General features: G+C 39.4%; 3 protein-coding genes across 7 annotated transcripts; all 3 read left to right on the top strand.

Annotated features, from left to right (window-relative positions):
- Window positions 1–1,227: 1,227 nt before the first annotated feature.
- Window positions 1,228–2,436, top strand: LOC104448843 (snakin-2). 2 transcript variants are annotated; one of them, XM_010062760.3, is made up of 3 exons: window positions 1,228–1,529; window positions 1,719–1,767; window positions 2,065–2,436. In XM_010062760.3, the coding sequence occupies exons 1-3, from the start codon at window positions 1,449–1,451 to the stop codon at window positions 2,244–2,246; spliced, it is 312 nt and encodes a 103-aa protein (XP_010061062.2). In that variant the 5' UTR covers window positions 1,228–1,448; the 3' UTR covers window positions 2,247–2,436. The 2 variants fall into 2 exon arrangements, with proteins under 2 accessions (XP_010061062.2, XP_010061063.2); XM_010062761.3 differs by having other exon boundaries at window positions 1,236–1,529; window positions 1,722–1,767.
- Window positions 2,437–7,275: 4,839 nt separating this feature from the next.
- Window positions 7,276–8,264, top strand: LOC108956977 (snakin-2). 2 transcript variants are annotated; one of them, XM_018867111.2, is made up of 3 exons: window positions 7,276–7,432; window positions 7,556–7,601; window positions 7,894–8,258. In XM_018867111.2, exons 1-3 carry the CDS (start codon window positions 7,352–7,354, stop codon window positions 8,073–8,075), a joined length of 309 nt encoding a protein of 102 aa, XP_018722656.2. In that variant the 5' UTR covers window positions 7,276–7,351; the 3' UTR covers window positions 8,076–8,258. The 2 variants fall into 2 exon arrangements, with proteins under 2 accessions (XP_018722656.2, XP_039171077.1); XM_039315143.1 differs by having other exon boundaries at window positions 7,279–7,432; window positions 7,553–7,601; window positions 7,894–8,264.
- Window positions 8,265–30,127: 21,863 nt separating this feature from the next.
- On the top strand, window positions 30,128–61,057 carry LOC104448841 (snakin-2). Of its 3 annotated transcripts, none has more exons than XM_039315174.1 (3): window positions 30,128–30,348; window positions 60,347–60,392; window positions 60,687–61,057. In XM_039315174.1, the coding sequence occupies exons 1-3, from the start codon at window positions 30,268–30,270 to the stop codon at window positions 60,866–60,868; spliced, it is 309 nt and encodes a 102-aa protein (XP_039171108.1). In that variant the 5' UTR covers window positions 30,128–30,267; the 3' UTR covers window positions 60,869–61,057. The 3 variants fall into 3 exon arrangements, with proteins under 3 accessions (XP_039171108.1, XP_039171106.1, XP_039171107.1); XM_039315172.1 differs by lacking the exons at window positions 60,347–60,392; window positions 60,687–61,057 and adding exons at window positions 30,473–30,521; window positions 30,785–31,155 and having other exon boundaries at window positions 30,144–30,348; XM_039315173.1 differs by lacking the exons at window positions 60,347–60,392; window positions 60,687–61,057 and adding exons at window positions 30,476–30,521; window positions 30,785–31,155 and having other exon boundaries at window positions 30,155–30,348.
- The last annotated feature ends 11,032 nt before the right edge of the window (window positions 61,058–72,089 follow it).

Genomic DNA, 72,089 nt, shown 5'->3' with positions numbered 1-72,089 from the left:
AAACAACTATCATTAATTCTGAAGTTTTCCGGTTTTGCTTCTTTTTGTAATTATTTATCTTCATCACATGATAGCTTCACACGATGGCAGCTAACAAGGACTGATATGGTCGGCAAGGGTCATGTGACTAGGCGGCCTTCACTAGAGGTTGCACAACCTTGGGCGATCACCGCTAGGGTCGCGAGACCATGGCCTAGGTCTCCACCTAAGGTCGTGTGACCCTTGCCAAGGGTCACCTGAGGTCATGCAAACCTTGCTTGGATAGCGTGACCCTCGTTGAAGGTTAGGTGACCTCGGTTGACGGGCTGACGGTTGTTGGAGCCAAATGTGGCTCATTAGCAGCCGTAGCCTTTTGCCAACTCCGACAAAGGGCTCAATTCTATCTTAATAAAAAAAATACAAAAAAATAGTCAGAGCCCATTGTAAAAGATTTATTTATTTATTTATTTATTTATTTTTGGGTCACGCATTACATGAACCCAAAATCCATTTGCAAAGAATTTTTATAAACAAATTTGTATTTCTCCTAAGCGCTTTAGGTTTCAATATTTACATTACACTCAAATCTCATTTGCAAAGTTGAATGAACCTCACCCTTGGTCCAAGACTACTCCATCTGTCGCAAACCATTGTCGGGAATGGCCTGATTTCAATCGGGGATTTCACGAGCACGTTCTCCGTGAGATCATAGCTCTTTTCATTTCCCGAGCACTGACGCAAAAGTGGTCTCTCCATGTATAAATGCTTAACCTCGGCCGGCAGAGGGGACTTGCAATCATCCGTCCCAGAGTATATAAATTGTCTTTGATTGGTTTAGGGACTTGAATCTGAAATGTTAATGCAAAAGCTAACTCAGCTAAATGACAATGCAAGAAGACTTTCATGCACCTTTTGCTAGATGACGTACCAAGTATTGACATCTCGCAGCTACCGCATCTTCCCGACACCTTTCTTATTCGTTCACGCGGAGTGCAGAATTGCGTTACAACTAAGCTTCTGATTATGAATTTGCACTGTCCAATGTCTACCTCTCTCACGAAAAGGACTCATGTCAACGCGTACCTTCAATACCACGAGCTCGCTGTGCTTTGGGACGATAGCTATCTTCCACTAGCTAAGCAATAAAATCAAAGCGATAGTCCAAAAGAGTTTTGGCGCGTCCGGATGATTCCAGAGAACTTCTCTTTAGCATTTTCTCTCCACCAAATGCACTGCACGCGTCTGATGCATCACCAAGTGTACCAATTGGAATTCTCGTTCTCTTGCTTCGTTGTTTATGCGCCGAATATCCCCGTCCTCACATGAAACCCACCAAGAATTACAATCCTCAACTCGATTTAGGTCTCCCCATATAACAGACTCCTTTGCTCTCGACGTGTTGCACCATCCTACAAGAGAGAAGAAAACAACCTTAACACCCTCCATTCATAACAATCATTCAAGCAGTCATGTCTCTCTCCAAGGTTTTGGCGTGTTTGCTCCTTTCCCTCCTCGTTTTCCATCTGCTGGCTGAAGCAGCTGATGCTACGGTAAATGAAATCTCCTCTCTCTCTCTCTCTCTCTCTCTCTCTCTCTCTCTCTCGACGCGTGTACTTGTTGATGAAGTTTTGTATAGTCTTTCACACCTCAGTTAATCCCGACCGACGCGTGTACTTGTTGATGAAGTTTTGTATAGTCTTTCACACCTCAGTTAATCCCGACCTGCATATGTTGTGTAGCAGGAGGTGAGTGAGGATTCAGTGAAGAGTTCTGCCGCCAAAAAGATAGGTAAAATCTCAATTTAAATGCTTTTAGTTGTGATGGTTTTGCACGGCTACTATGTAGATTGAGAATACAGTCAGCTTAATTAATTGAGAATCGATAATAAACCATAACTCTGATATCATATTCAACAAATTATTTTCCCAAGTTTTGACATGGTCAAATTATGGATGAAGGATGTATATACAACATGTATCTGAATATTTAGTATGACATACCGACCAAAAATAAAATAAAATTCAGTATGACATTTTCTTTTGTATCATCAGTCCATGTTATTAGCCACGAGCTTCTCATTTACAGATTGCGGAGCGGCTTGTGCCGCCAGGTGCCGGTTGGCATCGAGGCAGAAGATTTGCAAAAGGGCATGCGGAACCTGCTGTGCCCGTTGCAATTGTGTGCCGCCGGGGACCTCCGGTAATCGGGATGTCTGCCCTTGCTATGCCACCATGACCACTCACGGAGGCAGACTCAAGTGCCCTTAATTTAGTAAATTATCCACTGTGGATCTTGTATCATCTAGATGGATACAAGTCACCAAGAATAAAGAATTTAATTTATTAGTGTGTGATCTACAGTAATATAATAAGAATGTTCCTGTATAAACCCCAATATCATATCGAAATCTCCGTGTATAGAGTAACAATAATAAAGAGTACTATGCATTTTCGTGTATCTCTGTCTGTCTGTCTCTGTCTCTATGTGTGACCACGTTCAATTGCTGTTCGTCTTCTTACTAATTCATAAACTCGAATCATCATTACCAGGGTCGCCTTCACGAGTACCGAGTTTTTATATTTCTACGATAATTCAGCACGTACGAGATGGGTAAATTGTTAGATAAACAACCACTACATCGAAGGAGAACTAGCCGGATGCTTAAAAATTCTATAGTCAAATTACTCGGACAAGAATAAATAAATAAATAAAAACTCGGTCAAATTTCTTAAAAAGACGACAAAACTGTTAGCCGATAATCTTAGTTGATCCGCCGGTCAATCCACCAATAGTTAGGCCTAGCATCTCTCTTTTAACCCCAGTTGGACCACCACTTTCTAAATGATTTTGCATGAACTCCGTTCCAGATTGTTCGTACCCCAGTTGGCGATTCTTTGAAGTCCCTTTTGAGGACAGTGGTTGATCAGATAACAGCTGGCTCTGCAACTCTTATTCAGCTGTCGTAATCTTTGCTTGTGTGGAGGTTATAAATTCTATCGATCCTAGAAGGAACGTAAGCCGTGAGTTCTTCACGAAGTACAGGAATGTCAACCGAACTCATAAGCCAACTCCCCTAAAATTATTTATTATTCTCATGCCAGCGACAAGATCCTGCATGCAATGCATGATGGTGGTGTCATCAGCCAGTTGACTTGCGAGTTGGCAGTCTCACCAAATCCATATACATACATACATACATACATACATAGATGAAAGGAAAACAGAAATAAATTTAAGAATATATATGTCAGAAAACATAAATAGAAAAGTTGCTTGGATAAACATTTAAAAATTGCGAGTGCTGAAGTTTGTTATCTTGATGGTAATTAGATTGTGATACGATTTTGTATATTTCTTCCGACCTACTCTATCCTATTACATATATATAGTTAAAGCTGGATTTGTCATACTTAAGATTAAAAACTCGCCATGCGGCCCTTTACTTTACCTCTTGCGATTGCCCAATGCCATAATTTTGCCACATGGCCCATGTTTGACCAATAACCATTAGTTTTTTAGTTGTCATACATAAATTTCAATCTCTTATTTGACTTAAATTTTGAAAAATGGATAAAGTGTATCTTCATATACACCTTTTCAATTGTATGGTTTATTTTGAACATAGTCTCTTAAATATATATTTACTTTTATGGTTTTTTTCCGTCTGTGATAATAACTTGCTTAACAATGTTGCATGTATTTTCCAAATATCCTGTTTATCAGATTTACCTTACACCGATTAACTTAACAACATTACTTTTAAATTTGCTTTATAACGAGAGATATTCAAACAAAAACTTGGGGCATACGAACATGCTGCAAAGAAAAGGGAGGAATTGTTGGTGGTTAGAAGAGAAATGACATAATCGAGAAACTGTGGGTTCTTGAAAATGCTAATTACAATCAACGTTTATTCAGTTTTCATAATAGACTTCAGTTGAATTTCTTCAAGATTGAATGTTCTTTAAAGGGAATTGCGTGAAATTTCGCCAGCAAAGTTGATAAACAAGAATCCCTTTTCAATTCTCTTTTAGGCATAGTTGTATACAAGTAGCAGAGATAAGCCGGAAAAGATTGAACAAAATTGGATTTTAAAATCAAAATCTAATCTTTCTTAGGACATATAAAGGGCTGCTTTTCTGCGGACCCTTAAAACCCCGGAAATTTGATATACTTTAAGCTTGTTCACTGCACATATTTATAGATATGCCATATATTATAACTAAAATAATAAGGTTAATACCACAAAAAACCTCCAACTATACCCATTATAACACAAATACATCGAACTATTTTTTGTGTTATTGAAAGCCCCAAATTTTGCCCATTGTGACCTAAACACCTCAAACTTTTTTTGTTGTAAAAAAAAAAACCTAAAACTTATATAAGTATGACAAATATATCATGAATAGAATTGAAATAGATAATGCATTTGTCTCATATATATATATATAAATTTGGGCTTTTCATGACAAAAAAGTTGGGGTATTTGTTTCGTAGTGAACAAGTTTTGAGTTTTTTGTGACACGACAATAAGTCTTTAGTATTTCTATCACAGCGGGTATGTTTGAGGGTTTTTTTTTTGTTGTGATATTTGCTCTAAAACTTATATAAGTATGACGAAATATATCATGAATGGAATTGAAATAGGTGATGTATTTGTCTCATATATATATAAATTTGGGCTTTTCATGACAAAAAAGTTGGGGTATTTGTTTCGCAGTGAACAAGTTTTGAGTTTTTTGTGACACGACAATAAGTCTTTAGTATTTATGTCACAGCGGGTATGTTTGAGGGTTTTTTTTTTTTGTGATATTTGCCCTAAATAATATAATATAAGTGGGTTCAAATTAAATCGAATAATTAGCATCCCTATCAAGACCTTCAAAGTCTAGCGTAGACATATTGGAGGTCTACTTGATTAGGCGGCAATACTTTATTCAATTATGTGCAAATGATTCATCTCCCGGCGATTAATGGTTATCTCATGCCACTCATGGTTTGGGGCCAACTGTTTGTTTAAGTGCCCATTAGCGTGGGGGTCCCTTGAGAATCTTGAGTTTTCGTCGAGCAAGGTTATGATAGAAAAAGTAGAGATGAAGCCTTTGACAAGTGTAAGTGGGAGGCAATGTATGAAGACACAGAAATCGGGCAATTAACCTAATAAATCATTATGTTTTGGAGAGCCGGGGGGGGGAAGAATTTGAGCTGCTTCTCTCGACTATTTTTTCACTTAGCGCTTAATCGCGGAACGCGCTGACAGGCGATAATGTGAAGAAAGGCTATATTTTCCTCCACCTCTAATTAGAGGGAATAACGGATTATAAGTTAAGAGCGCCATCTACATGCAAACCTAAGTTATAAAACTAAAAGTAGGTGTCGCAACCCACTAGTCAAAGGAAAATATGGCCCATGAGAAATTTAGGAAGTTTGTTCAAATTAGTTAACAAGTTTCATGATAACATTGATCATAAAGAGGAGTTATTGTACATATCAAGTGCACGAATAAGGATATTTATTATGTAAAATTTAGTGGGATTAATAATAATGGCTTAAAAAGTTTGAATTTGTCCAAACCAATGGTCATGTGTTGATGGCATGTCCTTAACCAAAGTGGTGCGCCCTTAAAATTGTTCAAGGAGGTGGACCGGTCGAAATATGTGAAAATTTATATAGATATTACTGAGTACTTTAAAAAAAACCTAGGGCAATTGCAAAATAACAATATACTGAGGGCTAAAATGAAGTGACATATCAAAATCTAATGAATGGAACAGAATGCAATGACATAATAGAAGAGCTTGAATTCACATCCTAGCTATGCAATACTAGGCACTAAAGGTGCACTACCAATTTTCCAATGAACTAACAAAACCCGAGAAACTTTGGTTCAACTCTTATAAAAGAGATGGAAAAATTGTCCAACAAATCTTCTTCTTTTTTTCCTTGAAAACTACCCTCATTAATTCTTTAATTTTTCGGTTTTGCCTCTCTTTGTAACTATTTATCTTCTTCACACGATGGCGCCCAACAAGGATTGATATGGCCAGCGAGGGTTGTGAAACCCAAGTGGCCTCTGCTAGAGGTCACGTGATCTTAGGCAATCACCACTTGGGTCTCGCCACCTCAAGTGACCATCACCTGGGTCTCTTGCGACCCAGACAGCTACCTAGGTTGTGCGACCCTTGCTGAGGGTTGCATGAGGTCATGCAAACCTTGCTTGAGTTGCACAATCCTCATTGAAGGTCAAGCGACCTCAGCCGATGGCTGCTAGAGCAAAATGTGGCTCACCGGCTTCCATAGCCTTTCACCAACTCCGGCAAAGGGCTTGAATTCTTTTTTAATAAAAAAATACAAAAAATATAGTCGAAGTCCTTGTAATTTTTTTTTTTGGCAAACACTACTTGAATCTAAAATCCATTTGGAAAGAGTTTTTACCAAATACAATTTGCATTTCTCCAAGGATTTTGGGTTTCAGCATTTACATTACACTTAAAGTTCATTTGCAAAATTCAATCAAACTCACCCGCAATCCAAAACTGCCTCCATCTGTCGCAAACCATTGTCGGGAATGGCCTGATTTCAATTGGGATTCCACGAGAACGTTCTATCTGAGATCACAGCTGTTTTCATTTCCCGAGCACCAACGCAAAAGAGGTCTCTCTATATATAAATGCTTAACCTCGGCCGGCAGAGGGGACCTACAATCATCTATCCAGAGTATATTGATTGGTTTAGGGACTTGAATCTGAAATGTTGATGCAAAAGCTAACTCAGCTAAATGACAATGCAAGAAGACTTTCATGCACCTTCTGCCGTATTGCGTGCAAAGTATTGACATCGCACAGCTGCCGCATCTTTCTCACACCTTTCTTATTTGTTCACACGGAGTGCAGAATTGCGTTACAACTTAGCTTCTGATTAAAGAATTTGCACTGTCCAATCTCTTCTTCTCCTATGAAAGGGACTCATGTCAACGCGTACCCTCAAAACCACGAGCTGCTTGTGCTTTGGGACCATAGCTATCTTCCACTAGCAAAGCAAAAAAAAATCAAAGCAATGGTCGAACAGAGTTTTGGCACGTCCGGATGACTCCAGAGCGCTTCTCTTTAGCTTTTTCTCTCCACCAAATGTACCTGCACGCGTCTGATGCATCACCAAGTGTACCAATTAGAATTTTCCTTCTCTTGCTTCGTTGCTTATGCGCCGAATATCCCCGTCCTCGCATGAAACTCACCTAGAATTACAATCCTCAACTCGATTCAGGACTCCCTATATAAGACTCCTTTGCTCTCGACATATTGCACCATTCTACAAGAGACAAGAAAAACATACTTGACACCCTCCATTGATCACAATCATTCAAGCAGTCATGTCACTGTCAAAGGTTTTGGCTTGTTTGCTCCTTTCCCTCCTCGTTCTCCATCTGCTGGTTGAAGCAGCTGATGCTACGGTAAATGAAATCTCCTTCCTCTCTCTCTCTCTCTCTCTCTCTCTCTCAACGCGTGTAATAGTTGATGAAGTTTTGTATAGTTCATACCTTGGCTAATCCCGACCTAAATATGTTGTGTAGCAGGAGGTGAGCGCAGATTCAGTAGAGAGTTCTGCCGCCAAAAAGATAGGTGAAATCTCAATTTAAATGCTTTTAGTTATGATGGTTTTGCATAGCTACTATGTAGATTGAGAATACAATCAGTTCGGTTGATTCGAAAATCGAGAATAAACAAGAGCTCTGATTCGAGAATCGAAAATAAACCGAAGCTCTGATATCGTATTCGACAAATTATTTTCTCACAAATTGAAATTGTTAAATTATGGATGAATGACGTACACACAACATGTCTTTATATTCAGTATGATATTTTCTTTTGTATCGTTAGTCCATGTTATTAGCCACAAGCTTCTCTTTTCTAGATTGCGGAGCGGCATGCGCCGCTAGGTGCCGGTTGGCATCAAGGCAGAAGATGTGCAAGAGGGCATGCGGAACCTGTTGTGCCCGTTGCAATTGTGTGCCGCCCGGGACCTCCGGTAACGAGGACGTGTGCCCTTGCTACGCCACCATGACCACTCATGGAGGCAGACACAAGTGCCCTTGATTTAGTTAAGCATCCACTGTGGATCTTGTATCATCTTGATGGATATATGCTGCTGCAAATAAAGAATGTAATTGATTAGCGTGCGTCTCCAGTAAAATAATAAGAATGTTCCTTTGTAAACCTCAATATAATATCGAAGTCTCTGTGTGTAGAGAAACAACAATAAAGAGTATTATGCTTTTCCGTGTACCCCTTCCTCCCTCCCTCCCTCCCTCCCTCCCTCCCCCCCTCCCCCTCTCTCTCTCTCTCTCTCTCTCTCTCTCTCTCTCTCTCTCTCGAGTTCAAATCATCGTTGCCATGTTCATCTTCACGAGGACGAGTTTTTATATTTCTATGGTAATTCGGCACATATGAAATGGGTAACCTGTTAAATAACCGTTGCTACAAAAAAAAAAAAAACTGTTAGATAAGCAGCTATTATATCTAACAAGGCGGATGCTTAAAGATTCTAAATACAAATTAATCGGATAAGAATCAATAACTCGGTGAAAATTCTTAAAATGATGACAAACTGTTGGTCAATAATCTTAGTTAATCCGCCAGTCAATCCACCAATAGTTAGGCCTAGATCACTCTTTTAATCCTAGTTGGACCGCCACTTTCTAAATGATTTTGCATGAAGTCTGTTCCAGATTGTTCATACCCTGGTTGGCGATTCTTTTGATGACTGTGGTTGACCAGATAAATAGCTGATTCTGCAACTCTTATCCAGCTGTCTTAATCTTTGCTTGTGTGGAGGGTATGAATTCACTCGATCCTAGAGGGAACGTGGGCCATGAAATTTTTCGAGAAAGTACAGAAATGTCAACTGAACTCGTAACCCGATTCCCCAAAAATTATTTTATGATTTTCATGCGAACGACGAAATCCCGCATGCAATGCATGACGGTGGTGTCGTCAGCCAGTTGACTTGCGAGTTGGTAGTCTCACCAAATACATATCCGTAATATATATATATATATAAAATAAATTAAGTATATGTGAATCAGAAAATATAAAAGTTGCTTGGATAAACATTTATAATTTGCAAGTGTTGAAGGTTTGTTATCTTCATGATTATAAGATTGTGATATGATTTTGTATATATCTTCCGACCAACTCTATCCTAACATATATATATAGTTAAACTTGAATTTGTCATACTTAAGATTAAAAACTTGCTGCATGGCACTTTATTTGCCTTTAGTGATTGCCCCGTGCCATAAGTTTGCCCCATGGCAAATGTTCGACCAATAACCATTAGCTTTTTTATTTGTGATACCTAAATTTTAATCTCTTATTTGATTAAAATTTTAAATAAAATGGATAAAGTGCATCTTCGTATACATTTTTTCAATTGAGTTTATTTTGAACATGGTTTCTTAAATATATATTTTAATCTTATGGTTTTTTTTCCATCTTTCATTAAAACTTGTTTTTTTAAAAGTTAATCACTTTGTGATCGAGATTGAATTAGAGAACAATGTTGTATGTATCTTCCAAATCGCCTGTTTATCAGATTTACCTTAAATCGATTTAAACTTAACAACACTACTTTTGAATTTGCTTTCTAACGAGATATATTCAAACAAAAACTTGGAGCATACGCGCATGCTGCAAAGAAAAGGAGGGAATTGTTGGAGGTTAGAAGAGAAATGACATAATCGAAAAACTGTGGGTACTTGAAAATGCTAATTACAATAATCGTACGTATTCAGTTTTCATAATAGACTTCAGTTGAATTTCTTCAAGAATTGAATGTTCTTTAAAGGGAATTGCGTGAAATTTCACCAGCAAAGTTGATAAACAAGAATCCATTTTCAATTCTCTTTTAAGCATAGTTGTATACAAGTAGCAGAGATAAGCCGGAAAAGATTGAGCAAAATTGGATTTAAAAATCTACATCTAATCTTTCTTAGGAGATATAGGGTGCGTTTGGTTGTGTTTTTGTTTAAAAATTGTTCCAGGAAACGAGAAAAAAAAAGTGTTTACATTCTCGGGAACAATTTCTGAACAAAAAAACGCGTTTGGTAAACTTGTTCGGGAACAAAAAATAAATAGAAACACGTTTGGTAAATTTGTATAATTTTTTTTATTTTTTTATTTTTTAATATTTTTTTTTATTTTTCTATTTTCTTTCTTATTTTTCTTATTTTTTTTCCTTTTTTTTTTTTTTTTTTTTTCTTCTTTGGCCGGTCATCGGCCTCGGCCATGGCCGGCGACCGGCCGGCGAGGAGGCTCGCCGGCCCTCGGCGAGGCTCGGCCTCGCCGGGCCACCGCCGTACGCCGCCGGCGGTGGCGAGGCTCGAGCCTCGCCGCCGGCCCCGGGCGAGCTTGGCCTCGCCGACCCCGGGCCGTGGGCTGGGCGAGGCTCGGCCTCGGGCGGCTCGAGCTCGCCCGGATCCGGCAAGGCCGAGCCTCGCCGGCCGGCGGCGAGCTCGGCCTGCCGGGTCGGGCGAGCCTCGAGCTCGCCCGTGGCAGGCGTGGCTGAGCCTCGCCCGGCCACCGGCTCCCTCGTCGGGTCGGCGAGCCTCGCCGTGGTTGGGCGAGGCCGCCGGCCATGGCCAAGTCGCCGGCGACCGGCCAAAGAAAAATAAAGAAAAAGAAGAAGAAAAGAAAAAAAGAAAAAGAGAAGTATTTCTAGATTTTGTTCCAGAAACAAGAAACAACTTTTTGTGTTTCTTGTTTTGTTTCTTTTGTTCACGGGAACAAAAAGAACAAAAAAGGAACAGAAACACACACAAACGCGTTTGTTCCTTTTTGTTCCCGGGAACAAAAAAACAGAAATTTCTGTTCGGGAACAGAAACGGGTGCAGCCAAACGCACATATTGATAACTTTGCCATGTGCTATGATTAACCAATAGGGTTAATATCACAAAAAAAAAAAAATTCAAATTATATCCATCATGACACAAATACCCTGAACTTTTTTTTTGTCACTAAAAATCTTAAACTTACCAATTGCAACATAAATACCCCGAACTTTTTTTTTTTTGGTCATAAAAATCCCTGAACTTATACCAATGTAACAAATATATCTTGGATGGAACCGATAGAAGTTGTACATGTCACACATGTATACATTTGGGTTTCTTTCATGACACCAAAAAAAAAAAAAAATAGGGGTATTTGTGTCACAATGGGCAAACTTAGAGTTTTCTATGACACAAAAATAAGTTTGGAGTATTTATGCCACGATTCGAGACTTTTTCTTTTTTTTTTGTAGTAAACAATATTGTATGAGTGGGTCAAAATAAATTGAACAATCAGGTTCATCCTTATCAAGACCTTCAAAGTCTAATGTGGACATATCGGATGTCTGCTTGATTAGGCGGCAATACTTTATTCGATTATGCTCAACTGATTCATCTCCCAGCGACCAATGGTTTTCTCATGCCACTCATGGTTTGGGGGCCAACTGTTTGTTTATGTGCCCGTTAGCGTAGGGGTCCCTTGAGAATCTTGCGTTTTGGTCGAGCAAGGTTATGATACAAAAAGTAAGGAGGAAGCCTTTGACAAGTGTAAAGGGAGGCAATGGATGAAGACTCAATAGAAATCTGGCAACTAACCTAATAAATCATTATGTTTTGGAGAGAAAGAAGAGCAAAATTTGAGCTGTTACTATCGACTATTTTCCCACTTAGCACTTAATCGCGGAATGCGCTAACAGGAGATAATTTGAAGAAAGGCTATATTTTCCTCCATCTCTGATTGGAGGGAATGATGGATTATAAGTTAAGAACGCCATCTACATGCAAACCTAGGTTATAAAACTAAAAGTACGTGTCGCAACCCATTAGTCAAAGGCGTGATTTGGAGAAAACTTACTCCAGCTAAAGATAGAGGAAATATGGCCTTGAGAAATTTAGGTAGTTTGTTCAAATTAGTTAACAAGTTTCATGATAACATTGATCATAGAGAGGAGTTATAGTACATATCAAGTACACGAATACAATGTAAAATTTAGCGGGATTACTAATAACGGTTTTAAAAGTTTGAATTTGTCCAAACCAATGGTCATGTGGCGATGGTGTGTCCTTAACCAAAGTGGTGCACCCTTAAAATTGTTCAATCAGGTTGACCCATTGACATATGCGAAAATTTATATAGACATTACCACGTGCTTAAAAGAAATATAGGGCAATTGCAAGCTAACAATTTACTGAGGGCTAAAATGAAGTGACATATCAAAATCTAATGAATGGAACAAACATGATGACATGATAGAAGAGATTGAATTCACATCCTAGCTATACAATTCCATGCACTAAAGGTGCACTACAAATATTCTAATGAATTAACATAACCCAAGAAACATTGGTTCAACTCTGATAAAAGAGAATGGAAATTTTCCAATAAGTCCTAAAACAATTATACAATGGTCATTCAGTCATAAACATTTTCACAATTTGCAAAATCGATCATTCCAACCAATTTTGATAGGAAATTATTGACGAGGCGGTCCAGTCAGAACTGGTTGTCCTATGTGATGTGAATGGTACTAAACATGGACAATTTTTTAAAGTTTTTTGAATTTCTTTTTTACCTTTTGGCCAGTGGCTAGTCTTAGATGATAGCTAGCAACTCTCCACAAGAAAGGGCCAACCTCACCTAGTGAGAGTTGCCTCACCCGCAACCGGCGGCGGGATCGCAATAAAGAAAACATAAAATAACAAATCTAAAAAATTTAGAAACTTTTTTTTAAAAAATCAAAATTTATCCACATTATTATCAATGGTTCCACGTAGAACGACCAACGTCCACGTCAGCATTTCCGGTGAATATTGATCACAAAGACTATATTAACAGATTGTTAAAAACTTATGATTAAATTGGTAAAATTGAAAAAGTTAGTACTAAGCACAATAGGTTTATTACCCTTTTTTTTTTTCTGTAATTTTACCAAAAGAGAATAAAAAATTGGAAATTTATAAAAATCACATAAAAGTCACTTGCGCGGGAGGAGAATTATTGGATAGTATGAAGAGCGTGTAAAATTAATAAATCAAGTGATGTGATAGACTATAGCTTAATATAAAGTGGATTATAATCATGCATAATGTCAAAATTAATCCAATCATTTTATTATCCAATCTATAATACAACTTTCAGATGATTTTAAAGCCTTTTATTCCTACCAAATATTCCCGACCGGCGACCACCACTTTCCTTCCCTTTTCTGGGCTTCACACACCTTTAATTTTCTTTTAATCCTTTTGGGACCATAACATACGCGTAGAGAATCATCAGCAGGCAAGCCACGCTCTTTTTTCTCTCTTTTGCTTTTTTCTCATTTTTTGGATTAACAAAATTCATGTCCCACTCCAGCCAGCCTTTGCAATGCACCTGAAGAACTTTACGAACAGAAACAGAGATGGAAGAAATCGAGAGAGAGAGAGAAAGATAGAGAATGTATCTCTTCTGTATTTTTGACTTCCTTGAAAGATTACAGTATGAGAGAACTCCTTCTTATATCTATTCTATTTCTCTCAATGAATCTGTTTTACACAAGGGCAGTTGAAAGAAAAAGTCAACTATTTAACTGCACGGACTAACCGAATACCGGTCATAACAGCTAAGATACAAAGTAAAAGAAGAAACAGAGTAAATGAACAGAGTAGCGATTTTGGCCGACTTCGCAGCCTTTCTTCATGCAATCTCTTGATCTGTAGATCATCCTTCTTCTTTCCTTTCTTTATTTTTAACCGTAGATCTTCTTTGTTCTGCACATTTCTCAGCATCATCTATACTCCTGGCTTTTGTTTTCGTTTGTTGAATAAGCTGCAGTCTTGTGTTCTTGACATCCCCCCGCAAATTGGGCAAGGGTGAAGAACCAATGCCCAATTTGAGACGAAGAGAGGAGTGTGTTAGTTTAGATAGTGGCTTTGTAAAGATATCAGCAACTTGGTTCTGGCTGGGAACATATTTAACACACAAAGATCCAGATGCAACTTTTTCTCGGACAAAGTGGAAATCAATCTCAATATGTTTTGTTCGAGCATGAAGTATAGGATTCGTTGTGAGAGATATGGCAGATTGATTGTCACAGAATAGTATGGTTGGTGAGTGAAGAAGAACTCTAATATCTCGAGAACAAAAGAAATCCAGGTAAGATCGGCTGTTGCCGAGGCAAGAGCTCTATATTCAGCTTCAGTGGAGGAACGGGAAACAGTTGATTGTTTCTTAGCGGTCCATGAGATGAGATTAGAACCGAGGTAAGTACAGAAGCCTGTGGTAGAACGTCTAGTTTGAAGACAGCCAGCCCAATCTGCATCAGAGAAGCCATATAATTGGAGAGAGCTGTGAGAATGTAAGGACATACCGAGGTGAATTGTGCCTTTTACATATCGAAGAACTCGTTTTAGTTGAAGAAGATCTCCAATAGTAGGATGTTGTAGTTTCGACATAGGATATTTGTTGCAAAGGCAAGATCGGGCACGGTAATAGTGAGATATTGTAGTCCTCCTACGAGACTTCGATAGTTCATGGGATTTGGAAGAAGAACAGCATCTCTTTCAAGTATAACTGGTTTAAGAGAGAGAGGTGTAGCAATAGGTTTACAGTCAATCATATTTGCACGAGACAGTAAGTCAAGGGCATACTTGGTTTGACATAAGAACAGCTCGGTAGACGTTCGTGTGGCTTCAATTCCAAGAAAGTAATGAAGCTGACCAAGATCTTTCATATGGAATTGAACACTGAGTGAATGAATAAGAGTCTGTAGCAATGATTCTGAGCTACCAGTGAGGATTATATCGTCTACATATAGAAGTAGCAATATTGTCTCTTGTTCTTGATGAAGTATGAACAGAGATGGGTCAGTTGAACTGCAGAAAAATCCAATCTCAAGTAAGAAATTGCTGAATTTATCATACCAGGCACGTGGTGCTTGACGCAGTCCATAGAGTGACTTTTGAAGCAGACAAACATATTGAGAATACTGTGGATGAACAAAACCAGGAGGTTGTTCCATGTACACAGTTTCATTCAAGATGCCATGTAAGAAGGCATTCTTGACATCAAGTTGGTGTATAGACCAATGTTGTACCATTGCTACAGATAGAACAAGTCTAACAGTTGCATGTTTTATCACAGGACTAAAGGTTTCTGTGAAGTCGATTCCTTCTTCCTGATGAAATCCTTTGGCTACTAGACGAGCCTTCAATCAATCGAGACTACCAGTAGAAGTAAGTTTAGTCTTGAACACCCATTTGCAACCAATAACATTCATGTTATTAGTACGAGGAACCAATAACCAAGTTTGATTCTGGTGTAAGGCATTCATTTCTTTGTTGACACCTAAATTTTGGTGACCCTTTTAATTATTAGTTGCATTAAAAAATTAGGGATTAATTTTAAGCCCTAAAAAAATATTAGTTAATTAATTAATTGCATAGCATATAGTTTTAGGTGCATCCATTTTAATTTGCATTTACATTGGGCCGGTGACAAATGTGTTCAAATTGATGGTTCAGAATATTAATTTGACAATTGGACTAAGCCCACGAAGGGAGTAAATAGGCCCAAGCCCGTATCCTCGGAAAGATTTTACGGATTGATTTGTGTGAAATTTCAAATTTTGGAAGAATCCTTTTGCAATCCTAAATCGTATCAAAAGCAAATATTGCATTTGGAAAAAGGAATTTTCGTGGATACGGATTTGGAAAAATTAAAACCCTAACCGTGGCTTATAAATAAATTAAATGCGTAGGGTTGGAAGAGGCCACGCATTTGAGACATTCGGTCATATCGGGAACAAATTCAGAGAGAAAAGCACGAGAGAAGGGGTCCTTTCCGTCGGTAAAAAAGGCAAAGGGTGAAAAAGTGAGTGGAGAGAGGAAAAGTAGAAAAAAAAGAGAAAAAAAGAAAGAAAAGCCCCCCTTGCGCGATCGTTCATCTTCCCGAGGGGGCCTTCGCCGCCCCGTCGCCGTCGAACCCCGCCGTCGCGTCGTCGATCTCCGTCCGCGAGCGCTCGAGCCGCGAGCCACGACGACCTGCGCCGCCCGACGCCGAGCCCCGGAGCCTCGACAACACGCCGCCCGCTCGGCCCGCGACCCGCCGCCTCCGCCTCACCTCTCGCCTACGCACCGCTTGGGGAAGCCCCGGACGCCGCGCCAATCCCCGCCGTTGCAACCCTCCTCTGCGCAGATCTGTCTCCGCCGTCGGATCCCAAGCCACCGGTGACCTAGAGCCGCGGGTGAGCCGAGATCCAACCGGAGTCCCTCCGCCCGCAAATCCGAGGTCCCCGACGACGGAAGGCCCGAACCCAGCTCGAGGCTTCCCTTTCACCGGTGCCGAGCCTCGTTGAAGACCCACATCGACGCTACCCTTGCTCCTCGCCGCGACGCTCGCCCGATCCGCTCTCTCACCGGACGCCGCGCCCAACAGCCCGATCCGGCACGCCGGAGCTCCTCATTGCAGCCACCGGAGGCCTCCCGCCGTCCCTGCACGCCGCCCCGCCGGCTGAAGCCCGTGATCCGAGCGCCCGACACAGCCCCGCGACGCAGCCCGTGCCGCCCGACGCCGCCTCCGCTTCGCCTCCAGCCCGAGCAGACCCGCGACGCTCCCGCCGCCTCGGCGCGACACGCCGCTCAGGAGCCTCGCCGGAACCCTAGCCGGTGATCCCCCTCGCCGGACCGGCCACGGCTTTGTTTTTCTTTTTCTTTTTAGAAAAAAAAGAAGAGAAAAACAAAAGAAAATTTAGGTATTTTCTTTATCTTATTTTGTTTTATTATTTTTGCTATTTTATTTTATCTTTTTAGTGTAATTATTCCTTTAATGTGAAATTGAAATTCCATGATATGAAATTGCAACTAGTGATTGTCATCCGATTTTCAAGCTCGAAATCCGACTCGCAATTACTTTAAAATTGCCAATCCGATCTCCCGCTCGAGATCCGATTCGTGATTTATGTGAAATTGGCCAACCCGATCCCATGCGCGAGATATGGTTCGTCGATTTGGAAATCAATATGGCTTGATTTGCTGTGGTGTTACTTAAATTAGTTTTCTTTAAAAAAAAATCAAAAAATGTAGTTTTAGGGTTTGCATGTTCATAATAGGAATTTTATTTCGAATTTTCAAAAATAAAAAAATCAAATCAATTAATTTAGGTTGCTAGTTCTTTTTTTTTTAATTTGGATTGCATGTTTAATTATTTGGCAATTATTAATTTCGAAATTTAAAAAAAAAGGGAAAAAGGAAAAACACAAAAAATGTCATTATGCATATGTCATGTAGAATTAGGCATTCTTTGCACGTCATTGCATGCTAAGATTGCATATTATAGGTTTAGATAATTTCTCCTAAATAGATTGCATGCTTATTAGGAAAATAAAAATCATGTGCACGTCATATAGAATTAGTTTCATACAATGCACGTCATTTAGTGATTTTGTTAGGTGCATTTAATTAGAAATTGCCCGTCATTAGAATTAAGTCATTAGATTAATTTAGATTGCATATTTAAATGTTGCATTTCTTTAATTTCGAATCTCATAAAAAATACAAAAAATGTTATTTAGAATAAATCATCTCATGCTTAGAATAGATTACATGTTTGGTTATGTCATATTGCTTAGGTCATATAGCTAAGTCATTTTGCTATGTCATATCATTTCATGTTAAATTAGTGGCATGCATTGCATAAAGCATGATTCTCATTAATTAAGTGAAAACAAAACAAAAATTGCGTGTTAATTAGAAACCATATCTAGGGTTGTTGATGTGGATTTTAATTTAACATTGCAGATGCTTACGTTGCTTTGAGGTAAGTTACTGCATCATTTATTCATTTCCTTTATTAAGTGTTAAATTGGTGGTTTGCGTACCTGCATGGTCACCTCACATGTTAAGAAATTAAAATCAATTCAAGCTGCCTGCAGAAAACATTTTGAAATTAAAAGAATGGTACCGAAAGGGCATTAGAGAACTCTAGTGTAACCAAGTCCCCGTACCCATAATCTCTGGTTCGTAGAAGTGAAGTAAATCTCCCATTACTTTACTTGGGTTTCTAATCGACCCACCAAAAATAGATTAGTGGCGACTCCTAATTGAAAATTAATTGCATGTTAAAACTTGAACCTAAAGTCGCAATTGGTATGGGCTTGGGAGAGCCCGAGTTAAGTTTAGGCTTAACAATCCATTAGCCAAACCCTAGGTGGTTCACACTCGAAAAAAAATTGGTCGCGACAGCTTAGGCGACTACCTGGGGACTTGAATTAAAACTCTTAGTGGACTTAGGCCAATTTTTCTTTTCTTTTGAAAGAATTTTTGTTTGGCAGCGAGGATTCCAGATACGTCCTTAACATTTAAGGTGTTAAATGTTCTTGCGGGATGGGAGGTATAAGGGAAGTGTTTGCTGACCTTTGTTTTGCGAGGAGATGTAGGAATGTATGGTTTATTTTCATACACGAAGTGTTGCTTGATATAAACTGTTGTGCATGCCTTGCATTTGCACTACACTATTGCACACACAACTTGCCGCCGGACCTGGGCCGCATTAGGATCATCTAGGATGGTATTGAGATGTTTGCCACTCCGACCGCATGCTCGCAGTACGAGTCGCCCATCTCAATCCCGAAGTTTCTTTCATGGTGTCAAGAGTACCCACCTCGGTCCGCATGCTCGCGACCCGGGTCGGCTCTTTGACCAAGCCGGAGTCATGAGGACCCGACATAGTCCACAAGCTCGTGGCTAGTCCGATCATCCTTGTGGCTCCACCTTCATAAGCCTTATAGAGTAGAAATCGAGCCACTTATCATGCGCATGTCTATGTGATTGCCATTGATTTTCCTTGGTGAAGTAAGTCTTCTATCCCTATACTATGCAATTTACTTTTGGTCCATCCATGACAATCTAGATTAGTCGTTTGATCTAATTCATTTGTCAATTAGAAATGAAATGAGGAAATTGCTATGCAATGAATCATTTGCCAAAAAAGAAGCTTTGGAGAATTTGTTTTCAATTCATGTTTAGGAAATTTGGTCTTGTTAGGGTGTCTATCTTTATTTTCCTAGTCCATTTTTAGGAAATGCCCTTCTTGTAAGAACTTTTCATGAATAAATGAAAAAAAAAAATGGAAAAATCGATTAGATCATTGTCGTGGATCGACTTTTTATTTATCCTCATGCTTACATGTTCCCGTTCATTTGAATTAGGTGATTATGGAACGATCCCGCTCACCCATTTGTTCATGATCGAGAGCTAAAATGACGAATCAAAAAGAGCTAATCTCATCAAGCAAAAGTGTTGCGATCTATCTTCGATGAGAAATTGTGACTCTAAGGAGAGAGCCAAGAAGACTTTTTGAACCGTATGATTTTCCGAGGTAGCCAAATTTGATGCCATCATGAAGAGACCAGTGACATATATAGAGAGAAAAATATCTGACCTGAAGGGTTCGCCTCACAAGATCAAGAAGGGTGAAGAATTCAAGTACACATGATTCATGATCCTAAGTTGTTCCATTTCCTCATTTAATTAGGGGCATGCACCTTCCCCTGCATGGAAATTCTTATTGCTTTTTAGGGATTGATTTCAATTTCTTCTGTGCTTGAGCATCACATTCCAATAAATGTAATTTGATTGATGAATATCAATAAAATTACAAGTTTTTTTTTTGAGGACATGATGGGGTACACCAAACTAGCTCGGTGACGATATCCAACAATGAAAAGAAAATATCATCCAAGGAGAATTCGAGAACTGGGCTTCTTCATGCTTCCTCATCCAAAAAAATTTCCAAAAGAAAAAAAAGATCATTTTTCAAGCATTTTCCAAAAGCATGCATTAGATTAGCCTTGTTTAATTTTCTGACTCATTTACTTCATGTTTGAGCATTACTTTCTTGACCCGATAAGAAAGCATCTGAAAAAAGGCACATCAGGTTGCAATTGGTTCAATTGTTACTCAACAAGTTTCTAAAGAGTTAATGTCGGTCACATCTCGATACTACTTGAAATATCCATCTTGAAGGGCCAAACAAAGTGTGTTCCATTTCCATGCTTGACGGAATTTTCATTCTCGCCCATTAAATGAGGGGCAAGTTAAAAGAAGATCATCCATCTTTGATGAAAGAGGTACATCTCGTCTTTAAACATAAATAATTTTGGGTGATGACGCTTTGTTCTTTTCCTTGGAGATGACGAGGCGGGGGCACTACAGGTTCTAGTAGTGACATGACCGAGACAAAATCTCGATCCGAGCCAAAATGGTTGTGCAATTTGAATTTATTTTAATAGTATCCTATTCATGCACGTTGTTTTGTGCAGGGGCAAAAGCAAGATTTCATCAAATCAAAGATCGGATTTTCATCATCGATTGATCAATTTGTATGTTTATTCCCTTTCGATAGAGGCAATCTAGGGACATCCATTGCCGAGGCAATCCCTTCATGGGACAATTCCTTGAATGAATGCTTGAAATCATGTTTTAGTGTAGTAAATTGTTTGTTTTGAGGTCACAAATGCTTTTTATGCTTAAAGTTGCTGAACTCTTTTGAAAAGAAAATTTTCATATTGATTTAGCTCACCAATTTCATGTGGAGATTTGTCAAGATAGACAATTTAATGGAGTGACATCACTTTGCTTAAGAATGCTGAATGAGACGTGTCGGTATGATGAAAGGCAAGTCTTATCCTATACACAAACCCCTACTTATACACTTGTGAGATGAGTGTAGGAAGTTCCATATCTATAAGGTAAAGAGTTCTCTCGCAAAATGTACGATGACCGAAATGATGAGGGCAGTTCATTTCTCTATCCCAAACACTACGGGTGATACATTGCTTAACCCCTTTTGAGCCCCATACACTTGTGGAGATTCTTTTCAAATTACCCCTGTCAAGAGCCACCCCACATCGGGGCAAATTGGAGGTAAGATGGTACCATAAGGTGAAGAAAATGGATTGAAATTTTCTTGCTCTCACTTGCATCAATCTTCTTGTCATGCTATTACATTGAATTCATGTGGTAATTTAAGTGCCTTAGAATGATGAAGAGCAGTTCTTTCTCTATCGTACACACTTTTATCCATTGCATAGCCCATTTGAGCCTATGAATTCATTTCACATTAAACCTAGTTGGTGATCATCCCTCACACTGGGGCAAGGCAAAAGGCAGATGAAGACCCTTGAAAGTTCGAGTGTCATTATTATTTTACGCATGCATAGAAATCAAAATAGAACTAAGGGGCATGAAAAAGCAGTGTGCCGGGTAAAAGCAAGGCCAATGCCCATGAAAAAAAAAGGTGAAAAAAAAAAAAAGAAGAATAAGAACTTGGGGCATGAAAAGCGGTGTGCTCGGTAAAAGCAAGGCCAATGCCCATAGATGAAAAAGAGAGTCAAGATAAGGTGACTGTCAATTGCAAGAATTGAATCCTGATGAAGCAATACTCAAAGAACTCAAAAGTTGAGTTTTTACAATCAATGGGGCATTTCATGAAGACAATCCCCAATACTGAAAAAGAAAACTGGTGGCAATGCCAAGATGATCACCAACTCTCACCATTCACACACATTTTGAGCCTAATGATCCTTTCATTTCTCAACCCATGAACCCAGCCTACGTTACGTCCCTCACAAAGTCTCTTCAGATTATGGCACTTAAATTAACGTAGGAGTTCATATGTTTATAAGCATCGCTCAAGAAGTGCGAGCAAGATTATTTCTTTCTCATTTTGCAGGGTTCTTGACTTGTAAACCCGGAGATAATTATAGAATTGTTCTTTTAATTGCCTTGACTCGAAGAGTCCCTTTGTTAAGCCATTGACCAAGCCCACATTATGGTCCCTATTAAAGACCTCTCAGTGATTGGTAAGATCGTACCGCTTGCGAGAATACTTGGATCCTTGTTGATATGATGATGAGATTGGGTGATTCTCACAAAATAGCTATTCTAAACGAGAGTGAGTGAAAGTCCTTTTTAACTAAAAGTCTCTCATTTAGCATTTTTAAGAAATCCATGTCGTTGTCTTGAACGACAATTCTCTCCAGTGGAAATTTGGGTGATGCAAAGGTCATTATGCATGAACCCCGATTGAGTTGATAAAAATCTCACTGAATTTTGAAATGTGCATTCTAGAGTAGCTTAGATTCTCTATCTCTTTGATGAATGCATATCAGTTTTTGTCTAAACTATGTCGATAAAGGTAATTCAAGTTCCTTTCAGAATGTTTCATGATATTAGAAGCCTCCACCATGAAGTGGAAGACCTCCACATGATATCTAAATTTCAAAAGTCATATCCCCAGGAATCAGAGATATCACCAGGTAAGTATATCTCTATCCATACCTTGAATATTTGTCATTGCACAGGTATTCCCTTTTAAGCATACCGACACTCAATTGAGTTGTCCCCCAAAGATTTTTCCTCCAGATTCAATCTGATTAAGGCGACCGAAGAATGGTTCGGGTCTGGTTAGATGATTTCGTCGCAAGGTTGGGCGACCGAAGAATGGTTCGGGTCCTAGCCAAGCAAAACCTCGCCTAGGCGACCGTAGAATGGTACGGGTCCTAGACAACATTTATTGCTCTAACAGCGGCCATCGTAGAATGGTACGGGTCCGGAAAAGCAATTTCTTCATTCAGGCGACCGTAGAATGGTACGGGTCCTGGAAAAATAACTTTCTTCGTTGAGGCGACCGTAGAATGGTACGGGTCCTTGACAACACCTATTCCTTATTCAGGCGACCGTAGAATGGTACGGGTCCTGGAAAATGAATCCCCGTTTAGGCGACCGTAGAATGGTACGGGTCCTAGACAAAATATTTCTGCCATACGGGCGACCGTAGAATGGTACGGGTCCCGGGAAAGCAGTTCCTTACAAAACTTTTCTGCTGTATTGGGCGACCGTAGAATGGTACGGGTCTCGAGAAAGCAGCTCCTTTCTGCCATGCGGGCGACCGTAGAATGGTACGGGTCCTGGGAAAGCAGCATCTTCACAAAGTCATGTTACTATTCTAGGCGACCGTAGAATGGTACGGGTCGGACAAGTAACACCCACTACCTCGAGTTACTCTATCCTCCTCGAAGGTAAGTTATTTCAGGTAGGTTCATCTATCATTTGCATTAGCATTTCCATGCATCATATAAGTTGCATTAAAAATGGAATTCATGTTCCAACAAAAATATCATTCATTACATGTGCATGATCAAAATTTAGGTCTCAATTTATCTTTGAATGCAACCTCTGCGAGCTCACCTTCAAAGAGGGGCAACATTGACACCTAAATTTTGGTGACCCTTTAATTATTAGTTGCATTAAAAAATTAGGGATTAATTTTAAGCCTAAAAAATATTAGTTAATTAATTAATTGCATAGCATATAGTTTTAGGTGCATCCATTTTAATTTGCATTTACATTGGGCCGGTGACAAATGTGTTCAAATTGATGGTTCAGAATATTAATTTGACAATTGGACTAAGCCCACGAAGGGAGTAAATAGGCCCAAGCCCGTATCCTCGGAAAGATTTTACGGATTGATTTGTGTGAAATTTCAAATTTTGGAAGAATCCTTTTGCAATCCTAAATCGTATCAAAAGCAAATATTGCATTTGGAAAAAGGAATTTTCGTGGATACGGATTTGGAAAAATTAAAACCCTAACCGTGGCTTATAAATAAATTAAATGCGTAGGGTTGGAAGAGGCCACGCATTTGAGACATTCGGTCATATCGAAGGGGAACAAATTCAGAGAGAAAAGCACGAGAGAAGGGGTCCTTTCCGTCGGTAAAAAAAGGCAAAGGGTGAAAAAGTGAGTGGAGAGAGGAAAAGTAGAAAAAAAAGAAAAAAGAAAAGAAAAGCCCCCCTTGCGCGATTGTTCATCTTCCCCCTTGAGAGGGCCTTCGCCCCCCCGTCGCCGTCGAACCCCGCCGTCGCCGTCGTCGATCTCCGTCCGCGCGCTCGAGCGCGAGCCCGACGACTGCGCCGCCCGACGCTGAGCCCCCGAGCCTCGACGACACGCCGCCGCCGCGCCCGGCCCGCGACCCGCCGCCTCCCGCCTCACCCTCTGCCCGCCCGCAACAGAAGCCCCGGACGCCGCGCCAATCCCCTGCCGTTGCAACCCTCCTCTGGATCTGTCTCCGCCGTGACCCGGATCCCAAGCCACCGGGTGACCTAGAGCCGCGGCTGAGCCGAGATCCAGCCGCCGGAGTCCCTCCGCCGCAAATCCAGGTCCCCGACGACGCCTAGGTGCATTTAATTAGAAATTGCCCGTCATTAGAATTAAGTCATTAGATTAATTTAGATTGCATATTTAAATGTTGCATTTCTTTAAATCTCATAAAAAATACAAAAATGTTATTTAGAATAAATCATCTCATGCTTAGAATAGATTACATGTTTGGTTATGTCATATTGCTTAGGTCATATAGCTAAGTCATTTTGCTATGTCATATCATTTCATGTTAAATTAGTGGCATGCATTGCATAAAGCATGATTCTCATTAATTAAGTGAAAACAAAACAAAAATTGCGTGTTAATTAGAAACCATATCTAGGGTTGTTGATGTGGATTTTAATTTAACATTGCAGATGCTTACGTTGCTTTGAGGTAAGTTCGCATCATTTATTCATTTCCTTTATTAAGTGTTAAATTGGTGGTTTGCGTACCTGCATGGTCACCTCACATGTTAAGAAATTAAAATCAATTCAAGCTGCCTGCAGAAAACATTTTGAAATTAAAAGAATGGTACCGAAAGGGCATTAGAGAACTCTAGTGTAACCAAGTCCCCGTACCCATAATCTCTGGTTCGTAGAAGTGAAGTAAATCTCCCATTACTTTACTTGGGTTTCTAATCGACCCACCAAAAATAGATTAGTGGCGACTCCTAATTGAAAATTAATTGCATGTTAAAACTTGAACCTAAAGTCGCGAATTGGTATGGGCTTGGGAGAGCCCGAGTTAAGTTTAGGCTTAACAATCAATTAGCCAAACCCTAGGTGGTTCACACTCGAAAAAAATTGGTCGCGACATTCTTCTTGCATTGCCTTATACCATCCTGGATCTGCTAGAGCAGATTTTAATGATTTTGGTTCTGAAGGAACTTGGTATTGAGCAAGACATGCATATCGAGGGTTGGCTTTAATTATACCAGATTTAGCTCTGGTTTGCATGTGATGAGTAGGTTGTGTACCTTGCACAGGATGGATAGACTGTGTTTGTTTGATAGCTGGTTTGTTACTATCACTTTGTGGTGGTTCCAGATATGTTCTCTTGTGGAGAAATACTTTGAATAGGAGATGGAGCTTGATCATCGATGATACTGATTGTAGAGATAGGATCTCCATGTTCTGCAAAAACTTGCTCAGCTGGAACATACTTTGTTTGATGAGATGATGAAGTATTGATAGGCTCTATACTTGGAGCTTGTAAGAATTTCTCTTCTTCTGTCCATAGTTTATACAGTTATGTATATGTTGAGGACTGTGTTGCCAGCTTTTTAGAGAAAGGGAAGAACTTCTCATCAAAAATTACATGTCGACTGATGTACACATGACCAGTAGTAGGTACCAAACATCGGTATCCTTTATGATGAGTACTGTATCCGAGAAACACACAGGTAAGTGATCGTGGATCCAGCTTGTGTTGTGCATAGGGTCGAAGGCAGGGATAGCAGGCACACCCGAATACTCTGAGATGATCATATCTTGGCTTATACTTATATAGCTTGAGAAAGGGAGATTGCATCCTTAACTGTGGAGTAGGAAGTATATTGACAGTATAGTTTGCTGTCATAAATGCATCAACCCAAAATTTTAATGGGATTTTTGCATGATATAGCATAGCCAGACCAAGCTCAACTATATGTCGATGTTTTCTCTCAGGTATTCCATTTTGTTTGGGTGTATATGGACAGGAGATAAGCTGTTGGATGCCACAACTCTGTAGGTGAGTTTTAAACTTGTGACTGACAAACTCTCCCCCACCATCGCATTGAAACCTCTTGATTTTACAATTGTGCTGGTTTTCTACTAACTTCTGAAACATAAGAAATATATCATAGAAGTCTGATTTTAGTTTCAATGGATATATCCAGCTGAACCGAGAAAAGTTATCAACAAAGATCACATAATACTTGAAATTCTAATAAGAGTTGACTGGAGAAGGTCCCCAGATGTCACAATGGACTTGTTCTAGAGGTTTATTCGCTATAGATCTTGACATAGGAAATGGTAGAGCTATGTTCTTAGCGAGCTGACAACTTCTACATATAGATTGTGATTCTGTATGACACTGGATTAACTTTTGATTCTTCAGATGCTTCAGAACATTCTGATTTGTATGAGCTAGCCTTTGATGCCATATGTTTTCTCCTGTGATCTTTTGTCTTTGAGTAAAGAACACCTCTGCAGCACAAGGATCAATTCTGTATAGTCCTTTCTCCTTCTTCCCTAGCATCTTGGTTATGTTGGTGGTGATGTCCTTTATGTACACCCCAATTTTATCAAAGACAAAGGAACAGGGATAATCTTCGGTTAGTCTAGAGATTGAAAGAAGATTTTTCTTAATTGCTGGAACAATTAACACATCCTTTAGAGGCAAGGTAGAAGTAGCAGTAGTTAACGTTGTATTCCTAATATATTTCACAGGTAAACATGAACCGTTGCCAATCATTACTGTATCAGTACCAGCATTCTTAGAGAAGTTTTGGAGAATACCAGCATTTGCTGAAATGTGAGCTTGATTGCTCCAAAGATCGAGGATACCATTCATTTCCATTAGCTTCCTCAATGTGGAGTGCTGATAAAGCTGTTGGTATTTCTTCAGCTTGGTAAGAATTATCAAATCTATACCAACAGTGCAATGCATCGTGACCTGGTTTTCTGCAGATCTGGCATTCCAGTCAAGTGTTTGTTGTTGCTTTTTCCATCTGCACATCTTTATGAAAAGTTAAATTTGATGGTGGATAAATCTTGGCTTCTGTATACCTCTGAGCTAAACCATTATATGGTCTGAACCCCTGACCAGAACTCAAGGTAGAGGGAATATTAGCCTGGTTAAGATGTTGACTTCCCTGTTCATAGCTCGAATTATTAGTTCTGTAATTCATATTTCTTCCAAGACTTCCAAAATTTCTGTATCTGCTACTGAATGGTCTTCCTCTTCCAATACTTCTTCCTCCACGACTATAACCCCTTGAATTTCCAAGATTGTTATTTTGCTGTAAAAAGTTTCTATTAAACTCATCTCTGTGTATAGCTTCAGTCTTCCTTTGACCAAAATAGGCTAGATTTGGACTGAACTGACTTGAGGAATAGTTTTGCAGCCTTGATTCAAACCTCTCTAGATGAGAGATGACTTCATCATATTCCGGTTGAGGCTTTAAACAATAAATTGTTGTTTTAAAGCTCTCATACTCGGACCCCAAGCCTTCCAAAATGCCAAACAGTTTTGTTATGTCATCTACTGGTTTACCTATGGCATTTAATTGATCACATATTGTCTTGTACTCTCTGAGATATGTTGATAGAGTTCTATCTCGTTTCTGACAAGTCTGCAATTTTCCTCTTAGTTCAAACTCCTTTGCCACAGATTTTTGGGTGAACCGATTAAGCAGAGTCTGCCAAAGTTCATAGGCTGTGTTTAAGCCGATTATTAGGCTAAGTATGTCTTCGGAAACAGCACCACTAATCCAAGAGGAAATGAGTTGATCCGTTTTAATCCAGTCAATATAGTCAGGATTAGGGATATCGAGTGTTTGATCTCCTTCTTCTACCTGTAATGTTTTAGCAGGCGGTGGAGTTTCTCCATTCACAAATCCAAATAGATCTTGACTTCTTAGAAATCTATGAAACTGAGCTTGCCATAGGAGGAAGTTATTCTCAGTTAATCTGATTGTAACAAAGTTCGAGATGTTGACATGAATAGGAAATGGATATCTCGAGCTTTTTGCTGCCATTCTACTTTCCAGATCTTTGAACATAGCTTGTTTCGAATACAACCTTTACTGGTTTTTGCAGTATGATGCAGTAAATTGGTTTCTGATGATATAGATTTGAAGGAAGATGAAGAATATCGACTCACAGATCAATGAGGCTTCAATTCCTGAATCCAATCTGCTGTAGATTCGGCCACTTTTATATAGACTTGAGATGATTTCTTCGGGATGATGGCTCGATACCATGAAGAACTTTACGAACAGAAAAGAGATGGAAGAAATCGAGAGAGAGAGAAAGATAGAGAATGTATCTCTTCTGTATTTTTGACTTCCTTGAAAGATTACGTATGAGAGAACTCCTTCTTATATCTATTCTATTTCTCTCAATGAATCTGTTTTACACAAGGGCAGTTGAAAGAAAAAGTCAACTATTTAGCGCACGGACTAACCAAATACCGGTCATAACAGCTAAGATACAAAGTAAAAGAAGAAACGAGTAAATGAACAGAGAGTAGCGATTTTGGCCGACTTCGCAGCCTTTCTTCATGCAATCTCTTGATCTGTAGATCATCCTTCTTCTTTCCTTTCTTTATTTTTAACCGTAGATCTTCTTTGTTCTGCACATTTCTCAGCATCATCTATACTCCTGGCTTTTGTTTTCGTTTGTTGAATAAGCTGCAGTCTTGTGTTCTTGACAGCACCTACCACCTCTCGAATTCACTCTCTCGAACTCAATCTCGCCCTATAAAACGACCAACCCTTTCTCTTGTTTCATCCACCAATACCATATTGTATATAATACACTGAATATATAATCATCTCCACCTCGAGCCGCCTTCGTCCATGACTAGCTCCAAGCTTGTGATTGCTTCCTTGCTCATCGTTGCCTCCCTTCTTCTCCTCCAAGTCGCTGCAGCTGATGTTCGGGACTCGGTAACACCGTAAAACCCTACTCGTTATCAGTCCACTACAACTTGATTGTTTTCTTTGATGGAGATGATGTTTCTTTAATTTCCTCGTGGGAACAAAGCAGGCAAAAGGAGATGTAGCGGAGAAAACGCTTGGGTCTCGCCACCTCAAGTGGCCCTCATCTGGGTCTTTTGCGACCTAGATGGCTGCCTAGGTCGTACGACCCTTGTCGAGGGTCACCTAAGGTCATGCAAACCTTGCTTGAGTCGCACGACCCTCAGCGAGGGTCAAGCGACCTCAGCCGACGTCTGCTGGAGCCAAATGTGGCTCACCGGCTTGCATGGCCTTTCGCCAACTCCGGCAAAGGGCTTGAATTCTTTTTAAATAAATAAAAAACAAAAAATATAGTCAAAGTCCATTGTATTTTTTTTTTTTTTTTTGGCCTAACACTACTCGAATCTAAAGTCCACTTGTAGAGAGTTTTTACCAAATACAATTTGCATTTCTCCAAGGATTTTGGGTTTCAGCATTTACATTACATTTAAAGCTCATTTGTAAAATTGAATCTAACTCACCCTCAATCCAAGACTCCCTCCATCTGTCGCAAACCATTCTCGGGAATGGCCTGATTTCAATTGGGATTCCACGAGCACGTTCTATCTAAGATCACAGCTCTTTTCATTTCCCGAGCACCGACGCAAAAGAGGTCTCTCTACGTATAAATGCTTAAACTCGGCCGGCAGAGGGGACCTACAATCATCTATCCCAGAGTATATAAAACGTCTTTGATTGGTTTAGGGACTTGAATCTGAATTGTTAATGCAAAAGATAACTCAGCTAAATGACAATGCAAGACTTTCATGCACCTTCTGCTTTATTGCGTACAAAGTATTGACATCGCACAGCTGCCGCATCTTTCGCACACCTTTCTTATTTGTTCACACGGAGTGCAGAATTGCGTTACAACTTAGCTTCTGATTAAAGGATTTGCACTGTCCGATCTCTACTTCTCCTATGAAAGGGATTGTCAACGCCTACCGTCAAAACCACGAGTTGCTTGTGCTTTGGGACCATAGCTATCTTCCACTAGCAAAGCAAATAAAATCAAAGCAATAGTCGAAGAGAGTTTTGGCACTTCCGGATGACTCCAGAGCACTTCTCTTTAGCTTTTTCTCTCCACCAAATGTACCTGCACGCGTCTGATGCATCACCAAGTGTACCAATTAGAATTTTCCTTCTCTTGCTTCGTTGCTTATGCGCCGAATATCCCCGTCCTCGCATGAAACTCACCTAGAATTACAATCCTCAACTCGATTCAGGACTCCCTATATAAGACTCCTTTGCTCTCGACGTATTGCACCATCCTACAAGAGACAAGAAAAACATACTTGACACCCTCCACTGATCACAATCATTCAAGCAGTCATGTCTCTGTCCAAGGTTTTGGCTTGTTTGCTCCTTGCCCTCCTCGTTCTCCATCTGCTGGTTGAAGCAGCTGATGCTACGGTAAATGAAATCTCCTTCCTCTCTCTCTCTCTCTCTCTCTCTCTCTCTCTCAACGCGTGTAATAGTTGATGAAGTTTTGTATAGTTCATACCTTGGCTAATCCGGACCTACATATGTTGTGTAGCAGGAGGTGAGCGCAGATTCAGTAGAGAGTTCTGCCACCAAAAAGATAGGTGAAATCTCAATTTAAATGCTTTTAGTTATGATGGTTTTGCATAGCTACTATGTAGATTGAGAATACAATAAGCTCGGTTGATCCGAAAATCGAGAATAAACTGGAGCTCCGATATCGTATTTGACAAATTATTTTCCCACAAATTGAAATGGTTAAATTATGGATGAATGACGTACACACAACATATATCTTTATATTCAGTATGACATTTTCTTTTGTATCGTTAGTCCATGTTATTAGCCACGAGCTTCTCTTTTCCAGATTGCGGAGTGGCATGCGCCGCTAGATGCCGGTTGGCATCAAGGCAGAAGATGTGCAAGAGGGCATGCGGAACCTGTTGTGCCCGTTGCAATTGTGTGCCGCCCGGGACCTCCGGTAACGAGGACGTGTGCCCTTGCTACGCCACCATGACCACTCATGGAGACAGACACAAGTGCCCTTGATTTAGTTAAGCATCCACTGTGGATCTTGTATCATCTTGATGGATATACGCTGCTGCAAATAAAGAATGTAATTAATTAGCGTGCGTCTACAGTAAAATAATAAGAATGTTCCTGTGTAAACCCCAATATAATATCGAAGTTTCTGTGTGTAGAGAAACAACAATAAAGAGTATTATGCTTTTCCTTGTACCCCTCCCTCCCTCCCTCCCTCCCTCCCTCCCCCCTCTCTCTCTCTCTCTCTCTCTCTCTCTTCAAATCATCGTTGCCATGTTCATCTTCACGAGGACGAGTTTTTATATTTCTATGGTAATTCGGCACGTATGAAATGGGTAAAGTGTTAGATAACCGTTGCTAAAAAAAAAAAAAACTGTTAGATAGGCAGCTATTATATCTAGGGAGGACAAGGCGGATGCTTAAAGATTCTAAATACAAATTAATCGGATAAGAATCGATAACTCGGTCAAAATTCTTAAAAAGACGACAAAGTATTAGTCAATGATCTTAGTTAATCCGCCAGTCAATCCACCAATAGTTAGGCCTAGATCTCTCTTTTGATCCTACTTGGACCGCCACCTTCTAAATGATTTTGCATGAAGTCTGTTCCAGATTGTTCATACCCTGGTTGGCGATTCTTTTGATGATAGTGGTTGACCAGATAAACAGCTGGTCCTGCAACTCTTATTCAGCTGTCTTAATCTTTGCTTGTGTGGAGGGTATGAATTCGATCGATCCTAGAAGGAACGTGGGCCGTGAAATTTTTCATGAAAGTACAGAAATGTCAACCGAACTCGGAAGTGAGCCCATTCCCCAAAAATTATTTATGATTTTCATGCGAAGGACGAAATCCTGCATGCAATGCATGACGGTGGTGTCATCAGCCAGTTGACTTGCGAGTTGGTAGTCTCACCAGATACATATCCGTAATATATATAGATATATATTAAAAAAATAAATTAAGTATATGTGTATCAGAAAATATAAAAGTTGCTTGGATAAACATTTATAATTTGCAAGAGTTGAAGGTTTGTTATCTTCATGATTATAAGATTGTGATGATTTTGTATATATCTTCCGACCTACTCTATCCTAACATATATATAGTTAAACTTGAATTTGTCATACTTAGATTAAAAACTCACTGCATGGCACTTTTATTTGCCTTTAGTGATTGCCCCGTGCCATAAGTTTGCCCCATGGCCCATGTTCGACCAATAACCATTAGCTTTTTTATTTGTGATACCTAATTTTTTTTTTTTTTTTTTTTTTTGGTAAAGGTAAGTATGGTATAGATTTTGCGAAGAAGAATACAAGGGGGGAGGCCCGGCATCAACAAAAAACAGACACTCAAGAAGATAGGAGTCTAAGCGAGTGGAGGAGTATCGTGGTTCCCAACAAACAGAACAAACAACGAAAAGAAAGAAAGGAAGACTAAAAACAAAGTAAAGAACTTCCATCAATCAAAGATAGAAGGATGAAGATCCCAGTTCTGTTGAAGTCTTCTATTCTTTGGAATGTCAGCAACATGCTTAAACGTCATAGCTTTATCTTTAATCGCCTTCTGGAGGTGCATCTTCATCGCCAGAAGAAAAAGGGTTTGATTGCGAAAAAGCACATTGTTACGCTCTTTCCATATGATGTAGTACATCGCACCAAAACTAAAGTGAGCCATAGTTTGATAAAAGCTTTTACCCACAAACTGCTTGGATGCCCATACAAGATTCTCTATCCACTGCTTGTTTTGCCAAACCAGGTTAAATTTTGCTGCCCAAAAAGAAGCAAGGGTACTCGAAGTGTGACAAGCAAAGAACAAGTGATCCACAGAATCCGGTCTACACGAGCAAAGGGGGCAATTGGTAGGCAAAATTCTACCATGAGAGATAAGCAACAACTGAGTTGGCAGCCGGTTGCGAGTAATAAGCCAAAGATGAGTTTGATATCTTGGGGGCAAGGAAGTGCTCCAAATAAAGGCCCAAGTGACAGCATTGCCCTTTGGCCGAATCAACTCCCAAGCGAGGCGGAGGAAAACGACCGAGAGGGGTGGGGCAGCCAATGAAAGCGATCATCTTCTTGGTTAAACACCGGGAGGGGATTCCACCTATTGGCCAAGATGTTGATCACGTACTAGCCCATGGGCGTGGTAAAGCCTTCAACAACCGTCGCTAGTCGGGAGATACTGGAGTGGTATATATCTTGGTTGGAGAAGATCCTGTATAAAGGGCCATTTGGGTGCCATGGGTCGAACCAAAACGAAACCGATCGTCCATTCACAATATTCCACTTGAAGTATTGCTAGAAATGTTCTCGCAAGTTTAATATCTTTCTCCATGCCCAAGAGCAATGAGTAGGACATGGGACAACCCAAAAGTTTTCTCGCTTTAAAAAAGTAGAATAGATCCATTTGCACTAAAGGGATTCCTTATTAGAGAAGAGAATCCAAATGTGCTTAAGCATAGAAGCGATATTATTCTCTCGAAGAGTTCTAATACCTAAGCCTCCTTCTTTTTTTGGAAGACAAACATCACACAAAGAGACCTTAGCACCTCCAGGGCCCATCGCCGGGCCTTTCCACAAAAATTGCCGAAACATTTGTTCAATTCGGTTAATGACCGAACAAGGTAGAAAGAAAACGTTGGCCCAAAAGGCTTGGATAGAGTGGAGTACTGACCTTATAAGTTGAAGGCGTCCCGCAAAAGAGAGGAATCTATGAGTCCAAGACTGGAGACGTGCCGTGATTGAATTTACCAGAGACACACAATCCGCCTTACTCAATCTTGCAGAGATAACTGGAACTCCAAGGTAACGAAAAGGAAGGGTGCCCATCTGGAAGCCCATTTTATTTAAAATATCCTGCCGAAGATTAGAGGAGCCCCCAGATATAAAAAACTTCACTCTTTCTAAGGTTCGGAACAAGCCCACTCCAATTAGAAAATTTGTCAATCCCATCCTTAAGCAGTTCAATGGACGGCAAGCTAGCTTCAGCAAAAAGTAATACATCATCAGCAAAGAAAAGATGAGAGAGTCTAGAGGGCTTGCAACGCCAGAAGAACCGAAAATCAGGACGCCTAGTTTGGATATCCAGGAGGCTAGTAAATATTTCCATCACAAGGGTAAAGATGTAGGGAGACATCCGGTCACCTTGTCGAATACCCCTACCACTCGAGAAAAACCCATGGAGCTCCCCATTTATAGAAACCGAGTATTTAGGGGTATGGATGCAGACCATAATCCGGGCAATAAACTCCGAAGGGAAACCAAAAGCTTGCAAACAAAGATCAATGAAATTCCAATCCACCGTATCATAAGCCTTAAAGTCAACCTTTATCACGCATTTAGGCCGATAAGGATCAAGGTGGAAACCACAAAAGAGCTCTTGAGCAAGCAAAATATTGTCACTTATATGCCTATCATTAACAAAAACATTTTGGGGGTAAGCTAATAATAGAGAGAAGCACATGAGAGAGCTGGTTGGCAATAAGCTTGGTGATACACTTGTAGATGGTGTTACAGCAAGCAATTGGCCGAAAATCGTTAACATTAGAAGCATTAGGGACTTTGGGAACCAAGGCCAAGATGGTCGTATTTATCTCCCACAACAACTTGCATGTTGTAAAGAAATCTTTAACTGCCAAAATAACCGAGGGTTCAACTATTTCCCAAGAATGCTTAAAGAACTCTACATTATATCCATCGGGGCCAGGGGCTTTACCCACTGCAAGAGAGAAGAGCGTATCTCTAATCTCAGCATCAGAAATAGGGCTAGAGATGAAACGCACCTGATCCTCATCAATGGTGTGACTTAGAACCGCACGCATCTCTTCCAAAGAAGGCCGAGCAACTGGAGGAGAATACGCCAAGAGCTTACGAAAATGATCAACAAAAAGGTTCTCAACTTCAGAAGGATTTGAAGTGATGTAGTTCCCATTGGATAGTGAAATAATTATGTTATGAAGATGCCTTTTGTTTACCGATTGATGGAAAAAATTTGTATTGAGATCCCCTTATTTCAGCCAACGAACTTTGGATTTATGTCTATAAAAAGATTCTTCTTGAAGGCGCAAATCTAAAAAAGACTGAAGCTGAAGTTTCTCCAATTCAGCAAACTGAATATTATAAGGGTCAACCTGTAAAGCTTCCTGAGTAACACATAACACCCGTCTAGCTTCAGCCGTTCTATAGGAGAGATCCGAAAAAGACTCCTTATTGAGCTGCTTCAATCTACATTTAAGGAGACAAAGCCTGGAGCAAAGCATAAACATCGGAGTACCCCTAAGCAAGGAGTTCCAAACTTGAGAAACCATATTAGAGAAATCCAGGTGGGTAAGCCAAAAGTTGAAGAACTTGAATGGCTTGCAAGACTTAGGGGCAGGGAGGATCTTAATGACCATTGGAGAATGGTCCGAAATGCTAGGGGCCAAAAACAAAGCTTCAGAGGAGAATTCAGCTGACCAGCATGAATTAACCAAAACATGGTCGATTTTCCTTTGCTTACAGTTAGGACCCATCGACGTAGACCAAGTAAATCTATTACCCATATATCCGAGATCATCTAAACCAGCTTGAAAGAGACACTCACAGAACTCATCAAAAGCTGGGATCCAGCCATTAGAACCGCCCAACCTATCCGAAGGGTCACGGATTGCATTAAAGTCTCCTGCTATAATCCAAGGAGAAACCGAATGAAGAGAACTGGTCTGAATAAGATTGGTCCACAATGGCCGTCTAGAGACAAAATCTATGCTCAGCATGAACCACCGTGAGAAAGAACCATTTACCAGAACTAACATTAGAAAGCTTTCCATGAATAGCTTGATCTGAAGAAGAGTTAACGATAAACGAAACTTCCAAAGAATTCCACCCCACCCAAATTCTTCCATTAGAGGAATAATTATAATTGCTTTCCCAATTCCAACCCAGCAACAACACAGCAGGAATTGGACCGAAAGCACCTTGGGAAATTTTAGTTTCAACTATCCCAATATATCATAAGTTATTGGACCTAACGAAATTCCTAATCTCCTCTTGTCTCAAGTGACCACATAGACCCCTTATATTCCAAACTCCTATAATCATAGTAAATATATATATATATATAAAGAGAGGGAGAGGAGCTACTGGCGTTTAGGAGGCCTCCTCCAACTAGTCCCCTGTTTCGAAAGAGTAGTCACCTCGATTGATGGAGCTGGAACCTGAGGGATATCCTCTTTGATAGGAGTTGTCTCAATTTTAGCAATACGATCATCATTAGTAGCAGGCTCTTGAGAGTCATTTGGCTCAAGCTTCTTAGAGCTACTACTCATTGCACTAGCCACATCCTCAGAATCTTCATCCAACAAGCCAGACATCACAGAGGCATTTTTTAAAATCGGCTCCACTAGGACAATTGAAGATGAAGGTCCTGCAGCACTAGGCTTAAGGATCTCTTGGTCTTTCTGGACAAATTTGCTCAAAGGTGGAAACAAGGATTCCGCATTGTCTTTGGACTTAAATGCAGAAATGGGAGGTGTAGAAGACTTCTCCATCGCTAATGTACTGGGTTGTTGTTTCTTTCTCTTGTGGGTCACTTGCTTCCATCCTTCACACTGGCCACTTTGGGCCACATGAACCTAAGTATTCAAAGAAGGCTCAGCAACAGTAGGAGTACGAGACTCCACAGCAGGAGGGACCAGGACTTCAGCAACAACAGGCGCCCGAGAATCCACAGCAGGGGAAACCGGGACTTCTACTCTTTCACATTTATGGCCAAACACATGGCACTTGGGACAGGAGATCAGTCTCCACTCGTAGAAGATGGGAACAATGAAGGATTCACCATTCAAGAAGACTTCCACTGTTTCACATCTTTCCAGCTTAGCAGACACTTCAACACATACCCTTGCATAGGATAGTTGTCTCATTTTTTCAATAAAAGGGTCTACATACAATGGTCTACCCACCGCACTTGCTATTTGGCTAATACCAGGAGCTAACCAATAAGCGAACGGGATGTTCTTCATGCGAATCCAAACGGGCACAGAGGATTGCAGATCCTTCCTCAACTCAAGAGTGGGGTGCCATTGTTTAAGGATAAGTGGTACTCTATCCACCGTTAGCGGGCTTTCATCAAGAATTTTCCTGCGATAATCATGATCCGGAATAAAGAAGAAATAGAATCCTTCATCGTTAGCTAGCACTTTCATTAAATGAGATCCCCAAGTATCCTTAAGTACTGATTCAATCATTTTGAAAGGAACTTTCTTGCCAACAAAGTGACCCACTAGACAGTGGTTCCATTTCGGATCAACAGCATGCACAACATCCTAGAAAGGTGGACAACAGCATTTTTCCCAACAGAAGTTGGGGGGATATAGCTAAGTTTGTAGCCCTTTGCCGAAAGTTTAGCAACACTAGCCCAAGATCGGGTTGGGGGGGCTTTCTGCATATTCGGTTTTTGGGCATCAAGCCGAGCCACAGCAAGGCCACGAGAGCCGAATCTAAGGCGGCTTTTGCTACGCCTATTCCCAGCTTGGGACTTCTCAAAAGGCCGGTCCATACGATTTGTAGGGTTCGAGGAAGAAGCCATACCCAACAGCAGCAGTAACGAAGCACAAAAGAACCAGAAACCATAGCCAAAATTTCGGAAGTCAAGAATCAAGCCATACCAGGTGTTCGGTCACGATTTGGGGAGGAAAAGACAATGCTGGCCACAAAACCAACCAGTCAAAGCCCCACAAAGCCCAACGACCAGTAGCGACAACTGCACAGCAAACCAGAAGCAGAACCCTAGTCGCGGCCTTCCATGCTCCCCAAACTTGAGACAATATGAATCAAGCTCCACAAGGGTCTGAAGGCGGTCCACAAACGACCATTCTCACCGAAAATCAGCCCCAATCATCAAGAAAATCAACCGGAATCAACCACTCGACAGAAGCCAGGAACAGTGAAAGAATCGCCCAAAATATAGAGAAAGTGAACAGTGTCTCCCTCGCATAAATCTTGTGATTTTTGTGATACCTAAATTTTAATCTCTTATTCGATTTAAATTTTTAAAAAAATGGATAAAGTGTATCTTTGTAGACACTTTTTCAATTGAGTTTATTTTGAACATGGTTTCTTAAATATATATTTTAATCTTATGGTTTTTTTTCCATCTTTGATTAAAACTTGCTTTTTTAAAAGTTAATCACTTTGTGATCGAGATTGAATTAGAGAACAATGTTGTATGTATCTTCCAAATTGCCTGTTTATCATATTTACCTTAAATCGATTTAAACTAACACTACTTTTGAATTTGCTTTCTAACGAGATATATTCAAACAAAAACTTGGAGCATACGCGCATGCTGCAAAGAAAAGGAAGGAATTGTTGGTGGTTAGAAGAGAAATGACATAATCGAAAAACTGTGAGTACTTGAAAATGCTAATTACAATAATCGTACGTATTCAGTTTCATAATAGACTTCAGTTGAATTTCTTCAAGAATTGAATATTCTTTAAAGGGAATTGCGTGAAATTTCACCAGCAAAGTTGATAAACAAGAATCCCTTTTCAATTCTATTTTAAGCATAGTTGTATACAAGTAGCAGAGATAAGCCGGAAAAGATTGAACAAAATTGGATTTTAAAATCTACATCTAATCTTTCTTAGGAGATATAGCTTCTTTTCTGCGAAACCTCGAAACCCTAGAAATTTGATTGATACTTTAAGATTTTTTTTTTTTTGGTAAAAAATAAGAAATATTGATACTTTAAGCTTCTACGCTGCACATATTTATAAATTTGCCATGTGCTATGATTAACCAACAGGGTTAATATCACCCCAAAAAAAAAAAAAACCTCAAATTATATCCACCATGACACAAATACCATGAACTTTTTTTTTTGTCACTAAAGATCCTAAACTTACCAATTGTGACATAAATACCCCGAACTTTTCTTTTTTGGTCATAAAAATCCCTAAACTTATACCAATGTAACAAATATATCCTGGATGGAACCAATAGAAGTTGTACATGTCACACATGTATACATTTGGGTTTCTTTCATGACACCAAAAAAAAAAAAAAATAGGGGTATTTGTGTCACAATGGACAAACTTAGAGTTTTCTATGACACAAAAATAAGACAGGGGGTATTTATGCCACACGATCCAAGATTTTTTTTTGTAGTATTTGCCCTAAACAATATTGTATGAGTGGGTCAAATTAAATTGAATAATCAGGTTCATCCTTATCAAGACCTTCAAAGTCTAATGTGGACATATCGGATGTCTGCTTGATTAGGCGGCAATACTTTATTCGATTATGCTCAACTGATTCATCTCCCAGCGACCAATGGTTTTCTCATGCCACTCATGGTTTGGGGGCCAACTGTTTGTTTATGTGCCCGTTAGCGTAGGGGTCCCTTGAGAATCTCGCGTTTTGGTCGAGCAAGGTTATGATACAAAAAGTAAGGAGGAAGCCTTTGACAAGTGTAAAGGGGAGGCAATGGATGAAGACTCAATAGAAATCTGGCAACTAACCTAATAAATCATTATGTTTTGGAGAGAAAGAAGGGCAAAATTTGAGCTGTTACTATCGACTATTTTCCCACTTAGCACTTAATCGCGGAATGCGCTAACAGGAGATAATTTGAAGAAAGGCTATAGTTTCCTCCATCTCTGATTGGAGGGAATAATGGATTATAAGTTAAGAACGCCATCTACATGCAAACCTAGGTTATAAAACTAAAAGTACGTGTCGCAACCCATTAGTCAAAGGCGTGATTGGAGAAAACTTACTCCAGCTAAAGATAGAGGAAATATGGCCTTGAGAAATTTAGGTAGTTTGTTCAAATTAGTTAACAAGTTTCATGATAACATTGATCATAGAGAGGAGTTATAGTACATATCAAGTACACGAATACAATGTAAAATTTAGCGGGATTACTAATAACGGTTTTAAAAGTTTGAATTTGTCCAAACCAATGGTCATGTGGCGATGGTGTGTCCTTAACCAAAGTGGTGCACCCTTAAAATTGTTCAACGAGATTGACCCATTGACATATGCAAAATTTATATAGACATTACCACGTGCTTAAAAGAAATATAGGGCAATTGCAAGCTAACAATATACTGAGGGCTAAAATGAAGTGACATATCAAAATCTAATGAATGGAACAAACATGATGACATGATAGAAGAGATTGAATTCACATCCTAGCTATACAATTCCATGCACTAAAGGTGCACTACAAATATTCTAATGAATTAACATAACCCAAGAAACATTGGTTCAACTCTGATAAAAGAGAATGGAAAATTTCCAATAAGTCCTAAAACAATTATACAATGGTCATTCAGTCATAAACATTTTCACAATTTGCAAAATTGATCATTCCAACCAATTTTGATAGGAAATTATTGACGAGGCGGTCCAGTCAGAACTGGTTGTCCTATGTGATGTGAATGGTACTAAACATGGACAATTTTTTAAAGTTTTTTTAATTTCTTTTTTACCTTTTGGCCAGTGGCTAGTCTTAGATGATAGCTAGCAACTCTCCACAAGAAAGAGCCAACCTCACCTCACGCGCCCCCATGCGCTCTCACGCACCCTCGCGCGCCCCCATGCGCGGGGCGTGGCTCGCGTGTGCGATGACATCAACAACCCGAGCTCGACCCGACTTGACTGGCGGCCGACCCGACCCCACCCGACCCGACCCAGTCAACTGTTGACTGGACTAGTCAACCGGTCGAATCACACGGTTGAGCCGAGAACAACTCGGATCGGTTTTTTGGCCACCCCTTCGCCCGCTCATGAGCCCCACGCACCGCGCACTCAGACGGCGCGTGCGGGCGCGTTGAAGATCCAATGGGCGCATGGTTGGTGACGTTGGGTTCATATGGTTATTCTTTATGTTGTGGTGTATTTATTTTATACGTTTGATGATTTTAGGGATATGAAAATACATACAAAACTCTAAATACATGTATTTTTAGTGTATTTTGGCATATTTTTCATGTATTTTTTTATGTGATATTGGAAATACAAGTGTCAGGTTATAGGTATGTTTTCACATAAACATTATAAAAGTGTGATTTATTAATAAAAATTGAACCTTATTGTAAACTGAAGTTGGCTTAATGAGATACAACCATTATGGAATAGTATTTGAATTATGTATTGAGGTGATGAGAAGCAGTAAAAGTTACGAAACTTTTGTTGCTCAAGCATAGTTCTTTATACGCATCTTTATGTATTTTTGTTTCTTTTGGTAATCTTTCAATGATGGACGTTTTAAGAACTCGTGACCAAACTGATTGTACAAATTAACACATCTGCTGAATGTGGGTAATACATGTCAGTTAAGTTATTACATATTGTACATAAACTCATCTAGTCACTTGTTATTGTCTATCAAGTTGAACATTTTTTTATGGTTTAGAAGTATGACAACATTTATGCAAAGCAATAGTATCTACTATTATAGTTTAGATATTTGGTTATGTGTTTTAACTTAATTTATAGGCCACTGGTTGATACAATGATAACTTGTTACTTAAAATTGGCTAATATATCATTTACTGGCCTTGGAGTCATGTTTTGCCTTATGAAACTCATGAGTGATAGTGGATCAACTGTCAGGCTTGCTGATCTAGGCTACCCTGTATTACTATTGATGTTAACTTGTGATAGATCCTTTAGATTGTTCTGGTAATCGGTAATCTGGGTGCACAAGAGATGCTTTGTTCTATTATGAGAAGTTTCTTGTGTTGCTATGACCGGTGATTTTCTTGGATGGATAAAGCAATGTAATATGCATGATATGTGATTTTGGTGATTATTGGCCCTATCACTAAAATTCAAATCACATGTATATGATGTATGTGAAAAGAAAAGTTTATATCCCTGGTATGAGAGAGTTTCAATGATTCAATTGAGTAGTGACCGCCAAAGTGGCACGCTTGATTGGGCTTGAGAAATATCGGTCTCGTATAATGGTTTGGATGTCTCCTGGCCTAATGCGTAGTCATACTCCCAAAGGAAATAATTGTGTATTAGTTCATGAAGGGATACTTGATGGTGTGGTGGAGGAGTGACTGATTCTAGTGATTCATATGTCCAAAGGTGATAAATTCACGAAAATTTGAATATATTCTCATAACCACTATCATGTGGGGAGTGTATAACTGTATGTCATGTATTCTGCCCAAAGGTGATTATATGATTATGCATATAACTCTCCGGATGTGTACTTGTACGTCAAGTTACACAGTGCTCACATGATGCTAATTATATACATTGCTTGTTTTTTAGTCACATTTTTCTATAATTAATAACTCCACTATTATTGAGGTTTTTACTACTTCAAATTTTAAGTAATGAACATATGATTTGCTGCTTGGGAAAATAGAAATAGAATTTGCTTACTATCCATGAAACATTCCATTCAAGAACACTTGAAAAGTGACTTGTCTACTGACTGCACTACTAAAAGATGATGGAAGCTTTAGTGGCTTGAAATTATATCTTGTCTAATACTGAAATTAGGCTACATATGCAAGAACTTTTTAACATAATGATATATACGTCTCATATAAGGTTGAAAAAGTTGTTTCCAAAATTTTTCTGCCTAAGAAATAATCTCACACATGTCTAAAGAAAGAGTAGAAAAGTTGACAATGTTAATATTCTGTCTACTCTTAACAGTTAACAGTTATCAGTTATTTAAAGACTTCTATAGATTATTGTAGAAGTAAAATAACCGAGATAAAAAATAAATTGGTTAGAATTAGTCCTAAAGGTTGTCAAGCTTAATAGTGGCCGTGAGTATTTTGGCAAATATGATAATGCGGAATAGCTTAGAGGGTCATTTGTCAAATACTTAATAAATTATGGGATGGTAACTTAATTACTATGCCTAAAAATCCTGACGAAAAGATTTGGCTGAAAGACATAATTGCACCATAATAAACATGGTGAGGAGTATGATTAGTAAGACTAATTTATCCGGTCTTCTATGGGTTGATTTTTTTAAAGCAATATTTTCACATACAAAATGTGTTTCTTACTAAAGTTCTTTCATCAACTTCTTTTGAATTATGGACTGGACATAAATTACTTGAATTATATTAAATTTAGAGGTGTCATGCATAAGTGAAGTTATCTAATCCAATATTAAGTGTGTTGGAATTCAAATCTATTCATAATTATTTTGTATCTTACCCAGATTATTCAAGGGCTATCGATTTTATGGAGTTAATGAAAGTACAAGTATTATGGAATCACATACAACAAAGTTTTTAAAGTTCAACGTAATTGTAAATGATAGTTGCTCTCAGACTATTAAGGATAATAATACGATGGAGGTTACTGTGTCTTTGTCTTTACTTATACAGACAATTGTGGAATCTCCTATACCATAGACTAAACTTGTTGAGGTTCAGAATACTATTCTTGATATAGTTATGATAAAATTTCTTAAGCCTCTCAAGTGCATAATGAAGTGATTGTAACTTTACTCAGGAAATTTGTTAGGGAAAGACGATCAGTTATACCATCAGACTATATAGTCTATCTATGAGAGCATGACTGCAATATCCACTACGTGATTGATTTAGCGACATATATAAATGTTGTTTCTTATCCTTAATTAAGTATGTGATTAGATACCATAAAAGATGATAAAGTTTTCACTGTAAAAGAGAGGTGGATAGTTTATAGTAAATAAATAATTATTTCTTTCTAGTATCTTTTAAAGATTCTTTCAGAGTGAACATGGCTTTAATAATCTTTTTTATATGGAGTTACGCCAAATAGATATTGTCTTTTCAAATGGACATGAACAAAATTTATATAGTGTAACCGGAGGATTTTGCAACAGATGATTCAAGTAAACTTGTGTGTAGACTGAAAAGTCTTATTCATGGTCTTAAGCAAGTTTCCATACAATATTATTAAAATTTCATAATATTGTTATTTCATTCAATTGGGTATATATATAATGCGAGGTCAATGAGAGAAAATTTATTTTTCTCATATTCTATGTACATGATATTTATTCAATATACATCAATGCAAGCCAGGAATTACTTCTGTTGTTAAGGGTGATGGACCGAATCCATTACGTTGTCATTATTTAAATATTGAGAAAATCTAGTTAAAGATGTACATTGTGTCAGTGCACTTAAAAGTATAATGTATGCTCGAATTTGCACTAAACTAAATATCATCTTTGTGACGGGACTTCTAGGCAAACATCAATCAAATCCATGACGCGATCACTAGGTTGCTGCCAAGAAGGTTTTAAGATACTTAAAGAGGACAAAAGATTATATGCTCATTTATAGACATGTTCAATTCTTGTAATTAATGGGGTATTTAAAAGTAAAATTTACTTGCTGTTAGGATGACATGAGATCAATAATGGAATACATATTTATGTTATCAGGAAGTGCAGTAAATAAAATTCTATGTCAAACAGAGTTAGTAACATTCTTTTGAGTTGTTACTTGGGCTATTAGACTTCGGAACCTCATTAAGGAGTTGACCTTTTTAACTTTATAAATAGACCCATTTGTAGTACTATTTATTAATAACAAATATCTCAAGGGGTCTAAATATATGGCAATCAAATTTTTTACCATAAAGAAACGGTACAAAAATGTGACGTTATAATATCACATATTTCCACAAATTATATGATTGGAGATCCACTAACTAAATGACTTTATTCTTCTATTCTTAAATGACATGTCATTAATATAAGCTTAAGAGCATCATGAGATGTTATTGTTTAGTGAGAGCTATTTTGGCTTTACTCTAATAAAGTTTATATATGTATTTGTTACGGTTAGTAACGGTTTGATATGTATCAACTTTTGCATTTAATAAAATATTTTTGAATGTGTTGTTATTATGTTGAATACATATTAATAAAAATATCAAGGTATTGTATAAACCTTGAGTGGAGGCTAGGGCCATCCGGTTATTAGCCTTGTGCATATGCCTTATTATACATAAAGAAATGTGAACCGTAAAGACAATGCATATGTGGGTTCATTGGAACCATAAAGACATTCTCTAGTGGCACAAGTTTTTTGTGACACTTAAGATAAGAGAATGGTGACTGACAAATGGGATCTATCTATGAGAGAAGTTATCCATTTGCCATACTACCATATTGAATCCATATTAATAAAGTTGAAAGCACTTGTGACCATGGAAGGCTCTGTGTGTATACGTGAAGTTACCACCATGATTTGGTGTTTGAGACTTTATGGGATATGATTGATTATTAAAAATTATCTCTAGACCAATGTGCGCACTTACAGTATGATTTCAATTAATATAGTCCGAGTGGGAGAATGTAAGAGTTTTCCTAATGTGTGTTGGAGAAAACTTCCTTGAGTGTTTTGAAGTTGACAAAACGTTTCCATCAGTCTAGTTTGAAGACTTGCAAACTCTTCCATCAAAGTCTGAAGACCTCCGAACTGCCAAACTCAAGACTCAAAGTCTATCCCCATTAACAGTTTATAGACCGTCGAAGAAGGCTTATCCAGAACTGAGTATTTCGTTAAGGATTTGATACTATCGACTGAAGAAGATCTCTTGGTTGGATATAGCATGTCGAAATCCATTATTCAAATTGAGTTGATTCAGGTTTGGATCCGTTGATTGGCAAAGTATACTTAGAATGTTCTACTTATGAAAACCTAGATCCTAACTGTATGGGCGAGCAGAATTGGTGGGCTATCGTCATACTCCTTAAATAACTCGAAATCTCCCTAATTGATTCTGTCACACGGGTAGATTGGAAGAACTCCTTTGGTAAGTACCAACGGATGTGATGGCATGAAGGAGTATATAAGGAAGCTGTTCTAGTTGTTCGAGTGTATGCGCGATAGAAGAATTCCAAAGTTTGAAGCTCCTTGTTCTTAGTCAATTCAATTGTTGAGCGAAATCTTGTACTTAAAAGAGAGTTTATATCTTTGTGAGACCTTTAAGAAGTGTAGCAGAGTCTCTACACTGTGGAATCAAGGAAGAGCTTTACTGTAACAACTATTTTGATTCATAGTGAAATCCAACCAGTGGGCTGTCAGTGCGGAAGAGTGGACGTAGGCTTGGATTAAGCCGAACCACTATAAACCCTGTGTTCTTATTCTCTTCCCTACACTCTTTTACTTTGATCGTAACTCAATTTGTTTACAAGAGTCTAATTTCCTTTTCATAATCTATTGTTGATTAGAGTTGCACACTTCTCTCGGGGAAATTTGTTTTTGCACCTATTCACCCTCCTCTAGATGATCGTACTAGCTTTCACAATTGGTATCAGAGCCTATGTACTCTCTTAAGTTGAAGTGTTTTACTTCAGAGTTAAAGATCCATGGCTAGTATGTTAGCTCCAGGTCTAGTTGAAGGGCAAAACAATACCAGACCGCCTTATTTTGATGGAAAGGAATACAACATATGGAAAAACAAGATGAAGGCATTCCTAAGATGTGGCATCCCGAAAATTCAAGACGACCTCTAAGATGTATTAAAGCCCATGATTAGGTAATGAAATTACCTATGGTTTATGTTTTAGCCATTAGTTTTCTCTTAAGACTAAGTGTTATATGCTTATACTCATGAGTTTTTAAATTAGTATTATAGGATAAATTAATAAGAAGAATTTATTCTTGGCTATGTACCTCATAGATTTAATCCCTATAGATTAAATATTACAAGATTTTGGCCATGTGAAATTGTAAATTTGGAAGCTATAAAAGAAAGGAATAAAAAGTGAATTGTTAAAAGTAAAATTGGGATTTAATTAGGCTTGGGTTTAAGGCCCAATGGCATGGACTTTTAATGGGCCAAAATGGCCGGCCCATTGAAGCCCAAGGAGTGGCTGTCGTTGGCCACAAGGGAGGCCGGCCCAATTCCTCCAAGCCCAGCCAAGAGATGAGGCCCATTTTTGCATGAAGAAGACCATGTGCCTCTCCCAAATTGCCAAGTGTAGATCATGCAATTAGCAATCATTGCTAATGATGGAAGGAAAGACCATTAGGGGGGGGATAGTGGCCGGATTAAGTAAGAAAGAGAGGGAGAGAGAGGGCTTCATCCAAGCCAAGAGAGAGAGAGAGAGGGAAACCGATAGAGGAGGAAGAAGGAGCCGCTCGCCGTTCGTCCGCCCGCCGCCGCCCGTCCGTGTGCCGTCCGTGTGCCGTCGTTCGCTTGATCTTAGAGGCAAGTTAGGATCCACTTTCCACTCTTGCATGTGTTTCTTGCATGTATGTTTGGAATGGTGTTGATTTTTGGGTGATTAGGAGTGAGAAACCGAACCTAGAATGCTTTGTTTTTGAGATGGCTTGCTGTTTGCATGTATACTGCCCGACCCAGAATATTGTAGAGGATTGCATGCATATTTTGAGTTGGATTTTGACTTCGATTCCTTCATGAAAGTTGTAGAAAACATCTCAAAGTATAATATAATAAAATTTGAAACAAAAATGTTGAGTTTTAAGGGGGTGAAACCCTCCTCCTACGAAGACACTAGATCTGGAACTGTTTTGTCAACCTCTTGGTGGTTTTGTGTGTTGCATGTTGCTTTTTATTTAGAATCTCACTTGGACTTCTCCATGAAAGTTGTAGAGAACATCATAAAGACTAAAATACTCAAATTTGAGGTAAAATGAGCAGGTATAGCCTAGTGAAACAATTTTCCTTTGAAGACGGTAAATCTGGAAACACGGTACTGGATACCCGAGACTTCCTAGACCTATATGGAGACTATTATTTGAGAATCTTACTTAGATCCCTTAATTAAAGTTGTATAGGAACTCTTGGAGCAAAACATATCCAAATTTCAGAGGAAACGAAGAAGGATAAGTAGGCGAAACCCCAATATTTTGGAGATAGATAAACTGGACCGTTTGGTGCTAGAAACAGGAGCTTCGACCGCCTATAGAAAATTATCTAGAACGAATCTGGCCTACATGTCTTCATGAAAACTCTACTTTAGACTTTCGAATATAACCTCGTAAAATTTCAGAATTTTTGGATGTCATTAGGGTATTTTAATCGAAATATTTCAAAAACTGTGCAATCTGACTTTGTTCGAATTCTGCATGTTGCAATGTGTGAGCTATATCTTTTTGTGTGAAGCTCTTTTGGGCATGTGCTCTTCATGAAAATGTTACCTTTATGTCTTATCTAGTACATGCTCTGATTTTGTGATTTTTGAAGATCATATGGGTATTTAATTTGAATGTTTTCCAAAATTGTACAAGCTGGAATTTAGTAAAGTTCAAAGAGGCATGATATATGGACTATTCTAAGTTGTGTGGATCCCATGGATTGTATTGTCATTAGTGATTGTATCTTGCTGCATGTATGATGATGATTGGAAATGCATATAAGAATTAAAATGATGAAAGTGATCTTGGTTGCCATTGCTTTATGTGCCATGATGATTTTGAGACATGAAGTGAATTATGTTAAAGGAGGAAACTGTTGGAGAAGGATGATAATGCCCTGGGAGTGTCAGGATGCCCGGGATGGGGGGTGCCGGATTCCCGGATTGTATTGAGATACATAGCCGGATGGCCTCGGGAGTTTCGAGATGCCCGGAATGGTTGGGTGCCGGAAGCCTCGGGGTTTGTGCCCGAGGGGATGCCTCATGATGCCAGTTGGGATGCGAGATGCTCGGAATGTGGGGGTGCCGAATGCCCGGTGGTGTGTGCCGGAGGTTTTCTCGCGATTCCAGGTTAGGGTGCGAGTGATTAAGTAGGGGATGCAATTACTGATCCCGGAAAAGAGAGATGTGGTGATCGAATTGAAAGATAAAAGTGGAAATTGAATCATGCATATATGATATGATGATGATCACCTATGGCATGATGATGTGTGTGAGATATGATGATGATCACCTATGGCATGATGATGTGTGTGAGATATGATGATGATCACCTATGGCATGATGACATGCATGTATGATATGATGATGATCACATATGGCATGATGACATGCATGTATGATATGATGATGATCACCTATGGCATGATGATGTGTGTGAGATATGATGATATGGCATGACATGATGATGTGTGATGATCACATATGGCATGATGATGATGATCACCTATGGCATGATGACATGGCATGTGACATGCATATGATATGATGATCACATATGGCATGATGATGTGTGTGATATATGATGATGATCACCTATGGCATGATGATATGTGTATGATATGAGGATGTATGTACATATAGTGTGATTGCATATGCATGGTTGCAAGGTAAGTTATACTTGGATGCATGAATAGCATATACTATGATATGACTGAACTGTGTGATGCATTGAGTGGTTATTGGATCTTTTACCTGCTGAGTGGCTGTACTCACCCCTTCGAGGACCAACATTTCATATTAGAAGGATGCCGCTCCCTACCGTCACGCGGGGCACCTTCTATAGCCTTCCATTGGATGTAGAGGTAGAGTGTACGAAGATTGACTGCGTCACCATCCCTGGACTGACATTTGTGCGAGTGCGAGTGCTGGTTATGTACGATGTAGGCCTGGCCGAGGTCCCTGTCATTTAGGAGTTTCTGTTAGTTCATGTCCGCCGAGATGGAGTCTTTAGGGGGATGTTGCCGCCACCACCGCCCAACGCACCAGGATGGGTGTGATGGCCGCGTGAGGGTTAGAGAGCTGATGTTTCTTTTTGGGATGATAGCCGACACTAGTTGATGGGGGATCTTGCATGATCGTTTTAGAGGGTCGAGTGTCTCTTTTTGGGGTTATGGCCGAGTATAGCTAAAAGTCTTGGCCTTTCTTTTGATGTACCAACCCGAGAAAAAACTCATCATGAAAATATGTAAATAAAAGTGGCTCGGCTTTATCTTTTCCTATGGTATTTAGTGGTGTGCATTGTATCATGATTGTTGGAGGGAGAGATGGTGACATTAAGATATGCTTCCGCTAATACATTTTGCTGGGACGTTTTAAAAAAAAAATGACTATGAACTACGATGCTTCTACTAAGAGATGTAACTAGTGAACATTAGGTGTAGCAATAGGCAACTGTGGTGACCTTAAGTGGTTCAGGGGTGCCACATAAGATCAAAGGATCCTCTGGAATGGGATGTGGTAGACAAATGAATCATTCCTAAAGCTGCACCAGTCTCAGAAAGAGGAAAAGAAGCTATTGAGTCCAGTGAAATGACTCAAGAAGAGATAACCAAGAGACAAGCTCTTGATGCAAAAGCAATTTATTCTTTATATTGTGCATTATCTCCTACTGAATATAACAGAATATCTTCTTGTGAAACAGTTAAAGAAGTCTGGGATAAATTACACATCACCTATGAAGGAACTGATCGAGTGAAAGAAACCATAATCAACATTCTGCTCAGTCAATATGAAGTATTCAAGATGAAACCAGGAGAATCTATCGCTGACATGTTTAGTCGTTTTACAGAAATCGTGAATGGTCTTGAATATCAAGGTCAACCAATTTCTGGATCCATGAAGGTAAACAAGCTACTATGTGGACTGTCCAAGGATTGGAATCACATAAATACCTCAATAAGGGAGACACAAAGAATCATGCCACTCTCTGTTGACAAATTAGTTGGAACTCTTCGGTCTTATGAAGTGGAGCAAATCAACGAAGAAGAAGATCCTAAAGGTAAGAAATCCATTGCATTAAAATCTAATGATGATTATGATGTCATAGATTCTGAAGACGATATGGATGATGAAGAGATTGCTTTCATGATAAGAAGATTCAGAAAACTGAACAGAAAGGGGAGAAGATTCAATCCAAAGAAACAAAGTTTTCAAAAGCAACAGAATAAGTCAGTTGAGGATGATGAATCCGATAAAGATGTAGTCTGCTTTGAATGCAAGAAAAAGGGACACATCAGACCCAACTGTCCCCTTCTGAAGAGAAAGAAAGGAAAAGTTGAGAAATATCAAAAGGCACTTAAAGCAGAAACTTGGAGTGATATAGAATGTGAGGAAAGTAATGATGATTATGCCAATATTTGTCTCATGGCACAATCAGACTCAGATTCAGATTCAGACTCAGACTCAGACTCAGATAATGAAATCAAGGTAAGTAATTTAATAATCCCTACTAAAGTCTCAGATACATTGATGAATTATGTCTTCGTCTCAAAACCTCTCTCAAAAGGATTTCTGAACTTAAAAGGGAAAATTCTGCACTGAAACAACAGGAAAATGTTCAGAAAGAGAATGTCAAAAGTTTAGACAAAAGTGTAACTACTTTGAAAGAAGATGCAGACAATCTTTCAAAAGAAAATGCATTCTTGAAAAATGATATCTCAAGTATTTCTAAAAGATTTTCTATAGAATCTGAGAAACTTGAAAAAATTCTTTCAGCACAAAAACCTTACTTCAACAAATCAGGTTTAGGAATGACTGCTAAAACCATTTCTCTAATTGATTTTCCTAAAGTAAATGAAAGAATTAAGCAAAGACCTACAAGAGATTCTTACAAAAATCATTTTCAAAAAGTTTTTGTAAAACTTGTAGGCTGTAGTGCTCTTAAATGTTCTAAGTGCAATAGCTCATATCATTTTGAGAAAGAATGTCATATTGTTTGAAAGCCTGTTAAGAAGGTATGGGCAAAGATCGTATATTACACTAACACCAATGGACCCAAGAAAATATGGGTACCAAAGAAAGCTTGAGTTTCTTTTCTAAATGCAGGTCACTATCAAGAAAAAGGTTAAACGGTACTTGGATAGTGGATGCTCAAGACATATGACAGGAGACTCAAATTGCTTTATAAAACTTGTACAAGTTAATGGTGGAAAAGTTTCTTTTGGAGGAAATAGCAAAGGAAGAATTGTGGGATACGGAACTATAAAGATTGGAAGCCTCACGATCAGTAATGTTTCCTTAGTATAAGGACTCAACTACAACAGTAATGTTTCCTTAGTATAAGGACTCAACTACAACTTGCTGAATATTAGTCAGCTTGCGACACTGGTTTCAAAATCAACTTTCAAGAACGAATATGTTCAGGAACCAGTAAAGACTCATCTCAGTTTTTCACGGGGTGAAGACATGGGAATATCTACCTCTTGGATATCAAACCAAATGAAACCCAATGTCTTATCTCAATTCAAGAGGAAGCAAACTTATGGCACAGAAAACTTGGGCACATCAACATGAAGCAAATAGCCAAAATCTCAGCAAATAAGCTTATTCGTGGATTACCCAAACTGACATACCAAAAGTCTGATCTATGCACACCATGCGTGTTGGGAAAACAGGTAAGAAACTCATTCAAATCAATAAATCAAGTATCCACTAATCGTGTACTGTAGCTCTTGCATATGGACCTCTTTGGACCAACCAAAACTCAAAGCATTGGAGGTAAGAAATACTACCTAGTAATTGTAGATGATTATTCACGATTCACTTGGGTATATTTCCTAGCAAGTAAGTCTAAAACCTTTTCTTATTTTATAAAGTTTGCTAAAAAGGTCCAAAATGAGAAAGGGTATGTTATTTCAAGTATACGGACAAACCATGGAGGTGAATTTGAAAATCAAGACTTTGCAAAATTCTATGATGAATTTGCCTTTCAGCATGTGTTCTCTTCACCATATACTCCAGAGCAAAATAGAGTCGTGGAAAGAAAGAATAGATCGCTACAGAAAATGACTAGAACTTTTTTAATAGAGTCTTTTTAAGGCCTATTCTGGAGAAAACTCCCTATGAGTTATTCAAAAGAAAGAAGCCAATTGTTTCATATTTTCATGTGTTTGGATGTAAATGTTTTATATTGAAACATGCAAATGATCGAGTTGGTAAGTTTGAATAAAAATTAGATGAAGGTATTTTCCTTGGATATTCTATCATAAGCAAAGCTTACAAAGTATATACAACAAAAAAGACTCAATCTGTGGAGGAATCGATGAATGTCAAATTTCAAGACTTTATGCAAAATCAATCGATTCAAACTCAACTTGAAGAATCTGAACTTGCTCCAGACTCTACAAAGTCTAAATCTCCAAAAGCAGCTCAGACTTCAGAAGACCAGCAATAAATGATCATCGAAGATTCAAATGAGAAAAATGATCAACAGTCTGACAAATCAACCAGCAACTGGAAGCATAAGTCCAGTCATCCCAAAGATCTCATTATTGGTGATATTAATGAAGGAATTCGCACAAGATCCAAAAGGCGTGAAGAGTATAGTGTTGTGGCTCTTATTTCTAAAATAGAACCCAAAAGCATAGAAGAAGCTTTAACTGATGAAAGCTGGATTGAAGCTATGCAAGAAGAACTCAGGCAATTCAGTATCAATGATGTCTAGGAATTGACTCCTAAACCAAAAGGTAAATCCATCATTGGAGCTAAATGGGTTTTCAGGAACAAGATGAACGAGAAAGGAAAAGTCGTAAGAAACAAAGTAAGACTCGTGGCCAAAGGATATACGCAAAAAGAAGGGATATACTATGATGAGACTTACGCGCCAATAGCAAGGTTAGAAGCAATTAGATTATTACTTGCTTTTGCTTGTCATAAGAATTTCAGGTTATTCCAAATGGACGTCGAAAGTGCTTTCCTAAATGGATTTATCCAAGAGGAAGTCTATGTGGAACAACCACCCGGTTTTGAAAACCCAACGAAACCAGACTCTGTATTCAGACTGAAAAAGGCTCTATATAGTTTAAAGCAAGCACCTCGAGCTTGGTACAACAGACTAAGTAAGTTTTTAATTCAAAATGGCTTTGTCAAATGTAAAGTAGATACTACACTGTTTATCAAAAGAGAAAGCAAAAGCTTTTTACTTGTTCAAATTTATGTTGATGATATTATTTTTGGATCTTCTAATGAAAATATGTGCAAGAAATTCTCTAAATCTATGCGGGATGAATTTGAAATGAGCATGATGGGTGAACTAACCTTCTTTCTTGGGCTTTAAGTGAAACAACTGAAGGAGGGAACCTTTATGCATCAAGAAAAATATGCTAAAGAACTTGTCAAAAAGTTTGGACTGGAGAATTGCAAAAAGACTTATATACCAATGTCAAGTTCTTTGAAGCTAGACAAAGATGAAGGAGGAAAGAAAGTTGACCAGAAGTTATACAGGAGTATCATTAGTTCACTTCTTTATCTTATTGCTTCTAGACCTGACATTTTGTTTAGTGTTTGTATTTGTGTCAGATTTCAATCAGACCCTAAAGAATCTCATTTAAGTGCTGCAAAACGTATTATCAAATATATTGCCTCAACTTCAAATTTAGGTCTCTGGTATCCTAAAGAATGAGACTCCACTCTTCTTGGATACTCAAATGTAGATCTAGCAGGATGCAGAGTTGATAGAAAGAGCACCTCGGGCACCTGTCAACTACTTGGTAACAGGATAGTGTCTTGGTTTTCAAGGAAGCAAAGTACTGTAACTCTTTCTACGGCGGAAGCAAAATATGTAGCTCTTGGAAGTTGTTGTTCACAAATTCTGTGGATAAAACAATAGCTAAGAGACTTTGGAATTGAAGATTCATGCACTAAGATCAAATGTGACAACACCAGCGCAATCAATCTCACCAAGAATCCGATTCTTCACTGAAGAGCAAAACATATAGAGATTCAACATCATTTCATTAGAGATCATGTTTAAAATGGAGAAGTTTTGATTCAGTTTATTGATTCAAAGAATCAACTGGCGGATATCTTTACAAAGCCTTTTGAAAAAAATCAATTTAAAGTTATTCGTTCCAGACTCAATATCTTAAAGTCTAAGGAAGTTCAGACTCAGGGCTGAAAATCTAAAGATACTCAGACTCAGACGATCAAGATTTACGACTGTAAGTTACTTCTATTTTAGAAACTTATCTCTCAGATCAAATCTCGAAAAGGTACGATCATCTATCTGTAATTGATTAATGTTATTTCCCAATTTTCGTGATTATTGCAATCTTTCCTTTTCGAAAAAGAAGTTATTTTTGAAATGACGATTATCTAATTTTTTGAAAAGGCGGTTATTTTTTAAAAAGGAATTTTTATATTTCCTTTTACGACGTTCCGTATGCCTCGCTTCGACTGCCTTATATATTGTTAGTTCTTCTTCGTTTTACTCACAAAAACCCTAAGAGATGACAAATTTTCCACTTCTGTTTTCTTCTCTTGATTAATCCTCGAAAAGTTTTCATCTTTCTTGCGAAACAAGCTCGGAATCCCTCAAAGACTGTGAAAGATGTCATCTCAAAGAAAGTCTTCGAGGATTGTGAACAGGGGACCACAGCAAATGTGTGAGGGACCTACGCATTTTGATCTCACCGAGGAAGAAGAATCTCCTAGACAGCAGTAGAGCCCACAACATTCTCAGCAACGTCCATCTCCTCCATTTAGACCTCAGAATATTGAACATCGAGAAGAGGAAGAAATCATCGAAGATGCAAAACCCGTAAGAACTTAAAAGCCCACTTTTACTTTTAAGCTTTACCGTGCTTTGAAGAGGGGTGGTACTCATTTGAACTATATTGATGAATTTTTGAAAGATAAAGGGTATTGAAATGAAACCTACTTTTTACGCACAATGGAACGATTGGAAATTGCTCCTGCGGGGTCAGCAGAAGAAGCATTGACAAATATCCCAAGTGATCCACGTATTGGAGGGCTGAGTCAACCTGATGGAAATGATGATGATAGGATGTACACTCAATTTAAACCTAGAATGGGTGTTGCAGCGAAAATCTGAAACAAAAGAACAGATTTGTTTCGTTCGGAGAAACACAAGCAACTGTACTCTAAGTTGCTAAAGCGTGGTGTGATTAACCCTAGAAGTGTGGACTTTGATTTTCTTGATTCTCTTAATGTCAAGCTGCGAGAGAAATTCAATCTTCTTCAACTAGAACGGTTTTATTCTGAAATGACAGAGGCTCATGCTGAACTCACTGCTTACTTCTATTCAAATCTAAGTTTCTTGGATGTGAATAGATTCTCTTTCAGTGTTCGAGATCAGGACTATGTGGTTGACATTGATACATTGGCTGATGTGATTGGGGTTGAAAGAGGGAAATACCAACTAATCAGTGTGTCTATTGGTCGTGCGACAATAGAGCTTGTTCAGGATAGAACGATGGAAGGAAAGATTTCATATTTGAGGATGAATGCCTCAAATATTTTGCTTCACAAGATAGTGATCAACTGCCTCAGACTCAAATCAACTTCGAAGACCGATGTTTCAAACTCGGAGGCAAAGCTGATGTATGCCATTAACGCCGGCAAAAAGTTATCTCTTCCACACACTATTATGTTCCACATGTATAGATCGATGGTGAAGGACAAGGGCCAACTTCCTTACTCAGCACTTGTCACCAAATTATTCAGACATTTGAACATTCAGGCTCCCAGGATTCTTTGTGTTCGAACATGTGACCAAATAGTGGTGGGACTGAAAATGGTCTCTAAAATGCGTCTGAATGAACTTAACAAGGCTTTGGAGCAATTCAAGGTTAAAACCTCGGTCAAGACTCACCTAGTCTCTTCAGTTGCAAAACGGAAAGGGAAGGAGCCCATGGTTGCTCCATCCAAGAAAAAGAAGAGCACTCATCTTGGAGGATGAAGAGGATGAGGATGATATCACAATTTCTGCTCTTGCATTGAAGAACTTAAGTGATTTTGTTCCAGAGACAGAGGAGAGACAAGAACAAGACAAGGACGAGATCAAACAGAGGACTGGAGAGAGAGAATCATTGGAGAAAGAAGTAGAGGAGGAAAGGATTGAGGAAGAAGAAGAAGAGGGTAGAGGTGAACAAGAAGAAGCAGAGCATGAAGAGTACTTCTCACCGCCTGAAGGGAATGAAACAGGGGGAGATGTTGAGAAAAGAGGTACATCTTCAATTGCTGCCACTAGTGAAGGAGTAAGTCGTTCACCAGCAGATCCAGAAGACATCTATGCCTCTCAATTTCCTGAGGAAGGCCATAAGGTTTCATCGCCCAATCTACGTGATCGTGCTGACTTGCCATCATCTGCCAATACACCATCGATCGTCGAAGCGGTAGCCGCGATAATTCAGCAAACTTTCGCAGAGTGCTTGATGTTCTCTTGGAGATGCGAGGCCAAATTTATGCTCTGGGATGCGAAGTTCAGAACTTGCAAAATGCAGGTCAAACCTCTTCAGTTTCTTTGCATGATCAAATCCATGCCCTTGCTCTTCAATTTGAAGCAAATGCCAAGGGTGAAGATGTGGCTCAACTGAAGGAGGATTTGAAAAAGCTAGAAGGGATTGTCCAGTCAATGGGAGATTTCCAGCTTGTTCGTGTTCCAAAGCAATCATAATTCCATTCTCTTTTCATCTCTACATTTTTAATGCTGACAAAAAGGGAGAGAGATGTGGTCCAGATTTGAGATTTAAACTTTTGAGATTTAAACTCTTGACTTTTGTGTTTGATTGACTTTACTTTTGTGTTTGCTTGTTTAGCTGTGACTGGATTTGGATTTGGACTGTTTGATCATTTGTTTATCTTAAGCACTATTGATATTTCATGGCAAAGATAGTTGCTCATTTACAGGACTAACCTACTTTCTGTGGATGCAGATTTTAATGTTATCTTTACTAAGCCAATTATCTTTTGTGAGATATCCATATTTGCTTGAGTATTGTTTTGTAGGTCAAAGTTATCCAAATCTGTAGGAAATTTTCGTCACCATCAGAAAGGGGAAGATTGTTGGAGAAAACTTCCTTAAGTGTTTTGAAGTTGACAAAACGTTTCCATCAGTCTAGTCTGAAGACTTGTAAACTCTTCCATCAAAGTCTGAAAACCTCCGGACTGCCAGACTCAAGACTCAAGGTCTATCCTCATTGACAGTTTCTAGACCGTCGAAGAAGGCTTATCCAGAATGAGTATTTCGTTAAAGATTTGATTCTATCGACTGAAGAAGATCTTTTGGTTGGATATAGCATGTCGGAATCCATTCTTCAAATTGAGATTGATTTAGGGATTTTGGATCCGTTGATTGGCAAAGTATACTTGGAAGGTTCTACTCATGGAAACCTAGATCCTGATTGTATGGGCGAGCATGATTGGTGGGCTAACGTCATATTCCTTAAATAACTCAAAATCTCCCTAATTGATTCTGTCACACGGGTAGATTGGAAGAACTCCTTTGATAAGTGCCAACGGGTGTGATGGCATGAAGGAGTATATAAGGAAGATGTTCTAGTTGTTCGAGTGTGTGTGCGATAGAAGAATTCCAAAATCTGAAGCTCCTTGTTCTTAGTCAATTCAATTGTTGAGCAAAATCTTGTACTCAAAAGAGAATTTATATCTTTGTGAGACCTTGAGGAAGTGTAGCAGAGTCTCTACACTGTGGAATCAAGGAAGAGCTTTCTTGTAACAACTATTTTGATTCATAGTGAAATCCAACCGGTGGGGCTGTCGGTGCGGAAGAGTGGACGTAGGCTTGGATTAAGCCGAACCACTATAAACCCTGTGTTCTTATTCTCTTCCCTACACTCTTTTACTTTGATCGTAACTCAATTTATTTACAAGAGTCTAATTTCATTTTCATAATCTATTGTTGATTAGAGTTGCACACTTCTCTCGGGGAAATTTGTTTTTGCACCTATTCACCCCCCTCTAGGTGCTCGCACTAGCTTTCACAATGTGGACTACATAAATTAATATTGTAATTTACCGTTTTACGATTACTGTAAAACAATGTTGATCTAAGATGAGATAGAAGGTTTCTTAATTAGTCTAATATAGGACTGGCTAGTATGGGCCAAGTTGAGCCTGACCCATAATGAGGGAGTCTAATTAGAAACTCTATAAATAGTGCTCAAGTCTTTCCTCTAACCCTAATTCTCACATGTATCCTCATATAAAGAGTATTAACCTAGCGCTAAAGGGTGAGGGGACCATCTCATTGAGCCAGTGATACGAAGAGTAATAGAGGAGAATGACTTGCGCGTGGAACATCAATTTTCCACTTCCGCTTTAAGAACGATGGATTCCAAATCAGGTACGTTAATCTTTCTACTCAATTGTATTGTGTTCTCATTCTGGTTATGGAGGTCTTGTGGTTGCGCATTTTGCATCCAACACACGCAGACCTTGCTTGAGTCGCACGACCCTCACCGAAGGTCAAGCAACCTCAGCTAACAGCTGCTGGAGCCAAATGTGGCTCACCGGCTTCCATAGCCTTTCGCCAACTCTGGCAAAGGGCTTGAATTCTTTTTAAATAAATTTAAAAAAAACAAAAGATATAGTCGAAGTCCATTGTAATTTTATTTTTTTTGGCCTAACACTACTCGAATCTAAAGTCCACTTGCAAAGAGTTTTTACCAAATACAATTTGCATTTCTCCAAGGATTTTGGGTTTCAGCATTTACATTACACTTAAAGCTCATTTGTCAAATTGAATCTAACTCACCCTCAATCCAAGACTGCCTCCATCTGTCGCAAACCATTCTCGGGAATGGCCTGATTTCAATTGGGATTCCACGAGCACGTTCTATCTAAGATCACAGCTCTTTTCATTTCCCGAGGCCCGACGCAAAGTCTCTCTATGTATAAATGCTTAAACTCGGCCGGCAGAGGGGACCTACAATCATCTATCCCAGAGTATATAAACCGTCTTTGATTGGTTTAGGGACTTGAATCTGAATTGTTAATGCAAAAGATAACTCAGCTAAATGACAATGCAAGACTTCCATGCACCTTCTGCTGTATTGCGTGCAAAGTATTGACATCGCACAGCTGCCGCATCTTTCGCACACCTTTCTTATTTGTTCACACGGAGTGCAGAATTGCGTTACAACTTAGCTTCTGATTAAAGAATTTGCACTGTCCAATCTCTACTTCTCTTATGAAAGGGATTCATGTCAACGCGTACCTTCAAAACAACGAGCTGCTTGTGCTTTGGGACCATAGCTATCTTCCACTAGCAAAGCAAATAAAATCAAAGCAATAGTCGAAAAGAGTTTTGGCACATCCGGATGACTCCAGAGCATTTCTCTTTAGCTTTTTTCTCTCCACCAAATGTACCTGCACGCGTCTGATGCATCACCAAGTGTACCAATTAGAATTTTCGTTCTCTTGCTTCGTTGCTTATGCGCTGAATATCCCCGTCCTCGCATGAAACTCACCTAGAATTACAATCCTCAACTCGATTCAGGACTCCCTATATAAGACTCCTTTGCTCTCGACGTATTGCACCATCCTACAAGAGACAAGAAAAACATACTTGACACCCTCCACTGATCACAATCATTCCTCGTTCTCCATCTGCTGGTTGAAGCAGCTGATGCTACGGTAAATGAAATCTCCTTCCTCTCTCTCTCTCTCTCTCTCTCTCTCTCTCTCTCTCTCTCTCTCTCTCTCTCTCTCTAAGTTTTGTATAGTCTTTCATAACTTGGCTAATTCCGACCTACATATGTTGTGTAGCAGGAGGTGAGCGCAGATTCAGTCGAGAGTTCTGCCGCCAAAAAGATAGGTGAAATCTCAATTTAAATGCTTTTAGTTATGATGGTTTTGCATAGCTACTATGTAGATTGAGAAAACAATCAGCTCGGTTGATTTGAGAATCGAGAATAAACTGGAGCTCTGATTCGAGAATCGAGAATAAATCGGTGCTCTGATATCATATACGACAAATTATTTTCCCACGGATTGAAATTGTTAAATTATGGATGAATGACGTACACACAACATATGTCTTTATATTCAGTATGACATTTTCTTTTGTATCGTTAGTCCATGTTATTAGCCACGAGCTTCTCCTTTCCAGATTGCGGAGCGGCATGCGCCGCTAGGTGCCGGTTGGCATCAAGGCAGAAGATGTGCAAGAGGGCATGCGGAACCTGTTGTGCCCGTTGCAATTGTGTGCCGCCCGGGACCTCTGGTAACGAGGACGTGTGCCCTTGCTACGCCACCATGACCACTCATGGAGGCAGACACAAGTGCCCTTGATTTAGTTAAGCATCCACTGTGGATCTTGTATCATCTTGATGGATATATGCTGCTGCAAATAAAGAATGTAATTGATTAGCGTGCGTCTCCAGTAAAATAATAAGAATGTTCCTGTGTAAACCCCAATATAATATCGAAGTCTCTGTGTGTAGAGAAACAACAATAAAGAGTATTATGCTTTTCCGTGTACCTCTCTCTCTCTCTCTCTCTCTCTCGAGTTCAAATCATCGTTGCCATGTTCTTCACGAGGGCGAGTTTTTATATTTCTATGGTAATTCGGCACATATGAAATGGGTAAACTGTTAGATAACCGTTGCTTAAAAAAAAAAAAAAAACTGTTAGATAAGCAGCTATTATATCTAGGGAGGACAAGGCGGATGCTTAAAGATTCTAAATACAAATTAATCGGATAAGAATCGATAACTCGGTCAAAATTCTTAAAAAGATGACAAACTGTTGGTCAATAATCTTAGTTAATCCGCCAGTCAATCCACCAATAGTTAGGCCTAGATCTCTCTTTTGATCCTAGTTGGACCGCCACTTTCTAAATGATTTTGCATGAAGTCTGTTCCAGATTGTTCATACCCTGGTTGGCGATTCTTTTGATGACAGTGGTTGACCAAATAAACAGCTGGTCCTGCAACTCTTATTCAGCTGTCTTAATCTTTGCTTGCATGGAGGGTATGAATTCGATCGATCCTCGAAGGAACGTGGGCCGTGAAATTTTTCACGAAAGTACAGAAATGTCAACCGAAGTCGTAAGCCGATTCCTCAAAAATTATTTATGATTTTCATGCGAAGGACGAAATCCTGCATGCAATGCATGACGGTGGTGTCATCAGCCAGTTGACTTGCGAGTTGGTAGTCTCACCAAATACATATCCGCAATATATATATTAAAAAATAAATTAAGTATATGTGTATCAGAAAATATAAAAGTTACTTGGATAAACATTTATAATTTCCAATTGTGACTTTTTCACCTTCTCGATTTACTGTTCACCCTGGTGCTCTCAAGGCTGTTCGCGTGTCTACTGTTCATCGGGAGTGGTTGTTGTTGGTTCCAGCCACTTCAGCCGTCCGTTGGGGCTCTTCTTCATAGCCGACCTCCACCCCTCCCCGATCTACACTTCCTCTGAGTGATTTTTCCCGGTATGTCTCCTGCTGTCAGGAATCGCCTTCTGTGTTTTTAGGGATTGGGCTCTAGGGGTCGCCTCTGTTTGAATGGTCTCTTCCTCTTCTACGCCGGTTGGCATATTGGGCAAAGGCCCTCAAGAGGACCCCAAGGATGGTTCTGTTCCACCCCCCCCCCCTCTCGTTCCCCCCTGCTCGTTACTCTTCGGTTGCTCGAGGTACCCGAGGACGCAGCAGAGCCCGAAAGGTCTGCGCTCTTCTGGGTACTCTTCCTCCCCCTCCTTCGACTGTTAACGGCTCTAATTCATCTTTGATTCATTCTACTAAGGATAAAGGAATCGTTGTTGGTGGTTTTCCTGCTGCCCCGTCTCGTCCAACTCTTCCTCAGTGTGAGACAAGGCATAATGTGCCTTCATCCGAGGCGGGTAAGTCGTCTTTGATCCAAAAGGTCCCTTCCTCTGTTGATGCTTAGCCCTCAACTCTAGCATGGGCTGCTGTTACTCGCTCAGCTACTAAGGGTTAAAGCCTCTCTTATATTACGCCTGCTGTAGTTGATAACAAAGTTGTTGTTCAAATCTCAGAAGAGATCTTGCAAACTACCCACCCTAAATGGGATGATTGCTTAGTTGGTTATTACATTGGGAAAAGACTCCATTTTCAATTGACAGAGGATGCGCTCAAACATGCTTGAGGTAACCACCTAGTTCAAGTTATTGCAGTTGACCTGGGCTTTTACTTTTTCCATATTCCTGATAAAGATTTTAAAAGGAAAGTGCTGGAAGGGGGGCCAATCACTGTTGCCAAAATACCCCTTATTCTCCAACAATGGCACCCAATGATGGAGCTCAAGAAAGATTGCCACAAATCAGTTCCTATTTGGGTTCGCCTAAGGAATGTTCCCGTCAACTTGTGGTCTGCTTCGGGCATTAATGCCCTTGCGAGTGCAATCGGTAAGCCTCTCTTTGTAGATAACCGCACAGAATAGATGGCCATGGTTGCTTTTGCCTGTATCTACATTGAGATTGATGCTTTGAGCTCATTCCCTGAAGTTATTGATTTCATGCTGAATGGTGAGCCCCGTTTGATGGATGTCCATTATGAATGGGTGCCAATCTATGTCCGAGTTGTTGTTCGTTTAGCCATAGACGTGCTAACCCTAAAGCACCTGGGCCCCCTAAAGCTGGTTCTTTATCTGCCAAGGCCCTTTTGGCGCGTCTCTCCAGTGAATGGCATGAAGTTTGTGGAAAGCGAAATAATAGACCCCGTGCTTCGGATGTTGCTCCACCTCCCTCTCATACTATTGCGCCCCCTCCCTGTAGAATTGAAGTTCATCTATCTACACCACAGATGGCGGAGCCTATTGTGATTCCTCTGGTAAAAGTCAGTGAGGAAGGCCTTTCCCCTCCACCTGAACTCATTCCCGGTACCTCCCTAGCTCCTTCTCAACCTAGTCAACTTCAAGCGCCTGAAAGCTCAATGCCAGAGTCATCATCGTCCTTGGAGGATGAAGTTATGGATGACATCAGTTTTGGAGGAAGTGATTCTGATTCCCCCCTTGTGGTTGCTTCTTCCATCCTAGAGGAGCCGTTCCCTCCCCAGCTCCCTCCTAAACCTATTGTGGCTGTCCCTGGCCACTGAAAAGGTCATCTTCACTCTGCTTCTACTGATGCGGCCATTCCTCCGAGCCCAAAGCCAGTGACTTCCTCGGTGAAGAAACAAGGTGGTAAGAAACGGTAATGCCTTTCTTCCTTCCTTCTATGTTTTTTGGAGTTTGGAATATTAAGGGCCTCGGGACCCCCTTAAGCAGGCCGAGATTAGAAATTTTGTCAGAACCAATCACCTGAGTTGTGTTGGTATTTTTGGGACTAAAATTTCCCCTGCGGCGTTTCCCTTGGTCTCGGGCGCTCTCCTTCCGGGATGGTGTTGGAGCGCTAATAATGTTCACTCACCTAGAGGAAGAATTTGGGTGGGTTGAAACCCTGAGACTGCCTCTTTTGCTTTATCTACTTGCTCGTCTCAAGCTATCCACGACCGCCTGGTATGTCTGAATAGCGGTTTTTCTTTTATCCTCACTATGGTGTATGCAAAGCACTCTTTTGTCTTGAGAAGACCCCTTTGGGCTAACTTAATTCAGTCTAGTCTCCAAGTTGTGGACTCGCCCTGGATTATTGCAGGGGATTTCAATGCAATTCGGTCTGCTTTCGATAGAGCTGATAGATCCAACTATTGGATCCCGACGTTTAACGACTTTGGCGATTGTCTTAATCAAGCTTGGCCGGATGATCTCAGATATGTGGGGAACAGATTTACATGGTTAGCTTCCTCGGGTCCTACTCGCAAACAAAGGAAAATTTATAGGGTGTTGACTAACTCGACCTGGAACTCTATTTTCTCATTTTCTGATGCATCGTTTCTTTCTCTTGGAGTCTCGGATCATTCTCCTATGATTGTTAGGATTTTGCCTATCCCTAACACCCATAAGCCCTTTAAATTCTTCAATTTTTGGATGACCCATCCTTCCTTCTTTGATCTTGTGACTCAAGTGTGGGACTCCCCCTTCTCTGGAATGCCGATGTACATACTCTGTTGCAAGCCGAGGGCTCTTAAATGCAGGCTTAAACTCCTAAATAAAGAGGCTTATGTGGATATTTCAGCTAAAACAGCTGAGGCTAGGAGATTGCTCTCGCTGGCCCAAGATGCCTGGACCCACTCAACCAAGAGCTGGCGAATGCAGAAAAGGAACACCTACGGGTTTTCTCCGAATCGCGCCTTTAAGAGGAATCCTTTTTTAGGCAGAAATCCAGGGTTCGTTGGCTTAAAGAAGGAGATCTAAACACTAAGTATTTTCATCACTCAATCAAGAGAAGCCGCCTCCAAAACAGAATCCTTTCAATCTACAATGGGGACAATCTGGTTTCTAGTCCTGCTGAGGTACAACAGCTCTTTGTCTCTCATTTCCAAGCTCTCTTGGTGGCATCCCCCCCTTCCTATGTGCCTACAATTGAGGAGATCCGGGAAAAACTAAATCATACCCTTGATGATGATCAGATTCGGATTCTCTCTTAGCCTATCTCTGATAAAGAAATCCAAGATACCCTCTTCTCTCTTGCAAGTGGTAAAGCTCGGGCCCGAACGGATTTAATGTGGACTTCTTCAAGCAATCTTGGCAAATTGTTGGCCCTTCGATCTTATTGGCGGTTTGGGACTTCTTCGCTTCTGGTCATCTTCTTAAGGAGATTAATGCAACTATCCTGACCTTAGTCCCGAAAGTCCCCAATGCTCCGTCTGTCAACGACTTCCGACCCATCGCTTGCTGTAACACAATCTACAAGTGCTTTACCAAGATTATGGCTAATAGGTTAGCCGTTGTGCTGCCTTCGATCATCAGTTTACCTCAAAATGTTTTTGTTAAAGGTAGACGCATTAGTGATAACATTATGCTAGCCCAAGAATTGTTCGTTGATTTTCATCACGAACCTTACCAGCCAAAATGCATCATTAAGGTCGACTTCTGCAAAGCTTTTGATTTGGTAGACTGGAATTTTATTAAGTTAACCTTATTAGCCTTTGGGTTTCCTCTTAACTTTGTCCATCGAATGATGGCTTGCATTCGATCCCCCAAATATTCTATCTCCCTTAATGGTGAGCTTCACGGCTTCTTTCCGAGTGGATGAGGGATTCGACAGGGTGACCCTATGTCCCCCTATTTATTCACTCTCGTTATGAAAGTTTTTACTGGGATTCTCAACACCCAAACTGGCAAGCTGGGTTTTGATTTCTTCTGGAGGTGTAAAGCAACCGGGCTCTCTCACCTCTTCTTTGTTCTATTATTCTTGGAAGATGATCTCTTTTGGATGGAATTCATTCCTTTTTAGGTAACCTCAAAAGTGAAATCTTTCTTTGTGGCCCCGATTCTCTATTAGGCTCTCTCCCTTTTTCCTACCTATTATTTCCTCCGATTGGGCAAGGAGGCTTGTGTTTCCCTGGTGAATACTATTACTTCTCGAGTTCAATCTTGGACAAACCAGTTTCTTTCTTTAGCGGGTAGATTGCAGCTAATCAAATCGGTCCTTCATTCTATCTAGGTTTATTGGTCTAGTGTATTTATCCTTCCCGCCTCATTCACTAACCGAATTGAACAGATTTTCTAGCAATTTCTTTGGAGAGGCCCGAACTTAGGGCCTGGGGGCGCAAAGGTAGCATGGGTGGATGTCTGTTTACCTAAGGAGGAAGGCGGTTTGGGTATCAAATCCCTTCGGGTGAGCAATATTGCTGTCATGGTCAAGCACCTATGGCTCCTTTTCACCGATAAGGAGTCGCTTTGGTCTAAATGGATTCATTCCATCTTCTTAAATCGCAAAAATTTCTGGATTGTCCCAAGACCTACCTATTGCTCTTGGGCTTGGAAGAAGTTGCTTGGCCTCCGTGATTTGATCCAACATCATTTTAAATTGCATGTTGGTAATGGGTTATCTGTCTCTTTCTGGTTTGATCACCGGCACCCTCGTGGTCCGCTCTACAAGCTGTTCTCTGATTGTGAAATCTACTACTCTGGTATATCAAGGCTCGCTATGGTAGCTATTGCTTTAACCGCCTTTCCCCTACCTTCTGCTGTTGCGACCTCCATAATGAATTGCGATGATCCCCTTCCAAACCTCAATGAGGCCAGTGACCGTCTTCTATGGCTTGGTCATTCCTCAGGAGTGTTTTCTACTGCCTCAGCTTGGAGCCTTCTAAGGCTGAGGGGTGTTGTGGTCCCCTGGTCAAGATTTATATGGAACCCCTCCTTACCTCCTCAGTATCAAACCCATCTATGGTTAATCTCCCACAATCGACTGCCAACCCAAGTATTGTTATTTGCTCATGAGAGAATCCTTGATGTTTCTTGTGCCTTCTGCTCTTCTATACTGGACTCGGTTGATCACCTTTTCTTTGGATGTTCTATCACTAATCACCTTGCATCCTTTTGGGCGGCTAAGTGTAACTTACCTTGGAGGAATCATGCTTGGAAGGACAATCTTTTATGGGTTATTGAACACCTTTCCGATGCAACCTTCCACCAATCCTTGGCTCGATTTGCCTTTGGTGCCTTATGCTATCTCATTTGGAAAGTAAGGAATAACATTATCTTTCACAATGAAAGTTTATACCTTCCGGCTTTAAAGGACCACCTTCGTAAAGCTGTCAATGATAAGGCTTTATCATTCCCCAAGGTCCCGGACAACCCCCGTAATAGAAGACTACAACTTAGCTAGGGCATCCACCCCTCCATCTTTAATTGATTATGCTTACTATTGGCTACCCCCTTTTTCTTCCTCAACTTGATGGTTGGTGAAGCTGTCCTTTGCTGCATTGTTGCACATCTCGCCATTGCTTTGGTTGATGCTTCGATGGATCTCTCCCGAATCTCCCGATGATGCGGCTTGGGTTCCCATCTTGGTGTCTCTCCCGCTCTTCTCCTCTTTGTGTATTTTCTTTGTGTGGGCCACAGTGTTGTGTGCTCTTTGCTCTTGTCTCCTTTGTCGGCCGCTGTTTTGGCCTTCTTTTGATGTTGCTTTTATCGCAATGTATCTCTCTCGCAGCTCTTCCCTCCCCTTTTCTCCCCCGGCCCCGGCCCCCTTCTACTCGTTTGGATTTTCTGTCCTTCCGAGTGTGAGCTGGTGCCGCCCCCCCCTTGTTGTACAACTATATAGCTTTTTGTGCAAAAGTCTATATACCTCTTACCTTTTACCAAAAAAAAAAAACATTTATAATTTGCAAGTGTTGAAGGTTTGTTATCTTCATGATTATAAGATTGTGATATGATTTTGTATATATCTTTCGACCTACTCTATCCTAACATATATATAGTTAAACTTGAATTTGACATACTTAAGATTAAAAACTTGCTGCATGGCACTTTTATTTGCCTTTAGTGATTGCCCCGTGCCCTAAGTTTGCGCCATGGCAAATGTTCGACCAATAACCATTAGCTTTTTTATTTGTGATACCTAAATTTTAATCTCTTATTTGATTTAAATTTTAAATAAATTGGATAAAGTGTATCTTCGTATACACTTTTTCAATTGAGTTTATTTTGAACATGGTTTCTTAAATATATATTTTAATCTTATGGTTTTTTTCCATCTTTCATTAAAACTTGCTTTTTTAAAAGTTAATCACTTTGTGATCGAGATTGAATTAGAGAACAATGTTGTATGTATCTTCCAAATCGCCTGTTTATCAGATTTACCTTAAATCGATTTAAACTTAACAACGCTACTTTTGAATTTACTTTCTAACGAGATATATTCAAACAAAAACATGGAGCATACGCGCATGCTGCAAAGAAAAGGAAGGAATTGTTGGTGGTTAGAAGAGAAATGACATAATCGAAAAACGGTGGGTACTTGAAAATGCTAATTACAATAATCGTATGTATTCAGTTTCATAATAGACTTCGGTTGAATTTCTTCAAGAATTGAATGTTCTTTAAAGGGAATTGCGTGAAATTTCACCCGCAAAGTTGATAAACAAGAATCCCTTTTCAATTCTCTTTTAAGCATAGTTGTATAGAAGTAGAAGAGATAAGCCGGAAAAGATTGAACAAAATTGTATTTTAAAATATGCATCTAATCTTTCTTAGGAGATATAGCTGCTTTTCTGCGAAACCTCAAAACCCCAGAAATTTGATTGATACTTTAAGCTTGTACACTACACATATTTATAGATTTGCCATGTGCTATGATTAACCAATAGGGTTAATAAAAAATAAACCTCAAATTATATCCACCGTGACACAAATACCCCGAACTTTTTTTTTGTCACTAAAAATCCTAAACTTACCAATTGTGACGTTAATACCCCGAACTTTTTTTTTTGTCATAAAAATCCCTGAACTTATACCAATGTAACAAATATATCCTGGATGGAACCGATAGAAGTTGTACATGTCACACATGTATACATTTGGGTTTCTTTCATGACACAAAAAAAAAAAAAATTGAGGTGTATTTGTGTCATTATGGGCAAACTTAGAGTTTTCTATGACAAAAAATAAGTTTAGGGTATTTATGCCACGATTCGAGATTTTTTTTGTAGTATTTGCCCTAAACAATATTGTATGAGTGGGTCAAATTAAATTGAATAATCGGGTTCATCCTTATCAAGACCTTCAAAGTCTAATGTGGACATATCGGATGTCTGCTTGATTAGGCGGCAATACTTTATTCGATTATGCTCAACTGATTCATCTCCCAGCGACCAATGGTTTTCTCATGCCACTCATGGTTTGGAGGCCAACTGTTTGTTTATGTGCCCGTTAGCGTAGGGGTCCCTTGAGAATCTTGCGTTTTGGTCGAGCAAGGTTATGATACAAAAAGTAAAGAGGAAGCCTTTGACAAGTGTAAAGGGGAGGCAATGGATGAAGACTCAATAGAGATCTGGCAACTAAGCTAATATATCATTATGTTTTGGAGAGCAAGAGGAGCAAAATTTGAGCTGTTACTATCGACTATTTTCCCACTTAGCACTTAATCGCGGAATGCGCTAACAGGAGATAATTTGAAGAAAGGCTATATTTTCCTCCATCTCTGATTGGAGGGAATAATGGATTATAAGTTAAGAATGCCATCTGCATGCAAACCTAAGTTATAAAACTAAAAGTAGGTGTCGCAACCCATTAGTCAAAGGCGTGGTTGGAGAAAACTTACTCCAGCTAAAGATAGAGGCAATATTGCCTTGAGAAATTTAGGTAGTTTGTTCAAGTTAGTTAACAAGTTTCATGATAACATTGATCGTAAAGAGGAGTTATAGTACATATCAAGTACACAAATACAATGTAAAATTTACCAGGATTACTAATAACGGTTTTAAAAGTTTGAATTTGTCCAAACCAATGGTCAAGTGGTGATGGCGTGTCCTAAACCAGAGTGGTGCACCCTTAAAACTGTTCAATGAGGTGGACCCATTGAAATATGCGAAAATTTATATAGATATTACCGAGTGCTTAAAAGAAATCTAGGGCAATTGCAAGCTAACAATATACCAAGGGCTAAAATGAAGTGACATATCAAAATCTAATGAATAGAACAGAACATGATGACATAATAGAAGAGATTGAATTCACATCCTAACTATACAATACTATGCACTAAAGGTGCACTACGAATTTTCTAATGAATTAACATAACCCAAGAAACTTTTGTTCAACTATTATAAAAGAGAATAGAACAATTGTCCAACAAGTTCTAAAACTATTATACGGTAGTCATTCAGTCATAAATATTTCAATTATGTCAAATTAGTCACAAATCTTTTGACAATTTACCAAATCAATCATTTTAGCCAATTTTGATTAGAAATTATTGACGAAGCGGTCTAGTCAGAACCGACCGTCTTTTGTGGTGTGAATGGTACTAACATGGACAATCTTCTAAAAAAATTTGAATTTCTTTTTTTACCTTTAGGCCAGTGGCTAGTCTTAGATGATAGCTAGCAACTCTCCACAAGAAAGAGTCAGCCTCGCCTAGCGAGAGTCGCCTCACCCGTAGCCAGCGGGGTCCGTGACCCTCGCCGATCGCAATAAAGAAAAAATAAAATAAAGAATCTAAAAAATTCAGAAACTTTTTTAAAAAATTCAAAATTTATCCACATTAGCATCAATGATTCCATATATAACGACCAGTGTCCACATTAGCATTTCCAGCCAATATTGATAAATAAAAAAAAAAAAAGACCACATTAACATATTGTTAAAAACTTATGATTAAATTGGTAAAATTGAAAAGGTTAGTACTGAATTGACATTTGCACAATACGTTTATTACCCCTTTTTTGTAATTTTACCAAAAGAGAATAAAAAATTGGATTATAAAAATCACATAAAAGTCACTTGCATCAAAGGAGAATTATTGAATAGTACGAAGAGCATGTAAAATTAATATATCAAGTGATGTGATAGACTATAGCTTAATATAAAGTGGATTATAATCCAGCATAATGTCAAAATTAATCCGATCATTTTATTATCCAATCTATAAATTCGATTTTTTTTTTTTATATTCTTTTGTACTATTCGCACAATGATATGGTCAGTACAACTTCCACTGATTTTAAAGCCTTATATTCCTACCAAATATTCCCGACCGGCGACCACCACTTTCCTTCCCTTTTATGGGCTTCACACACCTTTTATTTTCTTTTAATCCTTCTGGGACCATAACATACGCGTAGAGAATCATCAGCAGGCAAGCCACGCTCTTTTTTCTCTCTTTTGCTTTTTTCTCGTTTTTTGGATTAACAAAATTCATGTCCCACTCCAGCCAGCCTTTGCAATGCACCTACCACCTCTCGAATTCACTCTCTCGAACTCAATCTCGCCCTATAAAACGACCAACCCTTTCTCTTGTTTCATCCACCAATACCATATTGTATATAATACACTGAATATATAATCATCTCCACCTCGAGCCACCTTCGTCCATGACTAGCTCCAAGCTTGTGATTGCTTCCTTGCTCATCGTTGCCTCCTTCTTCTCCTCCAAGTCGCTGCAGCTGATGTTCAGGACTCGGTAACACTGTAAAACCCTACTCGTTATCAGTCCACTACAACTTGATTGTTTTCTTTGATGGAGTTTTTCGTATCTTGCTTATTATAGACTGACCAAATGGAGATGATGTTTCTTTAATTTCCTCGTGGGAACAAAGCAGGCAAAAGGAGATGTAGCGGAGAAAACGCTTGGGTCTCGCCACCTCAAGCGGCCCTCATCTGGGTCTCTTGCGACCTAGATGGCTGCCTAGGTCGTACGACCCTTGCCGAGGGTCGCCTAAGGTCATGCAAACCTTGCTTGAGTCACACGACCCTCAGCGAAGGTCAAGCAACCTCAACTAACGGCTGCTGGAGCCAAATGTGGCTCACCGGCTTGCATGGCCTTCCGCCAACTCCGGCAAAGGGCTTGAATTCTTTTTAAATAAATTTAAAAAAAAAAAACAAAAATATAGTCCAAGTCCATTGTAATTTTATTTTTTTTCGCCTAACACTACTCGAATCTAAAGTCCACTTGTAAAGAGTTTTTACCAAATACAATTTGCATTTCTCCAAGGATTT

The sequence above is a fragment of the Eucalyptus grandis genome, chromosome 6 (genome assembly GCF_016545825.1).
Source record: "Eucalyptus grandis isolate ANBG69807.140 chromosome 6, ASM1654582v1, whole genome shotgun sequence".
NCBI classification, from domain to species: domain Eukaryota; kingdom Viridiplantae; phylum Streptophyta; class Magnoliopsida; order Myrtales; family Myrtaceae; genus Eucalyptus; species Eucalyptus grandis.
This window is presented reverse-complemented; position numbering and strand designations above follow the sequence as displayed.

Bases quoted from the DNA above. Each gene is read 5' to 3' on its own strand.
- LOC104448843 (XM_010062760.3), top strand. From the start codon at position 1,449: ATGTCTCTCTCCAAGGTTTTGGCGTGTTTGCTCCTTTCCCTCCTCGTT. The intron at 1,530-1,718 runs GTAAATGAAATC...TATGTTGTGTAG, and splicing joins CTGAAGCAGCTGATGCTACG to CAGGAGGTGAGTGAGGATTC. The intron at 1,768-2,064 runs GTAAAATCTCAA...TCTCATTTACAG, and splicing joins TTCTGCCGCCAAAAAGATAG to ATTGCGGAGCGGCTTGTGCC.
- LOC108956977 (XM_039315143.1), top strand. From the start codon at position 7,352: ATGTCACTGTCAAAGGTTTTGGCTTGTTTGCTCCTTTCCCTCCTCGTT. The intron at 7,433-7,552 runs GTAAATGAAATC...TATGTTGTGTAG, and splicing joins TTGAAGCAGCTGATGCTACG to CAGGAGGTGAGCGCAGATTC. The intron at 7,602-7,893 runs GTGAAATCTCAA...TCTCTTTTCTAG, and splicing joins TTCTGCCGCCAAAAAGATAG to ATTGCGGAGCGGCATGCGCC.
- LOC104448841 (XM_039315172.1), top strand. From the start codon at position 30,268: ATGTCTCTGTCCAAGGTTTTGGCTTGTTTGCTCCTTGCCCTCCTCGTT. The intron at 30,349-30,472 runs GTAAATGAAATC...TATGTTGTGTAG, and splicing joins TTGAAGCAGCTGATGCTACG to CAGGAGGTGAGCGCAGATTC. The intron at 30,522-30,784 runs GTGAAATCTCAA...TCTCTTTTCCAG, and splicing joins TTCTGCCACCAAAAAGATAG to ATTGCGGAGTGGCATGCGCC.